This window comes from Tursiops truncatus, chromosome 20 (assembly GCF_011762595.2).
Source record: "Tursiops truncatus isolate mTurTru1 chromosome 20, mTurTru1.mat.Y, whole genome shotgun sequence".
NCBI classification, from domain to species: domain Eukaryota; kingdom Metazoa; phylum Chordata; class Mammalia; order Artiodactyla; family Delphinidae; genus Tursiops; species Tursiops truncatus.
The window spans coordinates 27,193,713-27,258,827 of record NC_047053.1 but is presented as its reverse complement, the minus strand read 5'-3'; the positions used below and the strand labels follow the sequence as shown (position 1 = coordinate 27,258,827).

Sequence of the window (65,115 nt, the reverse complement as noted above, 5' to 3'; positions counted from 1 at the left end):
GGGGGACACGGGTTCGTGTCCCGGTCCGGGAGGATCCCACATGCCGCGGAGCGGCTGGGCCCGTGAGCCATGGCCGCTGAGCCTGCGCGTCCGGAGCCTGTGCTCCGCAACGGGAGCGGCCACAACGGCGAGAGGCCCGCGTCCGGCAAAAAAAAAAAAAAAAACAGAAAGAAAGGACCTCTCTGGCCCTCTCTGAACCTCTGGGAGGCCCCGTCCTGAACGCAGCCACAGGACAGGTGAAGACGGGTGGGATCTGCGGGAGGTGGGAGATGGGACAGGGTCTGAGGACGTGCCCACACTGGGGGCCCTGACGGGGCAGGAGGGTGGCCTCGGGTGCCCAGTCCAGGCTCTAGTCCCAGCTAGGTCTCTTGCCGGCTGAGGCATCTCAGCCGAGCTATAAACCACTGTGTCTCAGCCCTTTGGCTGCAATGTGAGGGTAACAGCAAAACTCCTAGAGAAGGTGTCAGGAGAATTAAATCTGCCTCTGGCACCGGGCCTGGCACATTACAAGTGCTCAGTAAAGTTTCGTGATTAGTGTTAAGATGATCGAGGGAGGATTATTGCAGCTGTAGTCTTGCCTGGACCTGCCTCAGAAATGCCTTTTCTAAAGGCAGGAGCCAAAGAAAGAAGATTTAGGATTAACTCTTCCAAAATAGCAAATGTTTTCTCTTTGGCATTAGGTCTAACACCAGCTGCATTGTTACACCCCAGGAGAAATGTGTCCTCATCAAGACACAAAAGGCTGGTTTCAACCCACAGAGGGAACAACAACACAACAAAAATAGTCTGAAATCCTGAAAGAGCCAATAGCTTCAGGTACACATTATCCAGTCCATCTTTGATTTGGGGGTTCACTGAAGCATGGCTGACACGTGGTTATCGTGGGCCCTATGTGTCGCTTCTGTAAATAGACTTTTGTTTAAAAAAAAATTGACTGACTTGGAAAAACTGAAAGAAATACGAGGAGCAGGGAGAAACATTTTTCTCTCTATCCCTTCCCAGGAAATTGACAGGTCTGAGGAGCCTGGCTGTTCACACAGTAATTAACCTCTAGTAGCCTCTGTTTCTGCCCTTGTACATGGGATACACACAGTGGAGACTAGGAATTCTGGAGTCAGACTCCGGGGGGTATCTTCACACCATCACTTTCCAGTTGCTTGGCCTGGGACCAGTCATGGGGCTCCCTGTGCTTCTGCTTCTTCCTCTCTAAATGGAAGAAATAATGATACCTGCCTCCTGGGGTTCTTGTGAGGACGCTAACACGTGTATGGTATTCAGAACGGTGCCTGGCATAGTAAGTACTCAATAGATTCTAGCTGCCGGTCACAAGAATAGTGCACCCAGACACCGTCGTGCAGAATAATGAGGGAGTGGCAGTAGCAACCATCGTTATTGCTATTTAGACCGCCCTAGGACCTCTGGGCTTGTGGCTGCAGGTCCCTTTTGAGGAAGCCTTCAAGAAGGTCACACCAGCGATGGTTCAAGGCCTGGGAGACAACCTCCACCTACCTGAGATCTTCCCAACCTTCCGAGGGCAGAGACTCTGCAGCTCAAAGGCATTTTAATGTCAGAGTGAAAAAAGCTGGCCTTAGTGGGCAGCGAGTCCACATTCCTCATTTATAGGTGAGGAACCGAGGCTCAGAGAAGGCAAGCGACCCACCCAAGGTCACACAGCAGAATATGTGACCTGAGCTGGGAAGCCGGCGCAGGGCTCATGACTCAGCACAGCCCCGCCCTGCTCTTTCCCTCCCACAGCTTGTTCTGCCAGAGCTTCTGGCACCTCACACAATCCTCCCACCTCACCATCTCCCAGGTGGGCTCTCTATCAGGTTATGGGCTCATCTAATTCTTGGCCACATCCTGCTGAAGACCCATTTTTCTTGCTGAATCAAGCCGCCATTAGGTCCTGAAAGCCCCATAAGTCTTCTATGGACGAGCACATCCTTTAATCTATTATTCCACAGTCCTATTTATATATATTTATCCATATGGCTATATAAATAGGGCTTTGAGACATATAGTGGCAGGTTATTGCTGTAGCATAGCTGTTCTCCCCAAGTGGAAAACAGAAATGATGTATGGCTGAGCTCTTTTCCATGTAGAAAGCTCCCATCTGATTTATTAAGAGTTAGGTGGCAGCCACATGCCCTGGAGGAAGAGAATGTATTGCAAAGTTATCTAAGAACAGGACACTCTCGGCTCCAGACACCAAAAGGCAAGGCTGGGGCGTGGCAGGAGCTCAAGGAGCCTTAGAGCACCTGCTCACAGACACCTGCCATGTCCTGGTCTATTAACTAGGAGCCCTTTGGTTGCAAATTTAAGCAAAAAGGGGGAGTTTGGTATAAAGATACTGGGTGTCTCCAGGAGCCCAGAGAGGAATGTGGCTGGGTATCAGGAATGGCTGAGTTTGGAGAGATGAACACCCGTGTGTCTGTCTGTCTGTCTCTCCCTCTCTCCCGCTCACATCTCTGCTTCTCTCCATGCCTTGCTTCCAGTCTCCCTGCTCCCTGCAGAGTGACATTCTCCACATAGAAGAAAACACTCCCAAGTTCTCCTCTTACTGCTTCCACAGGCTGACTTTGCATTTTCTCTGACCCCGAGTACAAAAAACCCATGGACTTGAACTCCTGTCCCCTGCTTGGTCCAAGGGCCATAAGCAGGGTCATGAGAGACCAGAGCAGCTACTTCAGGCAACATATGGACAGACTGGGTGTAAGAAGAAGCAGTTCCCAGATGAAAGCGAAGGAATTTTGGTGAAGAACTGCCAGTAGACAAAGCCACCAGGTTGCTTGTCCTGTTCATTTGTTCCATTCGCTGCGTAAACTCAGAAAAGGCGCTTAACCTCTCTGTGCTCCAGCAACCTTAAGTGTAAAATCGGAATTGTGGTGTGCTCCATAAAGGCAGACATTTGCAACTGTTGCATCTCCAGTGCCTAATCAGAGCCTGGAACACGGTCATGTTCAATAAATCTCTAAATAAATAAATAATATCGAAACCTCCATTTAAATGAATGGATGGTAACTCCCTTGTAGGGTTGTTGGGAGGATTCATTGAGGTTAAAAATAACTAACATTTAGAGGGCACTGACTTGCCAGGAACTGTTCTAAGCATGTAATTTAGTATGTGAAGTGTGCTTAGAATAGAGCCTGGTGCACGCACCCACACATAAGAATAAACTAGGGTCCCAGGAAGTTAGGCAACGTGCTGAATGGCAAAAGCAGGATTCAGATCGAGGGCTTTCTGAAGCCACAATGCTACCTTCCCCATCACCGACATCTCTAGTCCAGTAGTTTCCAACCACGGATGGAGAGGTGGAGTGTGTATAAATCCAGGATGTGGAGCACATGTCCATATGTGTATAAAACACGGTGTTGAAGAAATACGTTGATCACAGATACATTTATGACCATTTCAAAATATATTACATGTCACAGTGTTTAATGAAGTACAAATTCATTGTAAATCATTCATGAACTCACAGTAGCCTAGGATGGTGTTGTATTTTCTCAATCACAGAATACTGTGAGTACATCTGTTTTTTATGGGGAAGGTGGTGGAATTTTAATTTTGAGTGAAAACACTCAGATTAGGAACCTCTGAGCTAGCGCTACCTCCTCGTGCCACAGATGAGAGTCAGGCTGGGGTGGGGGCCCAGGAAGTGACTCACCCAAGGCCACACGGTGAGTTAGGACAGGCTCAGGGCTAGAACCTAGTCCTGGGACAATCAAGGTTTCCGGAGGGCAAGGGTATCACACACTAGCAGGATGGTAGGGGGCACAGTCCCCTTCCTTTCTGACAATTCCAACACAGGTGATGGGGAGTTACAGGGGGTGTGCTCTGCTCTGGAAGGGAGTGCAACTCTTATAAGCACTTGGAGATGATTTGGCATTTTCCGGTGAAGTTGAGGGTATATACACCGTGTGGTTTAGGATTGTACCCTAGAGAAGCTCTAGACACGTGAATAAGGAAATATGCTCAAGACGGTTCACTGGAGCTTTAAAAAATGGAATAAAGTAAATGACCATCAAGAGGAAGACATAAGTTGAAGCATTCGAAGACTTTCTTTCCAGTGGTTAGAAAGAATAATCCAGTTACTTCCATTCACAGGAATAAACCTCATGGCTGGAAACAGGACAACCTAGGCTGACGCTGGACCTGTTGTGAGGCCTTAGTCCCTTCTCCGCTCCAGGCCTCAGTTTCTTCATCTGTAAAATGGGAACGTGTGATTAGACCAGTGGTTTTCAAACTGTGCTTGGCAAAGCCCTAAAGAGGCTTCACAGGTTCTGCAAATTTAGATGCAAATGTCAGCTTTCAAGGAGATTTTAAACTATTTTAAAACTGTAGGAAACAGTATGCACACTCCAACGTGCTTTGTACAAATGTTAACTCTTCGCAGACTGGTGGTGCCAGGGCAGCGGGAAGGCTGCTCCGCTCCCATTCTACAGAACCCAGAGTGAGCTCCCCGCCTTCCCCGTTTCATCGGAGCACATCCTGAGACCGCAAGGCAGCAGCTGTTAAAATCCGTTGCCATTTTCAACTGCTCAGCTGAGAAAGTTAAGGTTTTGTTTCAATGTTGTGTAACCAAAGCAAAACATAGCAATAACTTCTGTGTTTTAGAAGATGATAATGGTGACCCATAATTTCAAATTTGTACTTTTTGTTAAATTTTATTTACTAATGCAATAAAATTGTTAAAAATGTTAAAATGACCTTTTTCTTTCGCTAATTTTATAGTCACGTGTAGTCCCAAGAGTTCCTGAATACCCCCAGACAATTTCAGTTTCTCCTACTATTTGCTATCATACATTGCGGTGGTATATTTGCCAAAACTAAGAAACCAACCTGGGTATATTACTATTAAGTAAACTCTAGATTTTATTTGGATTTCACTGTGTTTTTCCCCCACTAATGTCCTTTTTCTGTTCTAAGATCCAATCAGTCCAGGATACCACATGACATTTAGTAAAATTTGTACTTTCCTCAATCTCAATGTCCTCATTTAACAAATAAATGTGCTAAATGTAAGCCCGTAGTTTTATACTAATAAAATTTTATCTGTTTTGTGTAATGAAATTCCAGGAAGACTCTCTGGGGGAAGAGAGCAGGGATATACTGTTTTTTTAAACGGTTTGCAAGCTCCTGGAGGAGCTGATCCTTGAGGTCGGTGTGATCCCAGCAGCCCGTGGGGCACAGTTCCAGCACGGTTGGGTCTACCAGGACTTGCTAAAGAGAGCTAAGTCCCCAGCTCTCAGTGCGGAAGTTTCATGCCCTCTTTAGGTTGAAATTGCCTCTGGCTGTTCATCCTGAAGGGACTGGGATGCTCTTCTCCAATAGAACGAACATGAGCCAGGCGTTCATTTATTCATTCGTTCTTTTGACAAATGTTTAAGCACCTGCCATGTGCCAGGCAGTCTAGGAGCTGGGGCTACCGATGGGTCAAGTAGATGAATTACTGCCCTCGCAGAGCTTATATTCTAGTGGAGGAGATAATGATAAATGAGAGAGAAGTAAACTATACGATGTGCTAAATGGTGATGCCTAGAGAAAAAAACATAGTGGGAAAGGGACATGAAAGGTTGGTGGGAGGTGAAATTTTAGATAAGGAAGGAGCACACATCCTGGGGAAGAGCATCCTAGCAGAGGGATTGGCAAGTGCAAAGGCCCTGAGGCAGGAACACACCTGTGTGCTTGAGGAACAGCAGGAGGGCCAGTGAGGCTGTGGGGGAGAGACCAGTTAGGAGGCTGGATGGAACCTGAGGGGCTGCCCAGAGCCTTCCAGAAACTATAGCTGGAGACTTTCAGGCAGCCCTGAGGCTCTAGGTCAGCAGCAGGGGCTGAGCACTCACAGGCTGAGCTTTCATACGAGTGTGACCATGTGTGCATCCCCGGGGCAGCAGGAACACACCCTGACGGACAGTGGGGCACCTCAGATGTGTCCCTACATGAAGCGAAGGGTAGAGTAGGGCTGGCCTGGGTACCGTGCCAGGGCGGCTGCTGGTACCTCTCCTGACCCAGCTCCCTGAGGAGCCACAGACACAAGGAATGGGTGTTAGCCAGCCTGCCCTCGGATGGGGCCCATGGGGCAGGAGTGAGGCAGGGCACTGCCCAGGCAGGTCTCCCTGTGCTGGCAGCAGGCCCTGAACTTAACAACCCACGGAGAAATGAACACTGCAGCTCTTGGGGCTCTTGAGAAATTAGGAGAAACTTGGGAAGAGGAACTTCCTGCAATTCGTGGCATGGGTTGTGGGGGGGCGTTAGAGATATTTTCATGTTAATATTAAACCGAAATGTCCTTCTACACATGGCTAAATCTACAAAGTGTGGTCCATCCATTCAATGGAACTCAGCAGTAAAAAGGAAAGCGCCATTGATATTGGCACCAACATGGATGTGTCTCCACAAAGGATGCTGAGTGAAAGAAGCCAGCCAGAGGGACTTCCCTGGTTAAGAATCTGCCTGCCAATGCAGGGGACACGGGTTCAAGCCCTGGTCCGGGAAGGTTCTCACATGACATGGAGCAACTAAGCCCGTGCGCCACAACTACTGAGCCTGAGCTCTAGAGCCCGCGAGCCACAACTACTGAGCCCACGTGCCACAACTACTGAAGCCTGTGCACCTAGAGCCCATGCTCTGCAACAAAGAGAAGGCACCGCGATGAGAAGCCCACGCACCGCAACGAAGAGTAGCCCCCGCTCACCGCAACTAGAGAATGCCCGCGTGCAGCAACGAAGACCCAACTCAGCCATTAAAAAAGGAAAAGAAAGAAGCCAGCCAGAAAAGAGCACATACTGTACGATTCCACGTATACAAATTTGCAGAAAACACAAACTAATCTACAGTGACATAAAGCAGATTGCTGATTGCCTGGGGATGTGAGGGCAGCAGGGAGGGACAGGAGGGATTTCAAAGGGACTGGAGTGAATTGGGGGGCCGATGAATACGTTCATGACCTTGACTGTGGAAATGGGTTCCCAGTTGTGTACATATGTCAGAATTTATCAAGCTGTATGCTTTAAATATGTGCAACGTATTGTATGCCAATTTATACATCAATAAATTTGAAAAATGTAAATGGAGTAAACACTCCAAGTAAAAGTTAGAGATAGAATGGGAAAAATAAAAGGTGTGACTTTATTTTCCAAGATTTTACATATACTTTATGTATATATGTACATTTATATGTTTAAAACATGATTAAATGTTCTATATTTCATGTATGTTAAAATTTTATACATGATTATATACTATAATGTACACTTCTATGTATTTTATTTGTATTATATAAATATTTGATTTTTATGTCTTATATGAGTTTAGACATTTATAAATATATTTAACATACTGTATATAATTTATACATATTGTGTGCTATATAAAATTTTGCATTTATTCATTTTATATATTATGAACGTATATATTTTTAAAATTTATTTAATTTATTTATTTTGGGCTGCGTTGGGTCTTCGTTGCTGTGAGTGGACTTTCTCTAGTCGTGGTGAGCGGGGGCTACTCTTCGCTGCGGTGCATGGGCTTCTCATTGTGGTGGCTTCTCTTGTTGTGGGCTCTAGGCACGCAGGCTTCAGTAGTTGTGGCACGCGGGCTCAGTAGTTGTGTCTCATGGGCTCTAGAGCACAGGCTCAGTAGTTGTGGTGCATGGGCTTAGCTGCTCCGCGGCATGTGGGATCTTACCGGACCAGGGCTCGAACCCGTGTCCCCCACATTGGCAGACGGATTCTTAACCACTGTGCCACCAGGGAAGCCCATGAACATATTCCTGTGTGTGTATGTGTGTTCATAAAGGAAAACCCAGGCTCCCTAAGGGGTGATTGATTCAATCGCCTCATTCCATCAGCCAAAGCTCTCTCCAAGATTTCTTCAAATTCCCAACTGTTCAAAGTTCTAGACTTCCAGCCTCTGTCTCCTGGATGTGGCTTTATCTGCACCCCGGTATTAGTTTATAAACGAGACACACATCTTCTCCCCACACCCCTGCTACTCCCCAAGTAACCTCGAATACAAAGCTGCTGCCTAAAAACTGAATTTTCCGTGAATGCTAGGGAATCACCGCAGCACCTCACAGCAAGCGACTTGAAAGGGCATCTTATTCCTCGGGCCACCCTGGCTGGGGTTTTCTCCTCCGCCCCACCGCCCAGCGCTCCTCCCTCCTGGCTCCCACTTTCCTCTATGCCCCGCCCTGCTGGGCCACCTCCGCTTCTTCTCTTCCGAGCAGGGCATTCTGCCTGCCCAGAACCTCCTCCCAGACTCTCAAAATGTTCCACAGAACAAAAGACCAACAGAGAGGTAGTTGACAGCTGTTGTTTTCCAGCCTCCTACATATATATATATATACAGGTTTGTAACTGCACATGCATATGTATTCATGTGTACACACACACAGGCTTACCCCCCAAACGCCTACCGAGATGCTAACCCAAAAAGCAGCTCCCGAGGACCGGCCGGCCACCCCACCCCCTGGGTTCCTTTCCCCTCCCCACGCCCACGTCCCAGGGGCCCTCAGAGCTGCTGCCTCACCCCCTCACTCTCTGAAGTGTCTTTCCTTCCTGTCCTAAAGTGCTACTCCGAGTCCCTGCTCTCTCCCTCCGGGGCTTCGTTTCCTGAGTTAAGTAGCAAGCCCGCCAGTACAAAGGCTGAATAAACAGTCGGTAGAAATTAACTTGAACGTTCAGGGAGAAGAACAAAGACTTTCGACATGAGCCGGGGAGGGAATCATAATTGCCAGAGAGAGAGTAGCCGCGGGCTCCGGGCTGCAGGAGACACAGAAGCAGGGGTGTTGACAGTGGTGGAGACAGGCAGGTGCGATGCTGATTTGATAAGTAGAAGGGCGAGAATTCTATTGTAATGGAGATGCTGATGGAAGGGGGAATTGGGACTGAGAAAGGAGAGGGCTTCTGCAGGCAGCCAGCTGAGGATGTGTGCCCGGATGGGGGGGCGGGGGGGGGGGTCCCAGCCTCACCACCCAGCCCAGCTGGGAAGGAAAGGGCATCTGGCAGCAGGGGTCTGGGCAGCAGGCGTTTTGGTGGTGTCATCCCCCTGGAGCCATAATTATGGCCAAGGAGGCAACCCACAGTGGTTCAAGGGGACAGAGGAGCGGGGACCAGCAGTTGGGTCCCCAATGTGGCGGAAAGGATCCAGGGAAAGGGGGTAGACCCCACCCTGGAAGAACCCACAGAAGCAGATAAAGATGGTCTGTTTGAGAGACTTCTTGAAAGAAGCATTCAGCCAATGTTGCCCTCACACCTACCCCATTCAGCAGCTGAAGGGCATAAATAATAAACAAAATATATAATAAGTGCATCCTAGATGTCAGAAACTTTAGGTTAGCGTTCCACAATTTGAGATGGCACTATTATTATTGACCCTAGTTCACAGATGAAAAAACTGAGGCCCAGAGAGGTTAAGTAACTTCCCTGAGATCACACAGCTCTTAGCCAGTCACAGCCAAAAAATAAGGAAATAGTCACGGAATTCCGTTTGCGGCATTTCATCCTCTTTTAACTGAGTTTCTGTAGTATCTGCTTGAAGGCAAATGCACTTAATCGTTTATTCTGTCAACAAAATATTTTTGCGGGCCTATGATGCTCTAGGTCCTGTTTCATACACTAGTTACAGAAAGAGAAGACATGTCCTGCTCTCAAGAGACTCACAAATGCTAGCAGGCGATGTCTCAGTAGAAGGGTGCTCCACGTGGTGACGGCCCGGGCGGCCGTGAGGGATGGGTTGGGGGGTACCGTTTCTCACCTGGTGGGGAGAATTCAGAAGTACTTCCTAGAAGAGAGACCTTCAACGTGTTAGAGGAAGAAGGGACAACCAGAAGCAGAGACAGCTTTAGCAGAGGCAAAGAGCAAGAGAACTCGACTTGCCAAAGTTTGGAATGACTGGAGTTGAAGGTTGAGGGGGATGGTGAGTCCGGAGGCTCTGAAGGCCCACAGCATTCTGGAAGCCTCTCTGGACACACCAGGGGTCTCCCCTGAGGGTGGTGAGAATGGCCGGAGCCCCCATCCAGCCTGGAAATGAGGATAAAGAAATCTTCTGGGAGTGTTTCCCTCCCTGAGAGAAATGGAGGCAGCTCCCTAGGACCTGTGGCTGGTCCACTCAGGTTAGTGGGCGAGGATCCGAACATCAAACCGTGACCTTTCAGAGGAACATCACGCCACGCCACCTCCCCGGACGCCCAGGAAGCTGCAGGAGGGACACACAGTGTCCCTGTTGCTAAGTTGCTTCATGTTCTATATGTTCTCAGGTCCGAGGACACACCATAAATATTCATAGCTGGAAATACAAGTGAGGCCCCTCCGAGCTCTGGAAGAAACCACCCAGGACACCTGGCTTTTGTCATCCTGCCTTTAATGCCAGGTGAGAGCGGAGGAAGAACTATACCCTCTAAAACCCGGCTTCATTTGTTTAACAAAAGACATCTCCACGCTCTGTGGCCTCTTAATTTCCGTAGATGTTAAAGTGCAGAGAATTAAAGAATCAATGGGCAATTAAGGAGGCACTGGCAGGTTCTGGCCAAGAGCGTTTTATTTATTTATTCAGCCAGCCACACTGATTTTTAAAGCGCTAACTTTCCATTTTGTTTCTGACATCAAAAATAAATCAAACTAAACTGTACATGTCATAGCTGAAAAAAATTATTTGCACTATGCATTGCCCCTTTGAAGGTGGGGCCACCTGCAAAAGGAATTTTTGTCTGTGTCAAAAAAAAAAAAAAGATATGAATTCATTCTGGCACTGGCCTCCCCTTAGGACACAGATAGGACTGAAAAGATAGAAATACGATTTTTTTTTTTTTTTTTTTTTTTTGCGGTACACGGGCCTCTCACTGTTGTGGCCTCTCCCGCTGCGGAGCACAGGCTCCAGACGCGCAGGCTCCACGGCCACGACTCACGGGCCCAGCCGCTCCGCGGCATGTGGGATCTTCCCAGACCAGGGCACGAACCCGTGTCCCCTGCATCGGCAGGCGGACTCTCAACCACTGCGCCACCAGGGAAGCCCTAGAAATACGATTTTAATACACTCGTGATTTTTCCACCTAGTCTCAAGGTTCTTTTTGCTTTCTGAGCATCCATCTTCCTGGATCATCTTGGGAGGGTTGCAAGATTTTAGTCCATTAACACAGTGGTTGCTTTGATGAAATTTCAGAACGGGTAGAAAAAATAGCCACAGTGGGGACACAGGCTGGCCAGCCTCTGTGTTTCTGCTCCTGCTCCAGGACCTTTCATCTAAAGTGCGGGTTCCCTAGTGACCCCCCTTTTCCCCTCCATCCAGCTGACACCATTTGACATGCCTAACCTAAAAAGAAAAAGAAAAAATCGCCAGCCAGTCTCTTGTTCCTTAACTGCTCCCCTATTTGGACAAGCCCTGTCCAAATATGGACAACGTGGATGTCCCTGCACCAGCGACCTTCACTGTCCCCCTCCCCAGCCTTCCCCCCTGCCCCTGCTCACCCCTCTCCAGCAAGACCTCTGTCCACTTCCACTCACATTTATCCAAGCTACCCCAAGGTAGATTCTAGGACAGTGATTCTCAAACTTAAGCGTGCAGAACCACCTAGATGGCACGTTAAAACAGTTTCTGATTCAGTAGATCTGGAGTAGAGCCTGAGAATCTGCATTTCTAATAAATTCTGAGATTGAGACCTTACTTGAAGAACCACTGTTCGAAGACAAATCGGTTGGTAGTCAATACTTCCAGAAACTTGTGCTATGGCGCCATCTAGTGATCTACGACCACAGTGGCAGCAATCTGTGCTGGGCGAATTGCAGACCCTGAATATTACCCAAGAAATTCTTGGCTTGCGGGGGAGTACTTAAACCTTTGTTATCTCTACTTTTTTTTTAGGTAAGCTTTTTTATCGAAGTTAAATGATTTCTCTTCATCCTCTGAGCAACCACAGGCAGAACTGAGACTGGAGGACAAGTCTTTTGAAGCCAGAAATTCAACTGTACAGACTTTGGTGTTTGTCCCCCAGATTCTTCTAACCTAAGGCATGACAACTCTGACACACTGGCAGACAGCAAAACAGCCACCCAGGTTACACGATATTTAGTTGCTAATTTAATTTAACCCAAAACAGTCCTCAACACTTCCTGGCATCCAGGTTAAAGAAGGAAATCAAATTGCCCCAAGTTCTAGAAGCAGTAGGTCTCAAACTTAAGAGGGCAGGAGTTTAGCTGGGGGTTTTATTGAAAATGCAAATTCCCAGTCCCATTCTTAAGAGTTTCTGGTAGGACCCAGCACTCTGCATTTTTAACAGTCACTCCAAGTAAACTCTGAAGCAGATGGCATGAGCCCCTGATTTGAGAAAGACTGTCTGAAAAAGTAACCTCCTGTTACTTTTGGAGGTTAGGTTACAAGATGTTACAAGATGCTCATGTGCTTACTCGATGATTCCATTCATATGAAGTTCCAGAACAGGTGAGACTAATCTTGAGGTGATAAAAGAATGATGATTACCTGGGGGAGGGAGTATTGACTAGAAAACTCCATGAGAGAAACTCCGGGAAATGTTCCTCTTTATCTTCACCAGAGCGTGGTTACCCAAGGTGTAACTATATGCAAAAATGTATACAATCTACACTCAAGATCTGCGCACTTTACACACAAATATAGAGTGTACATTGTACCTCAAGGGTAATAATATATATACACACATGTATATATATTTACCTCAGTGCCCAGGCTGCAGCCCAGCTCAGTTAAACCTGCATCTCTGAGAACAGGTCCCAGGCATTGGTAGTTTTAGAAGCAGTTCCAATACGCAGCCAGGGCTGGACACAACCCACCCGCCTGGACCCGTGCTTCTCAAACCCTGATGTGCACACGAATCCCCAGGAGTCTTATTAAGACGAAGATGTGGGTCAGTGGGGGGCCTGAGAGTCTCTCCAGGTGCTGCCAGCACACTGGGCTTGTGGACCACACTTTGCTGCCCCAGTGAGGGCCTTCCTGGTCCACCCAGGGCTCTGGCCTGGTCACCCAACCAGGAACAAGCCTTCAGCAGGGGGCAGTCTACAAGACACACAGCTGCCCCTACAGAGAATCCCAAGGAACCTCAAGGTTCTGTAATTCTCAACGTCTGAAGACTTCACGGTTGGAAGAGGCAGGACATACTGAGTTGGGTTTTTAAACTGGGGGGACAAGTGCACACGTGTCTACAGTGCGGGGTAGCTCAGCCAACTTTCTCCGTAAAGGACTAGGTATTTGGGGCTGTGCAAGGCAGCTTCTTCTGTCACAGGTTCTCAACTTCGTGGCTGCAGCACTAACGCAGCCCTAGACAACAGGTGAACAATGGCCGTCGCCGTGTGAGAGTAAAACTATTTACAAACACAGGCCTGGCTGTGACCGTGTTTACGTCACACTATCACGCATGCGGCTGAATAGGAACACGAGAACCTCATAACAGTCTCCCCAGAGAGGAAATGTGTGTCTGGGGGACAGGAAAGGAGGCAGCCTGGCATTGTTATCTTCACGTATCTTTGGAATTGTGTACTGTGTACATTCATTGCCTTTAAAAAAACCAAAAACAGAGACAGAACTCGCGCACAGGACGTATTTGCAGACAGCCTGCTGTGAAGCTGTGTCCGCTCTTCTACCAGCCCCTCGTCCAAGTGCCGCGAGCCAGACCCACGGGACAAGCCCCATCTCAGCAGGAGGAGGGCCTTGCTTCTCCTCCCCTCCCCCCACTTTCCCTGGCCTCCCCTTCCTTCAGCGGAGCCTGGTGGAGGCCACCTCCTGCCGGGAGCCCCCCCAGCAGCACAGGAAGGTTGGCCTCACTCGTCCTCGTCCACATGGCTCCTTTGGCTCCATAAAGTGAAGCAGAGGTACTGCATGCAGGGAAAAGCAGGCAGGTCTGGAAGGCTTGGGTTCAAGTCCAGCTCTGCTGATTCTGAGCCCCGGGTGCCCACCTCAACCAGTGGTTGCCAGGATCCCATAGGAAGTGAGGGAAGGCAGCTCCACAGCAAAGCACCATCTGTGCAGACCTCACGGAGCCCACCTCCCAAACAGAGATGCTTCTTAAAGGGCCAGAGTGCGCCCCATCCTTGCAGCCCTCTAAGCAGGATGCCTGGCATACGGCAGGCACTCAATGGAGAGGAAGAGACCAGTGGAAATAGGTAGAGCTCCTGCCCTTCACCAAGTCAGGGGGGCCGGGAGAGCTGAGAAACCCATCCCTGGTCGAGGTAGGAGGTGGTTGCCTTCCCCAGCTTCTCACACGCCGTCTGTCGCCACCAGATGTCAGGGGGGCCTATTGCTAGCAACGAAGAGCCAAGATCTCTCCTAGATCATCTGCTTTGTAAAAATACAAAATAAGTCGGCCTCATTAAGAGGAGTCTCCAGGAAGGCCCTTACACACCAGTCTAAAATCAAACCTGGCAAGTACCTCTGTGCTCGTCTAATTCGGTTAAGGAGACACAGAGGGCAAGGAACTTGCTCCAAGGCCACGGCCAGAGCTTGGAGTCCTCAGAGGAAAGTCTGGGACCCAGAATGGTTCTGTTGCTCAGGACAAGCTAGGATGGGCCACATGAGACGCCCAGACCTCGTGACTCACGCCAGACCTGCTTTGTACACCACACCCCGTCTTGGGCTGGCTGCAGCTCTGTCCTACACCATCTTCATGCCGGGACCCAGGCACATGGACTAGTCTCCATTTGGAACTCGGTGGACGCTGGGCCAGAGGGAGAGGCCCAGTGAGTCACACGCTGGCTCTTGAAGCATCTGCCCTGGGACAAAGGCCACCTCGACCCACCTTTTGCTGAGATGCCCAAGTGCCAATATGTGCAATCCTACTGTGCGCAGGGGGGAGAGCGGGTGGAGTTTTTGGCAATAAGGTGTCCACTCCAGCAGAAATGCTCAGCCTGACAAACACTGGTGTGTCAGGACAAAAAGACAGGATTCATACATGCAAGGATTCATACCTGTTCAGAAAACAAAAAAACTCAAAAGAAACACAACAGATAGAAGTGAATCAAAATAAAGAACTTGGGAAGAGGTATATAAGAAACAGGTGAGCAAACAGAGCTCCCAATAGGGAGTTGGACCAAAAACTTTCTTGATAACATGATTGAAGTTCAATATCACCATTGAAAGATTCCTGAGATAGAGGCATACGTGAGAAGTTTGTAATCCTGAACTGAATTCTAGATGATTTCAACAAAACCCAGGAGACAGTGTGTGTGTGTGTGTGTGTGTGTGTGTGTGTGCGCGCGCACACGCACGCATGCACTTGTAGAAAAGGCAAAAATCTGACATTCTGCTGAGTTTCTTCTTACTCAGGGAGAAAGTGGATAACTGAAATCCACTCATAACATAGAATCAAGATGCTGAATGCCAACTTACTACAGGGAAAACTTCTGACAAATAATGATGAAAGCAAAAAAAGAGCCAGTTAGAAAACATAATAGGACAAATAAATGACAAATAATATTGCAACAGTGATCACAATCAACAAGTTATATTGACTTTCCAGATTTCGCCAAAAAAAAAAAAAATTCTAGCAATGTCCTGTTTACAAACCACCTACCTCCTGTAAAGCGATAGAGAAAAGATGCTTTTGTTTTGAACATAAGTTCAAAACAAGAAGAACCAAACAGGAAGACATTTTATTTTTTGGCCGCACCACGTGGCTTGCAGGATCTCAGTTCCCTGACTGACTAGGGATTAAACCTGGTTACAGCAGTGAAAGCCCAGAATCCTAACCACTGGACCACCTGGGAATTCCCGCGAGCTTTTTAAAACTAAGCTTCAACCAACCTATAAAAAGAAGCTGTCGAGGAAAAACAGGAAAACATGATAATACCAATATACAATCCTTTAATGTACTTTTCTTAGAAATGGACAGATAGTATAGGCAAAAAAAAAGGGGTGGTGGTGGTGGAGGGAGACAGCAAAAAAGAAGAAGATTTAAATAATTTACAAGTTGAATTTGATAGAGTACATAACACTTTATACCAAACCAACAATATGCGTTATTTTCAAATGTGATAGAACGTTTTCCATGATCCCCTCCCCCCAAAAATCATTCTAAAGTTCATCTGGAGAAATAAATGCAAAAAAGAATCTAGAAGTTTTTTTTTTTTGCAGTACACGGGCCTCTCACTGCTGTGGCCTCTCCTGTTGCGGAGCACAGGCTCCGACGCACAGGCTCAGCGGCCATGGCTCACGGGCCCAGCTGCTCCGCGGCGAGCACAGGCTCCGGACGCGCAGGCTCAGCGGCCAGGGCTCACGGGCCCGGCCGCTCCGCGGCATGGGGGATCTTCCCGGACCGGGGCACGAACACGTGTCCCCTGCATCGGCAGGTGGCCTCTCAATCACTGCGCCACCAGGGAAGCCCTAGAACTTTTTGAGTAAAAACATATCCATGAGGCTGTTAGTACTGGTGTGATGGTGACCAATGGAAGAGTCCAGTCCTGAGCTGTACAGACTGGCAGCCTCCAGCCACCTGTAGCTGTGGAGCACCTGTGCTACTGTGAGTCTGAACCCACAGGCTGGAGTGTAAAATACACACGTGGGATTCCAAACTTAGTATAAAAACACTGTAAACTATCTCAGTATTTCTAAAGTCCATTACATGATGGAAAAACGGGTTAAACTATTATTAATTTCATCTGCTTTTTCCTTTTTACTGAGGCTCCTAAAAATTTAAACTATGTCTACTGGACGGCACTGGTCCTGAAACGGGCCTGGGTTTTCAATTTTCTGTCCACATCCTTTATGTGGACTTGTTCACGGACTCTTAGTCTTACTTTCTGATCATCATAGAGTTAAAAATGTTCACTCTCTGGCCTAGATGCTGCCAAGTTTCTCCTGGACTTGTTTACATAAAAATAGGCAAAATGATGGATCTCTCCTGCCAGCGCTTTTCCAATTCTCAGTTCCACAGCTTTCCTGTGGGCTGGTCCATCAGCCACTGCGGTGTGTGTTCGGGGAAACGGCACAAGGCATGATCCTCATGCTGTTGCAGAGCAGTCGTGGTTGAGAACCTGGCTTTGAGCCTCAGCTCCACTCCATCCGCAAACTGGTCTAGTCTCAATCTTCTACCTGTGGCATCAGGCCCTGCCTCGCTGGGTTGTCATGAGACTAATAAGTATTACCTGTAAAAAAGCACGGCGTCTGACAGGAAGTTCTCCAGCTAAACCTTGTTCGATCTTCAGCTTGCAGTGGTTAGGTGCCACCTCTAAGCTGTACAAGGTGCAGCAGTAACCCCAGAACCCAGCCTCCACGCTGACACCCCACGAGGTCTGGTCACTCCACCCGTACCCAACAGGGCTCCAATGCACACAAACACCTGCAACGAGAACAGGCTGGATGCTCTAGCTCCCGTGCTCAGCCACCCACCTCTCCCTTACACCCTTCTCCAGCCCCGGCTTCTCCCAAGAGGTCAAGTTCACACTTCAGCTGGCCCCTGGATGGCCCACAGGTAATTCAAAGAACATATCAAAAATGTACTCGCCCGGAGGGTCGTCGTCTGGCCGGGTGGAATAAGCACCTCTGTAAAACCGGAAACCCGCTCCTCTGTAAAAGCAACAAGATTACCGGCAAAATGGTCAAACTCAACGTTTTCAGAACTCTGGCAATTAATCAAAGGCCCACAGCAATCTAAGAAGTGTTCATCCGAAGAGTACATGCCTTTCAGCAACTTCCAACTCACCTTCCCTCCAATATTCCACCCCTGAAGGTTAAAACCCGAGACACCAAGCACAGCCCACCTCCGCATCCCCACGGCCTCCCCTACCCCGTCCTGGGGCCTTAGCCAAGGACCCTGACCCCGTCATTTGTCAGACCAAGAGCCACCCCAGAGGAAGCCTGTCTCGGCTGGACCACCCTGGCTTTGGTCTCTGCTCCTTCACCTCGCCCATCCTCCTTCCTGCACCAGAATCACGTGGTTCCCACCTTCAAAACCCCTCCATGGCTCGCAAAGATAGAGACCAAACCCACACACCCAGCTTTGTGAACCCTCCTCAAACTAGCTTGAAGGCTCCCATACACCCTTTCCTGTTCCAGTGATGCAAACTGTAGGGAACAAAGCCGAGACCTGAGTATAATCCGCCTTGGCCGAAGTCACACCCAACTGCTGCTGGGACTTAGGGCTGTTGGCAGGTAAGACCACATGAGAGCTGGCAGTGGGCCAAGCTCTGTGCAAGCAGAGATATCCGGTTGGCCAGAAAGTTCATTCGGGTCTTCCCGTAACACCCTACAGAAAAAGACCCAAACGAACTTTTTGGCCAACCCAACACTTCCATTTCATTTCATTGCCTTACGAGGTTGGTACCATTATCTGATCCCACAGATGAGGGAAATTGAGGCTTTTATTTTAACCACTTGGTCCCCACAGCTTGGGAGAGTGGCTGCAGCTCTGCAGAAGGATGCCTTCAGTGTGAAGGACCCCAGGGCTATCTCAGCTCCCCAGAGACCCCTGGAGGGGTGGGCAAGCCCAGAGGCACAGAGGCCTGGAGGCGGGGCCCCTGGATCAAGACTTAGCTCTGCTCTCACCATGTAAATGTATTTTTTTTATATCATTCTTAGCACTACAGTACCTTAAATAACTTCACAGATCTATCAGGAATGCACAAAGTATTGGGGAAACCAGTGCTTTAAACTCAAGCCTGGCTATTTGAGACCGTCACTGGGGGAAGCCAGAGGAAGCTTGGCTCCCACCGTGTGGGGCAAAGGCAGGGAAAATACCAGACGGAGATTTCTGGCTAAACTGTCTTCAAAGGAGCCATGGGTCTCCTAGTTTAGTTGGGACCCTACAGCCCATCACACTTACAACCATCCTTCACTCCCCTTTTTCACCATGGAAAAAAATGGACTCAAAGTTACAAGGTATACAATTTGAGATTTATATAAGCTTAAGTTATTTAAACTGCACAGTGCTGAATGCAGTCTAAAAAAGAATCAAACACACACCACTGCAAGGTAATTCAATGAGCTGCTTTTTTTTCTTTTCTTTTTTTTTAAACAAATTTGTACAGAAAATAAACAAAAACAAAAATCCCCGGATCACACCTATACCATACAGTCACCCTGTCAGGTATGCAGGATGCGATGGGAGCTGGGACGGGCAGCGGTAGCCGGCACAAGTAACTTCTGCTCACAGACAACATGGGATGTGGAAAAATCGTGGGTTCCCTTTGTTCTCCAGTGTATCTTGTACAAAATAATTACATTTTTTTAAACATATTTACAGAGTTTGCACAAATAGAAAATGGTTACAAATTACAACAGGATTGGCAAGACAACAGTTCCCCCCTCTCCCACTGACCGAGGCTGGAGGTATGATTGCTTTGTATTTACAGATGCATTAAAAAGTCTGCCTTCTTAGAGACCTAGACGGAATTTATAAAAAACGGTTAAATATCATAAATTCATTTGTAAGCTGTACAAGTGATCGATGCCCATCAGTCAGTTCGTGTCTTGCTCCCTGAAGATAGACTCTGAAGGTAAAAGAAACCCTTCCCCACAAGCAAGCGACACCTCCCCTGGCCCGTCTGCCACAGGGGCTTGGGTCTGGGTAGCGGAGGAAATAGGAATAATGGAGGGGGGGCAGGACAACCTGGTTGAGACCGTTTTCCTTCCGCTTTTGTTTTAAATAAACAGCTTGCAACCAGGTTTAGCCAACTGGCTTGTTACGCGCCATCCTATGGCTTTGAAAAGAACCCACAGTTCTTTCCTTGTCTCAGAGACGGAACATCTCAACATGACTACAGTACAGAAAGAAAGGACTTTCGGGGGAGGACAAATGTTTGTAATTCTGATGTAAAGTCTTTGCCTTGAGTACCAAGCCCAACTTCAACAGTGCAAAAAAGACTCCAGAAGCGGCGTGGGGAGGGGGTCAGAGGCTCGAGTAATAGCTGTCCACCCACTGAGCAAGTCCTCGCTCCACCAGCGACCGGTTTATCAACACCACCTAGGAGAGAAAGGTCTCTGGAGAGCATGGCCACGGCACCAGGGACCACTTCCCAAGCCAGCGTGGGTTCCCCCCTCACAGCAGGCGCCTGAGTCATGGGGTGGAAATTTGATTCATCTTCTGGGCCAACAGGGGATTCACTTACAGGTTCTGTCGGCATGCAAACAGCCTTTCCAATAGGCTGAGGAAATCTAGGCTTTAGTACCAGGAGATGAAGGAGAAAACCCAAACGGACAAGGTCCAGGAAGGCTCACGGACATTCCGCTGTGGGGACTGTCACGTGCACTGTAGGACGTTTAGCAGCACCTCTGGCCTCTACCCACTAAGATGACACTAGCATTACTCCCAACTGTGGCCACCAACAGCGTCTCTGGGCGTTAAAAGGGAAAGAAGGACAGAACTCACTTCATCTCCAATCACACTCCAGAGCTGAATCAGAGGAAGGCCGGTTGGACTATACCTCGTCACCTGAAAAAAAAAACAAAAACAAAACCCTCCACACCATGTTTAAAAGCTACCCCATGCACCTCTCCTTAGAGACTGCTGGCCAACCCGGGGTGTGAGGCACAGGAAAGCAGGCACCGAAAAGTCAGTTCCCAAGAAGCCCAGAGAGTTAGGCGAGGCTGGGAGGGACTGCAGATGCCAGGGAGGAGGCTCCTGAGACAGACCCTGTCCGGCCTGCCCCCCGCCCCCGCCCCCCCCCCACCAGCCACACACCTGAGCCAGCAGTGCTGCATTGCCTGTCATCTCACTCATAGCTGCATCCGCCTCAGGTGAGAAGTGGTCATCATCTTTAGAAGGAAAAGCAGCATTTAGACTCTCACTGAGGCGAGGCACTCGTCACTCACACAGCTTGCAGGTGTTTTCCAAGCAGAAGACTTCACACACTCCCGTGGACTTAAGAACTCCATGGGGCGTAGCCACACCTACGCCAGGTTCAGAGCCCCAGGCCTCCCCGGGGCTCCAAGTGGGTACACTCGGGGTGCCTGCTGCATGCCAACCGCTGGGGGACGGAGGGCCAAAGGGACAGAAACTCTGCCTTCAGCGGAAATACCACCGCCACCGCTTATTTGGGGGCCATGTGGACTGAGCACGTTGTATGTGTTCTCACACCAAATCAAGAACACGCTTTACAGGCGAGAGCACGGAGACACAGGCCAGTGGCCAAAGGTCAACCAGCTCCCAGAGTGATGCAGGTGGAATTCAGATCGAGGCAGCTGGCCACACAGCCCAATTCAGGCAGTGACTCTAAGTGGGCAGGGCACGCAGACCACATTCTTTGTCAGGTTATACAGGTCACGTCCTTGTACAAGGACATACCCAAGGCGAGAGGCAGTGAGGACGGGAGGGGCAGGATTAAGGTCTGGGAACGTCCACGTTCTGGTAGGTGCCTCTGTTGGAAGCCGGAAGCCTCTCAAAGCTGGAGGCCTGGGCAGAGTCTAGAACAGTGGACCTGAAAGGGTGGTCCACGGACCAGCAGTACTGGCATCGCTGCAGAACTCGTTAGAAATGCGAGTTCTCAGGCTTCCGCCCAGACCTATTCCATTGGAAGAGTGGCAGCAATCTGTTTGCGCTTAAGCCCTGTAGGTGAGAACAAGGGTCTCAAAGAGGAAGACCTACTTTCAACACCTGCCTGCACCCCCCCAAGCCAGAGGCCCCCCCCCGTTACCTGACAGGGGCATCACGCTGTCCAGAAGGACCTCTGCTCCCTGGAACGGCAGGGTCACAAAGTCAGACCTAGAAAGGCAAGAAAGGCACAAGCTGAACAGGGACTTCACGGCTGACTCACTCTGGGCTGACGTTCGCCTTCTGCTTAGCGCCGTGACCCCCACAACCCAGGGTGAAGCCACACAGAGGTACACACGACAGGCAGCAGGCCACAGCACCCAGCTCGCCCTGCCACAGGCCTGGCCTCAGAGGCGCTGCCTGCATCCCGCTCCCCAAGAGAAGCCGCCTCACTTTTGCCTACTGACACTTGGGGGAATTCTTCTACCAGACGGGCCTTTCTAGCTCCGTCTGGCTGAGGCGAGCATGGAGTTTGTTTATATCATACTCTGCTAAAACAGAGTAGGCAGCAGCAGGGAAGAGTCAACCCACATCCCAGGCTCCAGCTCTGCAGAAACCACTCCCGACTCACCGGATCTGCCGGAGCACGCCTACTTTCACTCTCTTGTATCCACCGTAGTCAACGTAGCGAATCTCGACTTCATTGGTCTCCTCGTAGGAGGCCACCACCTGGGCTCGCCACCAGGCACCGTCCACGCCAGGGGCAGCGCAGATGACCGTTACTGCAGGGCAGGACGAGAGCATGTGCAAAGGCCCGGCGCAGGGCAGGGCGACAGCAAGCATCCCCCAAGGGAAGGACTTGGCCCGCCTCACATCTGCGCCACCCAAAAAGCTACCCAGACCAGAAAGTGTTCATCCACATCTGTTTACTCTGAGACTCACTGAAGCCAGAGGTAGACACAGATTAACTGGAATAAACCAAGTAAATTCCACAATTCAGGGAATGGACCAGCAACTCTGCCTTCTACTCTTTAAGGGAATGTCCCAGAAAAACATCGAGAGCCTCCGAGTGCAGATCTCAATGGCTGGTTGCTAGCACCTGCTCTGGCCCACGACAACTCAGATGCAGGGCCCATCAGAAGGCTCCCAGGCCCAAACCCCAGTTCTTCTGGCCTTTGCTTCAGGAAGGCACTGAGAGCACTAATGCCCGGGACAGCCAACCAGGCCAGAGAGCAAGTGCCCCCCAGCGTCACCAACCACACCCTGGCGCAGCAGGGGGGGGGGGGGTCTGTGACACAGCTGGCCACGCCGTGTCCTAACCCTTAAAGGCAGCCCCTGACGTAGTCACCTCCTGGCCTCCAGTTTGCTCTTTACTTCTGGGCTGAAGCAACATCAGAGAATCTGACAAAAGTGAAATCCTTATTCCTCTAAAAGAAAACCCATAAAAAATGCTACCGAAATTTCAAAGGTTTTCCTCACGCCTTAAAGCCCTCTGGGGGCTCCAGGTTAGGAGTCCCTGATGGGGTGGGTTAGAGACACGTTTCAACGTTCGATTCCCTCCCGCTAACGAGGGCAACAAAGGTAACAGCTCCTGCGCAGGGACCACCTGGGCACGTCACTGACTCTCTCACCTGTCCACTAGAGATGACCCAAACCACCACAGGACTTGCTGCACTTGGGGATCTTCTATGGGACCTGCATCTGCATCAGGTACTGTGCATGTTTAACACACACAGTAGCCAACTGCAATTCCTAGATCAGCCCCACTCAACAGGTAAGTAGCAGAGCTGGTGCCAACACTCTGCTCTGACCCCTTTCCTCCGTCAGCCGATGGAAACGCCATATTGGGCTAGCCAGGAAACTCAGCCCAGCACACTCCATGCCAACAGCAAGAACCCAGGGATGCTGCTCCCATGAAGGGTCCAAAACAGCCTCCTCTCGGTCAAGACCAAGGGCAGAACAACAGGAGACCCCCAAAGCTTCTCCCCAAGCCTGGCCAGAGCCCAGGTTCCCCTCTGACCCCCAGGGCAGCACTTACTTTCCACTGGGGTGGGCAAGGTGGGGATTCCAGGCTGAGAGTAGCAGAGGTACATCTGCTGGTCCAGGCTGCGCAGCGCATGGAAGGTAGGGTGTGTGTGCTGCTGCACAAACAGGTGCCCGGCATTGACCTGGTTGACCACGATCACCTCCACAGTGATGCCATCCGGGAGCATGAGCTGCAGAGGAGAGGGGTGGTGAGCACGGCAGCAACTCTTCTCATGTCTGGGATGAGCACTGAGGCCCCAGGGGAAGTGTCTGAACTGGCACATCTTTGAAAAAGGCATGACTACCCAAAGCAACATGGCACCCAGAGGCTGACAGAGGTTCAAGGAGAACTATTTTAGCCGTGCAGTGTTTGGCTCCACTGTGGCCCTTACCCTGCAATACCACAAGTAACCACTAGAGGCAGCCTCAGCTCAGCTGGGCAGAGAGGCTCCCAGGAGCCAGCTGTGGATGCAACGTCCCGCCTCCCACTGGCCTGGGCACAACTTCCCTCCCTCGCCTCTTCAAGAGCCTGTAAGACCCAGGGAAGACAAACAGGAATGAGGTGGCCACTGAGAACAAGAATAAGAGGTAGACCAGCCCTCGGACCCCTCAGCCAGCTCACTGGGACCTGCAGCTGACCCCAGGAGCTCTGGTTTGACAGCATCTCTCTGCTCTGCCTTTCTACCAGCAAGCAGAGGCCTGAGGTCAGGTCCACTGTCAAGGTCTGCACAGTCCGAGTCATTTGTTCTTCTCGACTCTCCACAGACATCCTCCCAACTCATTCCCACTCTGGGATTTGGAATGTAGGTTTGCTCGGTGCGAGGTCCCATGCTAAAGACCCTAGAAGAGGCCAAGACTGGTCTCTCAAAAAAAAAAAAAAAAAAAAAAAAAAACTGTCCTTAAGGCACTAGTTTCCCTGATACTAAGGCAACATCCAGGTGCGCCGGATGGACACAGTAGGGCATCTACTCCACCTCCCAGCCAGGTGGCCACAAAAAGCCTCTGGCTGAGAATTCTGTGCCTCCCCCCGCTCCTGCCCCCGTCCTCTCAGCGCTGCTGGCTGAGAGGCACCTCTCCAGTCCCACCCAGCCACAGAGCACAAGGGCAGGAAGCCTCACCAACCACTCACTTACTTAAAAAAAGAGTGGGTCTGTGGTCGAACCTGGTGGGAAAAACCCTATGATTCAGAAGTGGAGCACGGAGTGGGGTTCAGCCCACTCCCAGATACCCATGGGAAAGGAAAGGGACATTCACCTCTCCCCGCAAAGCACAAGGGTCTTTGGAGGGAGGAAGATACCCTCCCCTAAACGAAATCCAGCTTGGAGCTGCACATTCACTCCGCCTGTGAAATGCAGTGTTCTCGGCCTTCAGAACCCTACAGCTCTACTCCCGGTGAGACGGGGCTCAACAGGGCTGGGGGCACACAGCAGGGAAGGATGACAGGCCCCAGAGAGCCTGCAGCCCCAGCACGCAGGCCCCCGACGCGCCCGCTACCCCTCCGCCAGGGCTTCCGGGGTGGGGGCGGAGGCAGGGGTTCTTCTCCTTTATGACCCAGGAACCTCCCGTGAGGCAGGAAGGCGAAGGGGAGCCTTCGCCAGGGCCACCGCTAGACCTGGCTCAACTAGGAGGAAGGAACAACGACACAGTAAGAGCCCGTTCGAGCCCAAAACGGTGGGTCCCAACCAGGTCTCAGAGGTGATCCAGGACACAGCACCAGCTTTAAGGAGTCCCGAGCCAGCCTGCACACACCCAGTCTGGACAGACTACAATCCTCTCTAGGCAAACGCCCTGAAAACACGAAGGGTGCCCAGGCGGCAGAGCCAGGGGAGAGTGGTCCTTCCGAGCAGCAGGGACCGAGAGGCCTGTGGCTTCCGACCAGCACTGCGGCCCCCAACCCGATCCAGAGCACAGGCTAGAAGCAGAACTGACCAGTGGAGGGCAGAGGTGAGAGGGCACCGGCATCAGGGTGCTCCCGGCCTTCCTGGCCCACGCTCTTGGGAGTCTCCTGTTTGGGGTAGGCTGGGGGAAAGGGGCAAGGCAGCCCCGGCCCCCAGAGGCATGCTCACCCAGGAAGTCATCGGGAGAGAAGGCAGGGCCAGCGAAGGCAGTGGGGGAGCGTAGATGTTGGTGAGGTTCAGTTCCTTGAACTTCTTCCCAATCAAGCTCAGGGCCTTGTCCACATGATGCTGAGAGCCTGAGTGGGGTGTGGGAAGCAGGACACAGCCACAGGGTAAGACAGACAGCAGAAGGGCACTCAGGCACACCCCCCACTGCACGGGACTTTTCCTAGAGTTCGGGTACATCTCTCATGTGCCAGAATGCCCGGCCTCGCCTCCGGATGAAAGGCATCTAAGAAGCTTGCCGCCTGCCGACCTTTCAAACGAGACCTCTACTGTTGTGACTACACTCACGGTAACAGGAGCCTAGCAGCCAGGGAGGCCCAGCCTTCGTCGACCATCAACCCAGGACCCCTGGCCTGCCCCTGAGTGCCCACACCTCTCCTGACCAGAAGACCAGACTCAGGGGGGACCCGAGTCTCTTTCAAGCACCAGAAGTGGAAAGGAGGGTAAAGGGAAGCCCCACTCCCTTCACCTAGGGTGAGGAGCAGGGCTTTCCACTCAGAGACTTAAATCCCAAAAGGGGAGCAACCGGGACTCAAACGCTTCAAGTTACTTACACTTCAGGTAAGAAAACTCAACACAGGGCAGCAGCTGCCACTGACCTTCTATGTGGCAGATCTGGACGTTCTGGGTGTACGGAAGGCTCGAGATGTAGATCTTGGCACCAGACGTCTGCTTCAGAAAACTCACATACCGTCCCTGCTTGCCAATCAGCCGCCCAACTAGGTGCTTCCAGAGAGACAGAAAGACGAGAACTCAGTGAGAAATCAACTCCCTGCATCCCCAAGACCTGCCTTTGTTTTATACCAGGTCAGGCTCGAACATAATATCTGTTAACACGTCAGCACTCACTTGCCAGGCACCGTTCTAAGCACTTACATTTACTCAGAGTAAACGTATGAAACAAACAGCATGTGTTTATCACCATTTTACAGTTGAGGGAACAAACCCAGAGGGGTTAAGTAACTCGCCCAAGCTCACACAGCGACTAAGCAGCTGGACTAGGCAGTATGGCTCCAGGCCTGGGCAGTTTCCATTTCATCCCCGACAGTGGGGCCCGTATTCAGAAGCTGCAGAGGCAGTATTTTCTCCTCCCAGATCCACACTATGAGATGTTTCACTAGCACAAAGTTTGATTTACAAGTCGTCCACTCCTCCAAGTCTGCTCAGGTCCGAAAAAGAGGCTCGATTTGAAAATAAAAGTCTATGAAAGAGCCCTTGGGCTCCAAACTTAGCCACAACATTAAGACGAGCCCTGAAACATTCCCCAACGACCCCACCCCGAGGAGCCGCTAGGGACATGGTCACTCCTCACCCAGAGCTGCCTGGGTGTGCCCTTTGCAACCACTGAAGGAGAAGAGGGCAGGACTGCCACCAGGGTGACCAGGGGAAGAAAGAACTCAGGGAGCCAGAACCGCAGGGCAGAGCAGCCCCCTAGACCCCGAGTTCAAACCAATCCAAGTCTCCACCTCGGTGGGAGGCTAAGAGCCTCAGGAGAATGCAGTCGGCCAATTATTTCTGAGCCCCAGAGACAGCCATCAAGATCAAGCTAGTAAGATATAAGTTAGAAAAGAAGCTAGAAACCACTTAAGCACGCTGGAACTGGGGGACTGGTGAAGTAAATTGACATTCACACAATGCATAATGCAGTTAAAATTACATTTTCAAAGAATAACTCAGAAAGCTAAATTGTTAAATATTTAAAAGCATTAATTAGAGCAACACAATCTTAGTTTTGTTTAAAAACCACAGGGTGCAAGATGAGAAGGAAATAGAAGTCTTCCCCGTCACTCTCGGGGGTGGAATTAGAGCCTGATTTTTATTTTCTTCCTACACGGCTATACTTCTCAAGCCCTCTAAGATACAAGTTTATGCTGTGCTCAATCATAAAACACACTTTGCGTCGGAGAGCACGAGAAGAGCAGCGAGGGGACTCCCGGCCGGCCCCTGCCCTCAGTCCGGTCTTGCTGCCATCTCCAAACAGATCTGAGTCCCAGGCCCACAAGAAAAGCCCCAGAGGAGGGGAGCAGGCCTGCGAGTGGGAAGAGGATGCTCCTGAAGGCAGCCGGAGGGATTCCACTCTGCAGGAAGCTCTCTGGATCCCGGCAAAGTGGAGCGCTCCCATCCCTTCCGCCTCTGGCTCCCTGGGGGCTTCTTCCGGTTTACGGCCCCTCCCTCAGACCCCTGACCCCAGCCTGGGGGCACCGAGAGCTCGCAGCCCTTACCTTAGGCACCTCGATCTCCCAGACGGTGAGGTCGACCTTCTTGGGATGGGAGCCTGCCTGGGCATTTTGGAAACCGTCAGGCTTCCTGAGGCCACAGCAGCTGTCCACCGAATCCATGCTGTTCCCGTCCGAACCTGCAGGGGAGGAAGCAACACGCACAGACACACAGACAGACACCAGCCGGAGCAGTTAATAACATCCAACTTCCAAACTCACATTCCCGGGAGGCCCCCGCCCCTTGCCCCCTCCCTCAAACTTGGCAGGTGACTGTCAACTCGCAGTCTAGAAGGCTCAGAACAGCCCCCAATGAAAGGAGGCCTGGGGGTGTAGAGACACCTAATTTTAGCCTGTCACTTACAGTCCCACTTGCTTAATTGGCAGCCGCGCCCAGCACAGCTGCTGGAGCAGAGACAAGTGGTGAACTACGAAGAGGGCGACGCTGGCCCAGGAAGGGGGGCCCACGGGGGGGAGGGGGGCCGGCAGGTCCCACGGTCTCAGCAGCTGGAAGTAGGTCCCCATGGAGACCAACCCGTCACAGCTGGTCCACACCCTTCCAACTAGGCAGCCCCTCAGACGAAGGGCCCCTGGTCCCCAAGGCCCCAGGCCTGGGCACACAGGCGGTGGCCTTCCGCCAAGCAGAGCTAGAGAGAGTCCTCCACGGCCCTTATCCCGGACAGGGCCCTGCTAGAGAAGGTGACGGAAGGAGGCCCCCCTCCCCTCCGCTTAGGCCTGACTCGTGCCGCCCCTCTGAGTGCTCTTCTGGGCCCAGGGGGTCTTCGACCCCCGCTCAAAACCGGAGCGAAAGTTCGGTCCCGGTCCCGAGAGGAGAGAGCGGGAAGCGGGACTGGCTCCGACAGGGGCTGCTCCACTCCCGCGCGGGGTGTGCCAAGGGGTCCATCTCAGAAAACGGGGGCCACACCAGCTTCAGAGAAGTGGCTCTGGCTTCAATATGGAAGGCTCAACTGCCAGGAGGTCGTTCCTCAGCGTCTACTAACTAGGTTATTTTCCACACCGTTTCTCCAAACCCTGGACGGACACAGGCCCCTGCCGAGCAATCCACCTGCTACCTGGATGCCGGGGAGGCAGGCGCTGCTGCCAGCTAAGGACGAGTCCCCGTGAAGCGACTCCTTCAGCCCCGGGGGCCCAGACGGGCTTGACGCAGGGAACGCCACCCCTTCGGAGAGAAGCCTGCTTAGCCGACCTGCTAGGACCAGAGGTGGCTGACGGGGGGCTCGGCTCATACACGGCCCCCAGCCGCTGCCCGACGGAACAGGACGCGCCTGTCACCCCAGTGACACCTAGAGGCAGCTCCAACCACACCAGGAACTCCGGCAAGGCCGGCTCCACTCAGCTGGGTGGTCCCTGGGCCACTCTAAGCTTCGACCTCCTCGCGCCCAAGGCAGGGCTACTGCGGGAGAATGCTGGAAGGCTCGAGCCTGGAGCCGGGCACAGCTAGTGCTCAGTGGGTGGCTCCACCACGCTCCCACCTGCCATGCCCACACCTCCCCGCTCACCACTCTCTCCCCTGCAGCCTGGACACATCTGAGTAGCTACTACAATCAAACTGGAGTCAGCATGGTGAGGCTGAGGGGCAAGAGGCAAAGGGAAACTCCTTTATTCCTAAAAGATTTTCACCCATTTTAAGATGCTTTAAAACAATTTTAAAGCATCTTAACATCCCTGAAGTTGGGTGCACCTTACGGTCTCTGGCTTCCTACACTCGTGAGCAGCAGCATTTCTTTTTTCTTTTGGAGGTACACACAAAACAGCAGCGCCTTAACAACAGCATCTTACAGGTGACGACTTGTAGCGTGTGGTACACACCAGATGCTGCCGAAAGCAGTGATATTCCCAAGAGTCCCGACCTTCCTGGAGCCGCAACGGTAGGGAGTGGCTCCAGGACAAGCAAGCTGGATACCCACAGAGGGAATCCATGGCCTCTTTCCGTGAGATCAATGAAAATACCCCAGGGAAGCTGCAAAACCGGGGACAGGAGCTGCTGACCTGTCTACGCTGGGGTCAGCACTCGAAAAACCCAGTGGACACTTCGTTACCAAAGTGCCCCTTTCCCGGGGGTGGAACTGCAGCTGCACAGAAAGGAAATGGCTGAGGTTCTCTGCGAAGGAATAGGTGACAGCAACACGCAGGGAGGCGTGAGCCTCCCGTGAGGATTCAAGGCTGTGGCCATTCTCTGGGCACTTACCCCGAAAGAGCTTCTGGAGAAGGAAAGCAGGCGGAGACATGGGAACAAGCACATGATTAAAAGGAAATAAACCATAAAAAAAAGCTTACCCATCCTTGGTACTCAAGGGAATTAAAGCTGAGGAGGCCTCTCCTTTTTAGAAAAAAAGCTATTACGAGGTTAGCGTTTAAGAGAGAGACACACTCAGGTTAATGGGTGAACCCAACTTTGAGCTGGTTCCTTCGGAAGGACTGGGAAGGGTCCCTGGCTGACGAACCAAGTTACAGTTCCCGTGGCTTTGGGGTTCAGGGCAGCTTAACTTCTCAGTTACCCACCAGCTCTATGCTGTACCCCGACTTTCTGCAGGCCGGCTGGGACACAGCACTGGAGAGCGTCATTACCTGCACAAGGAGCAGAGGCAGGCCGGCTGCCTTTCCCGACCAAATAAAGGGAGACCCCTGGTCCTCTGAGGGACACCCCAGGCCCTCCTACCTCCCGAATGATCTGCTTCCGCACCCACGGTCCATCCATCCTCAGCCCCCAGGTCCGACAGCTCCCCTTTCAGCACCCCGTTGCTGAAGGGCACAGTACTTTCTGGCAGCAGCGGGGTGGTAGCCTTGTCCCTGGGGCTGGAGGTGGTCTCTGTACAAGAGTCTTCGAGCCCCGAAGTGCTGACAGAATCTGAGCACTGCCCAGAAGAGGCCACGGAGGGGACACCCTGGCCGTTGCTGGACACGCAGGTGACACAAGCGGCATCTTCTGCCAGGATGCTTGCCTCGTCCAGTGACTCTCCAAGGGAGGCAGCCGGTGGAGGGCAGGGGGCCAGGGAGACGTGGTGCGCGGAGTTCTTTGGCTTCCTGTCCTTGGTGGGGCTGGACAGGGGGCTGGTCAGGCAGCTCACGTACGTCTTTGGTGGGGGCAGATCCTCTGCCGGCAGGTCTGCGGAGGGGAAGGCGGCGTCCACCGGGCCCGTGGCTGCCTCCGCTGTGGCCAGAGCAGGCTCCGCGGCATCCTGGCCCAGGGCAGCTCTCTGGTGGGCTCGGGCGCAGCTCTCCTCCTTCGGCCCTTGGAGCTGAGCGGCCGAGGCCGGATGCATCCGACCCGCGATCCTGCCCATCGTGGTGCTCAGCACCTCCTCGGTGGCCTCCAGGATCACTTTGGAGATGATCTGGAAGGCAGCCTGCTCGACCTTCTCGTTTCTGTCCAAGGTCTCTTCCTTGCCCAGCTCCCGGCTGAAGTCTCCGTCCCAGCCTCTGCTCCCCCTGACCCGGGGCGCTGGTGTCTCATCGGGCGTTGCCAGCTCCGAGTGGGCCGACTCCACGAAGCTACTCAGCAACTTCCCCACGGGGTCCTCGTCCACCGCCAGCAGGCTGCTCCCCTTCTCTCCCCCTCCTCCCAAGGGAGCCAGGCTGGGGGCTCTGCTGCTCGGCAACTCGGGGCCCTGCTCCCGGGACACGGGACCTTCTTCCGGCACGTTTTCTCCCGTCACCGCATCACCTGTGCTTTCGGCGCCACCCATCTCCCTGGTCTTCTCCCCAGGGTCCACCTTCTCTGCGGGCGCTGCAGACTGGCCCTGCTGGCACCGCCCTGCCGGCCTGCCCATCACGGTCTCTCGATTACACACCTCAGCTGCTTCGTGGGGGAACGGAACGCCTTTTGGGGACGGCAGGGGACACTCTAGAGGAGCACACTTGGCTTCGTCACCCGTCAGAGCGAGCTCCACCCTTGCACTGTCCTCTTTGCATGGTCCTGGTGGAAACCTCGTGTCCGCGGTGTTGGGAAGGCCGCCCGAGGACTCTGGTCGCCGGTAGGCCGGGTGTGCCCGCAGTAGGGCCGGCGGCTCCACAGGGGGCTTGCTGGCGGTGGGGAGCTCCCTCTCCGGCGGCTGGGCGGCACCGGGGGGCGGGGCCGCTGCTCCAGGGCAGGGGTCCTCCGCGGGAAGCGCGTCCTCCGTGGCAGGGCCAGCCCTCAGCTTCACAGCGCTGGCCCCCATCTGTTTGTTGTGGCTGCTGAAGTGCTCTTTTTTACGAGAGAAAAACCACCACCAGCCGAGGAGCGCCAGCACTCCAGGCAGTGCCAAGGGGAAAAGTGAGCGGAACTGGATCGCCATCCTGGAGGCCTGAAGTAACTATACCTGCGAGAACAGGAGAGAAAAGGGGATGCTGTGAGAGCCAGGTAAGAGGATCCCGATGTGACTGCACAGCAAAGACAAACAGGTTCTGGCAGAGCCCTCGCTCCCCCACTTTCCCTGACCCCGCAAGGAGCATCCCTCCCTCTCGGCACACCCAAGACTCTGGGTGATCCTTGGAGGTGGGTGGGCAGGAAGACACACCTCCCCCCGCTTCTGCTCCCTCATCCATGCACACTCCCTTGAAACAAGCTGAGCCTTCTCTTGAAACCAAATCCCTTCCTGCATCACTTCTTTTTTTTTTTTTGCGGTACGCGGGCCTCTCACAGTTGTGGCCTCTCCCGTTGCGGAGCACAGGCTCCAGATGCGCAGGCTCAGCGGCCACAGCTCACGGGCCCAGCCGCTCCGCGGCATGTGGGATCCTCCCGGACCGGGGCACGAACCCGCGTCCCCTGCATCGGCAGGCAGACCCTCAACCACTGCGCCACCAGGGAAGCCCTTGCATCACTTCTTGATGCCAAATTCTCCCTATGTTCCCCCAAGGGACTAGTTATGTTTAGTGCTTTAGTTCTCTAAACTCCCAGAGCACTTATCTATCCAGGTGGTGTTGGAGCATTTTTAAATACCAATGGAATCCACATGTACATGTCCCTCGCGTGCACCCCCAAAATCATGAGTCAGTGAAATAGTAGTTACGCAGCAGTAAAGTCAGAACAGAGGATGAGTAAGATTTTTAAAAGGATAGGGGAGGACTTCCCTGGTGGCACAGTGGTTAAGAATCTGCCTGCCAATGCAGGGGACAAAGGTTCGATCCCTGGTCCAGGAAGATCCCACATGCCGCGGAGCAACTAAGCCCGTGCGCCACAACTACTGAGCTCACGTGCTGCAACTACTGAAGCCGGCACACCTAGAGCCTGTGCTCCGCAACAAGGGAAGCCACTGCAATGAGAAGCCCGCGCACCACAACAGAGTAGCCCCCGCTCGCCGCAACTAGAGAAAGCCCACACGCAGCAACGAAGACACAACGCAGCCGCCCCAGAAAAAGGATAGGGGATACTCCAAGGTGAGGGACCAGTAAAACACACAGTGGCGTGGAGATACGGTCATGTTTGAGAGTCAAGTCGTTTACTGGGCTCGATGAGGGTCCTGCACCCGCTGCAGAGTCTGGACTTTTTCCTGTAGACAACAGAGAACCAGCTTTGGTCTGCAAGGCACACACACCAAACTGTGTCTCTAGCTTATTCTGGGAGCAGGACAAAGAGTATTAAGCGAAAGAAAGCTGAAGACCTAGAGTCCGTTAGATCCCGGTAAGTAGAAATAAGAGCCTAGAGGAAGGCGGGAGACACGTAAAGGAGACAGGGAACTGTTTTCTTCACCTGTAAGGTGGGGACACACCTTGTAAAGGATGGCTGGTGTAAGATCACTTGAGATACGTGTTAATCATTGTAAAGCAGGTTAGCTCTCATTAGAGGTATGCGACAAACTTATTCTAGAATACACACTTGTATCCTCTGCCTCCCATACAGCAAATTTTATTCTGTCTGCAAAAACTGTAAGTCTTCTTAAAACCAAAAATCCTCCACTGATATGGTGAATTACTCCTTAATTGGGTTTGTGCTTTGTTGCAGAGATGAATGTAAATGCTTTAACAACTCTTATTTACTTATATCAATGTTTAATTTTCTTATATCAATGTTCTCGGGAAAACCCAGAGCAGAGTTCCCCAGGTGGTTCTAATGTTCAACCGAGGCAAAAAAAGTTTAACCACTGCACAAAAAAAAAAAAAAAAGTCCTGGAGACTCTGCTTCTCAAAGTGCAGTTTATGGACCAGAAGCACTGAGCATCACCTGAGAAACTGCTCTAAATACAGTATCTCAGCTCTACCCCAGACCATTTAACAAGACCAGCAAAGGACTCACAAGCAACATGACAGCTTGTGAAGGACTAGGAAAAGTGTTCTGCTCCAAAGTGAGGGGGTCGGGGAGGGGTGGGAGGGGTCATCTCCAGAAACTCCTTCATCTGTAAAAATAAACCTTCTTGCTAATATCTGAAGATGAAGCAATGGAATTGGAAAATACAAAGCAGAGTTAAACAATGGCCAGGGCTCAGAAGACTATATTAATCCCTTCAGGCACAAAACTCCAATGATGCTACCTTAGAGCTTCAAATTCAAACACGGAACCTCACTAGATGCTTTCCCTTGCATTGCTTAATCCTCAACCACCGGGTTTGCAATATGCATTACCATCCTAAAGGTTAAAATAACTCCAGGTCACACAGCCAAGAGGTTGAACTCAGGTTCTACTCCACATTAAATCTAGAACCCACTTTAATGAGTCTGTGCAGACGAGGCATTGTACAGGCCAAGGAAAGGAGAAGTTTGCACCCCTCTTAAAACTTGATGGCCCTATTTTTTGACCCACCTCCTCGAGTAATGGAAATAAGAACAAAAATAAACAAATGGGACCTAATGAAACTTAGAAGTTTTTCACAGCAAAGGAAACCATAAACAAGACGAAAAGACAACCCTCAGAATGGGAGAAAATATTTGCAAATGAATCAATGGATAAAGGATTAATCTCCAAAATATACAAACAGCTCATGCAGCTCAATATCAAAACAACAAATAACTCAATCAAAAAATGGGCAGAAGACCTAAATAGACGTTTCTCCAAAGAAGACATACAGATGGCCAAGAGGCACATGAAAAGATGCTCAACATCACTAATTATTAGAGAATGCAAATCAAAACTACAATGAGGTATCACCTCACACCGGTCAAAATGGCCATCACCAAAAAATCTACAAACAATAAATGCTGGAGAGGGTGTGGAGAAAAGGGAACCCTCTTGCACTGTTGGTGGGAATGTAAATTGATACAGCCACTATGGAGAACAGTAGAATAGAAAAACAGAATTACCATATGACCCAGCAATCCCACAACTGGGCATATACCCTGAGAAAACCATAATTCAAAAAGACACATGCACCCCAATGTTCACTGCAGCACTAATTACAGGTCATGGAAGCAACCTAAATGCCCATCGACAGATGAATGGATAAAGAAGATGTGGTACATATACATACAATGGAATATTACTCAACCATAAAAAGGAATGAAATTGGGTCATTTGTAGAGACGTGGGTGGACCTAGAGACTGTCATACAGAGTGAAGTAAGTCAGAAAGAGAAAAACAAATATCGTATATTAATGCATATATGTGGAATCTAGAAAAATGGTACAGATGAACCTGTTTGCAAGGCAGAAATTGAGACACAGATGTAGGGAACCAATGTATGGACACCAAGGGGGGAAAGGAGCGGGGTGGCATGAATTGGGAGATTGGGACTGACATATATACATTATTATGTATAAAACAGATAACTAATGAGAACCTGCTATATATAGCACAGGGAACTTGACTCCTCTTTGCTGTACAGCAGAAACTAACACAACACTCTAAAACAACTATACCCCAACTAAAAAAACACAAAACACCTTGATGACCCTACCCTATGACCCCAAAATCCCACACCTGGAATCTTTCCTTAAAAAAAATACCACAGGCAGAGGTCTATATAAGAGTGCTCACTGGGGTACCATTTGAAACAAGACTCAAAGCAACGGCTGCTAAATCTATCGTAGACTCCATGGTCATACCAGTTTTGGAAAATGAGGCTGATTCTCCTGTACTGACATGGAAAACTTGCCATGATACAGAAAATAAAAGCGGTAGACCACTGTGGGTACGTGATGTCTATGTCCACATAATCCCATGGAAAAACTGGGAAGGATCCAGGCCAAACCTTTCAGCTGTGGAAGAGGGGAAGGTTTGTACATTGATCTTGTATCCTACAAACCCTCCCAAACTTGTTTTTTTCCTTATCTGCAAATAGGGATAGTCTTCCCTTTTTCCTTTTGGAAAGAGAGAGTTTTAAATTTCTTTAACAGAGATCCTCCAACTTGGCTGCCCACCAGCATCACTTGGGAGGCTTTTAAAATCTCACAGTGGTACCCAGAACAATTACATCAGAACCTGAGGGTGAAACCTGGGCATCGGGTTTGTTTTTTTTTTCCACTGTGCAGTCAAGTTGGGGAAGTCACTGTTCTGGAACAACCTGCACACGCCCGCAAAAAGGTGGTGGCAGATTTGGAGATTTGCTTTCTGTTCAACGTCCTTCACATAAAAATAAATAAATAAATAAAATGAAATGTGAGAAGGAAAAGAGGTTATGGGGGACGGGCACACTCAGGATAAGGCCCATTATCAGGAAATCAAGTCCCACCCAACAGATCACCTGCCACAGGAAGTGGGGCTGGGGTCTGAACACAGGTTTTCTCCTCGTCAGTAAAGTTATATTCTAATTCCTTATTATTCTAATCCCATTTCAGCAGGGCTTATAGCTGTGATTCCCATAGTATTCCAGCAATTCTCTGCTCTCAGGTAAAAGAGTAAATGGAATGGGATGGAGAGGAAGAAAAAGAATCCTATGTCTTAACTACCCATAGGGGGCAGTCTCCTCACTTTACACACCAAGGACCCAAGGCCACAGACTTACATTGGGGGGGGGGGGGGGGGGGGGGGGGGGTGTGTGTGTGTGTGTGTGTGTGTGTGTGTGTGTGTGTGTGTGTGTGTGTGTGTGTGTGTGTGTGTGTGTGTGTGTGTGTGTGTGTGTGTGTGTGTGTGTGTGTGTGTGTGTGTGTGTGTGTGTGTGTGTGTGTGTGTGTGTGTGTGTGTGTGTGTGTGTGTGTGTGTGTGTGTGTGTGTGTGTGTGTGTGTGTGTGTGTGTGTAAGGGGGGAGTTGCTACCAAGACATAAACTGCTTCTCAAAATAGCTGGAAGAAGCCCCCCCCCCCCTTTGGAAGTAAAAGCCAATCACAGGGGTCTGCTCTCCAGCAGGTGTCCCCATCCAACCCCCAGGATCTCAGAAGTTGGCTACACTACAATAGGGCAGAGGCCCAACACAAACCACCAGTCTAGCTCTGGTTCTGCACTCCACGAGGTCCACACCGCGACCCAGACCACAGCCCACCACGTCCCTGGCCTCCCCTGCCGCCTCATCTGTTCCGTTCCCAGCCCTAGTTCAGATTGAACGCACAGAACCAGCCGCCTGGGGCCATGACACGTGTTCCCTGCCTGCTGCTCTGTACCCAGGGACACCGCTGCCACCTGCCCACCTAACCCTGCCAGCCGAGCTCGGTCCCCAAGAGACTGAGGCACAAGCCCCCGGATCCACCATCTATAGCCCCCCCACCGCCCCCCAACAGGCTACTCAGCTAATGACAGCTCAGGAGACACGTTCTGCATTTCCAAGCCAGACAAATACCCCGTTGTTGTGCCAGAAGGGCCTCAGAGAAGGGGGGTGATGCTGCCACCGTGAAGCAGTGTCAGCCACCCCACAGGACCCTGAATGTCCCACCTGATCCCAGTGGCCACCACTCACCCCAGGGACTAGAGCTGGGGCGCCAGGAGCCGCTGCTTCTACGTGGGGAGCAGCAGTGGCCCCTCTTCTCCACGCCCACAGGGACAGGAACCGCCCGACAGGGAGAGCTCCAGGCGCTTGAGAAAAGAAGTATGAGATCCCCAGAAAGAAGGGGAACACAGGGCTCGTGTACTTCTTCCCAGCAACCAGGGGACCGTGAATAGCCTCAGGAGCCAGCTCCACCAAGAACAGAGCCAGGGGCCGCCGGGATCAGCAGACACCCCACCCAAAGGTGGCGGGTTCAGGAGGCTAGTGGGTTTCACCAAGGGCGCGGCGGCCTGGGGGCACCTCACGGGGAGCCCCACTTCTCACAAGTCAAGGAAAGTCCCTCACTTCCTCGGCCCTTCAACTTGGAAGGGCCCTACCTGAGGCAATTCACTCAGACAGACTTGTGCATCGGTAAGGCACCGTTTTCCCTGCTCCACCCGGTCTGATAGGCCTGGACAGGGGGTGCAGGATGTACCCACCTTCCCTGAATCCTGAAGGGGCTGCCTTCACGCACACACACAGCGGCAGCCCTCACGAGGCCCGCTGCTACCTTCCTTCTCTGGGCACAGACTCATGTATGAGCTGCTCTCTTTGCCCTGGTTTTGTGTGCATGTGGTTTTTTTTTTTCTTTTTTAAACCTGAACCTCTGAAGAGGTTTGTAGTGGCATTTAACACTGGAGGTCTAACGGCCTTCACACTCGCTCACTAGTGAAGATGGCCTCCTCCCCCAGGGCCTCCCACCCCAGGCCCAGGACACTCAGGCGCAGGAAAAACCTTGCAGAAGAATGCAGAGCCGGCCCTAGCACTGGTGGGGAGGAGACCTGGCTATTTTGAATCTGGCTGCCTGCTTATTTTTAGCAGGTCCATTTGCTGGGAAATAGATGCAGGCTGGCTGGCCGCCCAGTGGTCACACAGAGCTCAACGCAGGCACGTGCCACAGCCCCCCAAGGCTGCAGCATTCACCTGGGTCAGTCCAGGTCCTAAGAAGACGTCTTCCTTCACCCAGAGGAGCAGGCAGCTTCTCAGAACAGCTTACCTCCGGAGAAGTAATGGTCTCACTCCCAAGCGTGATGACCAGGGCAGTCACTGCAGTTTAGAGCCTTCTGCTAAATAAGAAGGCAGATCTTTGCGAGATTTACTAAACAAGAAAACAAAGAGTGTTGGTTCCATTAAATCAATTTGGCTGTGGTTATTGTGGGAAAAGAGCTGCGTGTGATTAATGATGGGGGGGGGGGAAATCGACCCTAAAACAAGAGCTTAGGGGGCCAAGAGCCTTACAAGTCCAGTGTGGGCTTGGGCCTGGCCAGTGAAGCCAGATCTACTCTATGATCCGGGTCTTAGTTGCGGCATGCATGCGGGATCCAGTTCCCCGACCAGGGATCGAACCCAGGCCCCCTACAATGGGAGCGCAGAGTCTTACCAGCGGGCCACCAGGGAAGTCCCTACTCTGTGTTCTGAGTGGGCTTTTAAACACTCTCCAAGAAATCTGAACATTTCTTCCATTATTCCAGCATTACATGTTCACTTTTGCTGAAGACGGTCCCTGGGTGTTCACCAACAGGGGGCGCAAGACAGCCCATCTCTGGAGTGTCCAGCACATCAAATTCTTGCTAAGGGGCTTCCCCTCTTGAAGGGGGCCTTCCAAGGACAGGGAACAGCTACATGACTCAGAACCTAAAGCCTAGCACTTGCTGCCGCTGCATTCAGAAAATAACGGCAGGCTGCTGGCTGGGCCCATGTCGTCCCCCACCTGCCCCCCACCCCAGAGGTCTTTACAAGACTACAAGGGTGTCTCTGGGTTTGTACAGGATGCATTTACCCAATTCCTCATCAGGTTGAGCTTCCGCACATACAAATACGTTTAAGTCGCTGCAAGAAAACGCTTCTGGCCACCAGAAGCTCACAGTCCGGATGGAGGAATCTCTCTCTCTCACACACAGATGCACCGAGCTGAGCCTGACTTCGGAAGTGGGCAAAGAGAACACAAGGAGGCTGTCTCAAGGAAGGCCATGACTTCCTTAGGCTGTAATGGTGGGCTAACAGCATAAATTAAGGTTCTAAACCCAAGATGCCTTGGGGGGTGGAGCGCGCAGCAGAGTAGAGCAGGATGAGTCCGGGAGCTGGAGCGGAATGGCTGGCAGGGCCGGACAAATGGTGTTTGACCTCTGCTGTCAGGACAACGGGAAGAAGCCGTGGCAGCTGTGGCACGGCCAAAGCAGCAGGTCGCAAGAGGCAAAGGCCTGAGCCGCCCCCGAGGGGGGACTGCAGTCCAGGACTGGTGGCCACTTAAGGCACAGGGGGCCCCTGAGCGCTGGAAACGTGACCAGTGTGACTGGGGGACTGAATCTTAAAGTTTATTTGATGTTAATGTACATCTTAAACAGCCGCATACAGCTGGTGGCTACCTAGTGGACAGCGCAGTGCTAGGTGGTGTCCCCGAAGACCTGAAGGAAACACAAGGGCTGGATAAACGCTGCAACGGCCAGCGCCTACCTTGCTGAGCAGAGCATGGTCCTGCCCCTGGGGGTGGGGGACGATGGTGAGCTGGGCCACTGACCCTCAGCAGCATGGCTGGGGCCCAGGAATCACAGCGCTGGGGCCATGCCTCAGGCGGCTGGTCTCGCCCAGCCGTGTTCACAGGGTTGTTACCTTCATCCTTAGGGGGCCTGGATGGGCTGTGACTCACGTTGGCACCCTAAAGACTCCAAATTAGCTCACAGTGAGGACTGTCCCCCACACCCTCCATTGTGATGGCCCAGCACAGCGGCCAGGGGAGCTAGACCAACCACACTGCCCGTTCTGGGTGGACCAGCTGTCCCACAAAAGTCACGGAACACTTCCAGTCTGCTTTCTGGGAGACCAGAGGCTTTGCCCAGTAACATCTGGGTGGGAGAACCTGCTCACTGAAGCCTCCTCCAACCAAAGCGGAAACTCGGGGTCCAGTACCTGAGCTCCAGGTAAGAAGAGTCAGAAACAAAAAAATCCCATCTGGACATGGTCTCAAATTAAGAGCTCTTCCTCCTCCAGCTCAATTGAAAATTAAACTTCCACTTAGGAAAACTCAAGAAATCAGGGACCCACGCAGGGTTAACTGCCCAACCTCTCTCCTCCTCCTCTGACCAAACCCACAGCCATCCAGTCTCACCAGGCTTCAGATGATATGGGAAAATCAGCATCTCCTACAAAGGACTTCCCATTGCTTCCCTTGGGGGTAGGGATGTGGTTCTTAAAAACGTGAAAGACTATGTCACATCTATCCTGCCCCTTATCCCTGGCTCCTGGCAACCTTCTTGCTTTACAAGTGAATTCTGACAGGTTTCTGAGGACAGTGATAGAGCAGGGGCCAGGAAACTGTTCCCAGGCACATGGAGTTCCCACCCATGACCACAGAACACAAGACTGCCCAAAAGGTATGCAGGTGTGCTCTGACAACACGCTCACCTGAAAGCTAATAAGGACGGCATGTGCCTTCAGAAGGAATCAGAAAAGATGCTGCTATGAGGCAAAAGACCCTTCCCACCACCATCTCGGGTGGGAAAAGCAAAGAGGTAAGACAATGGCTTTCCAAATGGCAGACAGTGCAATATGACCAATCCCATAAAGGCACATAACGTAATTTCTACTCAACAAACATTCATCGGTACCAACAGAGTACAAAGCTCGGTGCGACACAGACAGGAATCAACAAACGCACTGCCCTCTTTCAAGACTTTCAATTCCTTTGGGGGCAAAACCCCCAATGACCTCTGCTCCAGTGGGCCTGGTACTGCCACCCTCTGCCACAGCCCAAAAGTCAGGCAAACGTCCTGGCTGGGCCAGGAGGCGGGGGTAGGAATCAGGCCGCCAGACACCCCAAATTAGGATGTTCTAGTGTCCTGGGGTGAGAGATGAAAGGACGTTAGCCTTAATGGCAGTGCCATGGGAGCCAAGGGGGCTGGGGTGCCCCCTTCAGCATGCAGACTTTCATTCTCACCACGACTTGGTACCCAGGTCCAGATCCCCTCTCATTTCAACTACTCCTGAAGTAAAGGCCGGCCTTTTGCTGGTGTGGCAGAAGGGACCTGGGGGCCTGGTTGTCTCTGCCGTCTTTCCACCAACCCTCAGCCTTCAGCTGCACAGCTCCGACCCCTGCCTTCAAAGGGGCTTGTCCTTGGGCACAGATCAGCATGCTTCTGGTTGGCTGCCCACCCTCGCACACTTTCTCACCAAGACGAGGGAGTAAAACAAGAAAGGAGGGGGCACCAATCCAGGAAGCAACACAAGAGAAGGGGAGAAGGAAGTCCCAGGATGCAGGGGAAGCAGAGCCAGGGGACCGGGGATGCTTCCCAGGAGCGACTCGGAACTGCTGAGTTTGCAGTAAGTTTAAGCACGAGAGGAGCTTCCCGAGAGGAGCTTCCGGGCAATCGACCCGCAGTGGCCAAGGCCCAGGGGTGAGTCAGAGAACTGGTGAGACATACAAAGAAAACCAAGCTAAGGAAACAAAGGAAATTAACTAGGAGAAGAGAAGGGAGGGGGGAGACAAGAAAGGAAATAGGATTGCAGCCATAGCAATATTTAGATCACAACACTGTCATGTGACCAAATGTTGGGTTACCTCTATACTGAGAGGATGAGGGGGGAAAAAGTGTAGGAATGGGCCAAGTCCTTATCTTGCAGAGCAGAAAAACAAAACAGATAATATTTTTAAAAAGGAAGGAAGGAAAAAAAGGAGTAGTATACTATTTAGAAATACAGTCGGCCCTCCCTGTCTGTGGATGCAGAACCCGAGGACAGAGGCTGTAAGGGATTTGAGCATCCGCAGATTTAGGTTATCTGCGGGGGTCCTGGAACAAACGCCCCAGGAGACCAAGAGTCAACTGTGTAGAGGTAAGTGGCAGGGAGGCCGGCTGCCTCTAGAAGAGAACAGGACAGGGTGGGGAAGCACTCCAAGCAAAGGGCTGTTCTTTCAAAGCTTACCAGAGTCAAAAGTCAAATCTGTCTACAAGCAACGCTTTGACAGAAAATTAATACGTTCTTAAGTATTACCTACAATGGATGCTCTACTACCATACAACTTTATGTTTCTTGTTAACCATTGTAACAAATATGTATTAGTGCCAATTCATCTTTTTTTTTTTTTTTTTTTTTTTACGGTACGCGGGCCTCTCACTGCTCTGGCCTCTCCGTTGCGGAGCACAGGCTCCGGATGCGCAGGCTCAGCGGCCACGGCTCACGGGCCCAGCCGCTCTGCAGCATGTGGGATCTCCCCGGACCAGGGCACGAACCCATGTCCCCTGCATCAGCAGGCGGACTCTCAACCACTGAGCCACCAGGGAGGCCCCCAATTCATCTATGCACAAACTTATACTGCTTTATTTTCCCATAATAACTGATACCAACCTTCCTTCAGAAAACCCCCAACTGCCCCGCTGACATACAGTAACACTCAGAAAGAGAACATGCTTACTGACAGCTAGACCCTTTCAGAGACAAGGCATATGATCCCCCCACCCCGGTGAGGTCACACCAACCCCCCAGGGCTAGCCATTTAATAAAGATTTTAATACCCGCAGCGAGCCAGGTTCCACTGGGGTTGGGGGCAGGGAGGTGGGGGAGCCCTCCAGAAGCAAAGGTGGAAGGAGGGGTAGGGAGTCACATTTCAGATGAGATAATACCGCAAGGAAGCCGGAACCTGCAGCCTCTCTCAACAGATTCAGACAGCTGAGCCCTAGGCATCCCCTGCACGTAATGAATTAACCAGACTCCTGTGCATCCAGAATGGTACTAGTTGGGAGAGCTGAGAAAGCCAATCACTTTCTGTGTTGCGTAGATTAAACGAGGAACCCAGGCTGACGAAGGCTGGATCAAGTGTGCCTGGGAGAGGGGGAGCTTTAGACAGAATGGTCAAGGAAGGTCTCTCTGCAGAGGTGGCAGGAGAGTGAACAGCAAGGAGCGGCTCTGCCAAGATCCTGAGAGGACAGGGAAAGGAGAGGGGGAGAAGGTTCCAGCGGGGAGAAGACGTGCCAGCAACCTAAGGCAGGAACAAGCCTGGCTGACTCAAGAGACAGCAAGAAGGGGAGGCAAAGACGAGGCTGGAGGGCCGCTGCCAGAGAAACTGCTCCCCAGCATCGCTGCGCAGAAGCCATGCTGAAGGTTATGAACCTGGAAGACCAGGTTCACCCAACTCCCTCCAGAGAGGGGGACCGACTTGCCCGAAAAGCCAGGGGACTGTAGTTTCTGAATGAACAGAAGTCGACTGCAGCGTCCGCTCCAGGACAGAGTGCCTCTGTGGCTGGTAGCATGGCGGGCACGTACTGTGAGCCAACAGAGGTTGGCTCTGAGTTCTCAGCAAATGCATCTGCCAGGAAGCCCTGGGGTCGTTAGCCCTGGAGGACCGCAGCTAAGCCCTCACCCACAGTGCCTCCACACCCTCAAGTGCATCTGTCCCAATAAGGTGGCCCAGCCACCCTCCGGGGGTGGGGGTGGGGTTGCGGATGGAGGACAGAGACAGACAGACACACACACAGAAGTCCCTGCCACTTCTTTGAATCGGACTTTGCGAAAACAACCTTGTTCTCCAGCCAACGTAAACCATAGGCAACAGAGGACCTTATATGGCTCTAAGCTTTCTTAATCAGAAACAAGAGAGATGGGCTGGAGCTGGCAGCTCCAAGTTAGAGGAAAGAAGGGACAAGAAAGGGGGGAGAATGGAGGGCAGCGAGAAACAAAACTTGTTTGTCAAACCCCTTTTTCATATCTCTTCAGCCTCAGTGGCTTCCCAGTAAGAATTCCTGCTGAAGGGCATGGGTTTGCCTTCTCTCGTGGTTTTATTTTGGCTTAAGTCAGAGGATGCCAGTTATGAGGCTGCCGCGGATTCATAGTTTTACAGAGTTTTTAGTGGCCTGTCCTCAGGCTGGGTGACTTCCCACGAAGACAGAACTAATGTGATTTCCTGAGAAATCGGCTGCTGGGTCGTCCTTCCCTAGGACAGCAATCCTGACCTAGGAGTGCCGGCTCACTGGGCTGCCTCGGTCACATGCCTGCCTGGCCCGGGAGGCAGGGGTGGGTCCTTGCCACAGGTCCAGATAGAAAAAGCAGCCCAGGGACCTCTTAAGTGACCGCACACACATATACATCCCCCATGACAGTCTCTAGGGTGGCTTTATTCTCCTTCCTCCCCTGATTAGGAGAGGCAGCAGCTCTGGCACCAGGACCTGCCCCGTACACTGAAGCCACATGCACTTGGCCCTCCTAAAGGATACCACCTGCTAAAAATAGCATGATAGCACATGCTTGGCTGGGCGGGCCTCACCAAAGTCAAAGGACAAAGCAAGGAGGTTAGTCTCAGCATGGCCTCTCCTCACTAGAGACAGAGCTCAGGCCCATCCCAGTGCAGCTCAGGGCAAGCCACTCCTCTCTCTCAGGAGGGGCAGGAAGGGGGAGGGGCAGGAGATCTGTCTTCCCAGCCAAGGCTGGAGGGAAGGGGGGGGCAGGGCAGCGTGCTGAGAGCTGAGGGCTGGGCTTGAAGGGATCCTGCTGCCTGCTCCAACAGGGAGCAAGCCAAGCTACTCTCAGGCGATGGCCTGTTGAGGCCAGGGGATGGTCTCGAAACCCTGTGTGAGGTCTGACAGGCCACACTATTACTAGCCAGGGAATGAGTGACTTCAAGGCTGCCTTTTCAACCAGGTGATCAAACTAAGCCAGAGTCTCAAGAGCAGTTCTCCAGGCCCTAAGGCATGGTTATGCAGCTCCAAGGCACTGGACGGTTGCGTAATTCTGATAAAATACTTGCCTTAAAGATCCTTAACTTCTGTTTCCTGTAAAATGATAACATCCAAAGAAATGGGATACAAATACCTCCCTCCTAGGGCTGAATGAGGCTGTAATGACCTAACAGTCTGACTCAGTTTGTGGGATTTTATTCTTTTAAAAACCCAGTTTCACTTTCTGGATGAGGATGGAGGGGTAATGGGGCAGTTAACAAGAAACAGCCTCTAAGCAGGGAGCTAGAGATACTGAACCCTGATCTAAGCCCCAAGACAGCCCAGTCCTGTGCCCTGGGATCAGCTTACCTTCCTTAGGGCCTCTGTTTCCACATACACAAACTAGAAATTCTTTTTTTTTTTAATTAATTAATTTATCTTTGGCTGCATTGGGTCTTCATTGCGCACGGGCTTTCTCTAGTTGCTACTCTTCATTGTGGTGCGTGGGCTTCTCACTGCGGTGGCTTCTCTGGTTGCGGAGCACGGGCTCTAGGCGCGAGGGCTTTAGTAGTTGTGCCTCGTGGGGTCAGTAGTTGTGGCTCGTGGGCTCTAGAGTGCAGGCTCAGTAGTTGTGGCGCACGGGCTTAGCTGCTTCTCAGCATGTGGGATCTTCCCAGACCAGGGCTCGAACCCGGTCCCCTGCATTGACAGGCAGATTCGTAACCACTGTGCCATCAGGAAAGTCCACAAACTAGGAATTCTTAACCTCATAGGATTGAGAGAGAATAAAAAGGGAATAACGTGCAAAAACCCTGCCAAATTATCAGGTATACGGTAGGTACTCAGTAAGTGTCTGTTATGCATCTTCTGCTGTTGGGGTCCAAAGAAAGAGTTCACATTATATGCCAAAGGCCAGTCTAGTAGGGTTCAAACTAAGCACACCCAGGACTAGATGAGGGGCATCTGGAAATAGAGCGCACTCCCCAGAGCCGGCTCCACACCAACACTTCGGGATCCCCACTGGGGACCAACTCTCCCCGAGGCCTTCAGTAAAGCCAGGCCTCCTAACACTGAGATGGACCGGAGGAGCAGAATGAAAATGACGCTTGTCCGCAAGGTGTCTGCAACCTGGTTCAGCAGAGGGCCCACACTGAGACCTGCAGGAAGTCATCAGGTGAGTGAAGGACCAAATAGCAAGTCTCCTGACGTAACGACCAAGCCAGTGAGCACTGGCCTTGGAGAAGTAGCGAGGACCTTTACACTGATAAACAGGCTCTCAAGCGAAAACGGCTTTCCAAAGGCTTAGCGTCTGGCCCCTTCACTTCACACTCCCATCCCCAGAGCCCTCACTACACTCCTTTCTCAAACTGTTTCATAATTGATCACTGCCCTCCAAGCTGGCAGGCCGGAACTTGCTCTGAACATGCCATGGAGAGGACTGATAAATAACTTGTCACCAAAGCTGTTGGGTGTGTGGAATATGGAAGACTAAGCCCAAACACATGATGCTTTACAAGGCGAGACAATGAAGCTTTTAGAGTTGGGCAAAGAACTAAGTCCAGTGCTGTCCGACAGAGCTTTATGTGATGATGAAAATGTTCCAGAACCTGCACTGTCCAGTACTGCAGCCACTGGCCACATGAAGCTACTGAGCACTTGAAATGTGACTACTGTCACCAAGGAACTAATTTTTTAATTTTACTTAATGCTTTAAAAAAGTTATATTTAACTAGCTACACATAACTAGTAGCTACCCTATAGGACAAGGCAGCTCTAGACCCTCAACCCTAAAGACAGACTGAGGAGAATAAAGATATTGTAAAAAATAAAAATATTTAGTACAGTAGCACCTTAGAGTTAAATGAACTTCCAATGCACCTAAAACAGTGGGTTGTCATTTTTTTCTTAGACTTCGGCTTGTACTACCCAGGCACCCCCAGCCCAAACACACCCTGCCTCCCATACACAACCTGCGGCAACTCTACCTCCCAGCAGCCTAAGGGGCTGACTAACTCCAGGGGTTAAGATTGTGCTCTTAGGGGCACAGTCTGAATGCCTTTGGTGTTGACCAATCTTCTTTCACCAGCTAAAGAAACTAAGACCCTGAGGGCCAACAGACCTGCCTGGAACCCCAGCCAGGTTTCAACCCTGAAAGCGGCACCCAGATCTCAACCTCCACTCCACCCACAACCCCCAATCCAGGGCTCTTGCTAGCTAAGTCCAGGGTGAAACAAGCCTCATCAGCCCTCAGCACTGCATACCTTTACTTCCAGAACTCTTCTGAGGCCCTGCTTTGTTCCTAAGTACACGGGCCTCAGTGAGGACCGGCTAAGTGAAGGCAGCCAGGCTGTACGACCAGATGGGGACAGAATGTTTACTGTCAACTGTTGCAAACTTATCAAACCGAGCTGCAGAGACACTCAAGATGGCAAGAACTGGACAGAACAAAGACCACTTAGTAGAACCATTTAGGAAGAGGAAAAGGACACCTCGAAAGTTCCTTATAACTGAAAGCCAGTCCTCAGAATGCTGAATGATAACACACATTCCTTTACTGCAACAATCTGCTTAGAAAGCAACAGAAAGATTAGGTGAAAAGCCCATGGACTTGATGACTCCTTGTCCTTCTCACAAAAGCCCTCTAGTTCAAGTCCAAACCCACACTTGTCGGTTTCTCTATCCCTCTATTTGTATTTTTTATTTGCCACTGAAACAATCCCGAATGAACTCTAGCTTCACCCTCAACTGCACTCAGAGGTGTCAGGATTAAAGGATTAGGGAGGCGTTTGCTTGTAACTCACCTCCCAGAGTAACTATCAAGGAAGAGGTGTCCCCTAAATTTTAGTTTCCATGTCCCCACCAGCTATTTCTCCAGCTACTCTGTCCTACCCGAAACACTGTCACTGTTTTACACGGCCCAAGTTTAAAACTAGGTACGAGGGCCAGCAGGTTTGCTCGGTGGAAATGCCACACACAAAGGGTACTTGATGTCAAACGATCAAAGGTGAAACCTGTGTGAGACATTACACCAGAAAGGGATGTGGAAGAAACAACCTGCCCTAGAAATGAAGGTTTAGGATTAAAATACATCCCACAAAGATCAGCAACTCAAATAGCATGAAATGATTTCAGTGGGATAAGAGGCCCGTAAGGACCCACCACCACCTGCCCAGAGCAGAGGGAAACTCCCTAGCGGGGTAAGCTGAAGGTACTAAGTCACACCCAAAACTTCCCCACAAGAGCACAGCGGTCCAGACTGCAGAGAAGCCCATTCATTCTAGACTCACAGGGAAGATGAGGAAGGAGGAGCCTGGGGAGAATGGGCTGGAAGGCACCAGCTCACCAGGCACATGGGGTGCTGTAGGCTTGAGCCAGGAGGCTGGCTGGCAAAGTGTGGGGAAGCCAATTTGTTTTCCCCCTCCTTCCAACCAAGTTTCCAGGTCAGAGGTTGGGGAGTAGGGTACTTTTATTAGAATTCAAGTCACTTCACAGATTCAAGGGAAACTTAAAGTCAGTCTCAGAGACTCTTTAAGAAAGAGGGAAAAAAAGAAATCAATGCTTGAGCAGCCATCGTGTACCAGGCACAGTGCCATGCCCCACGAATATTATCGCAATTTGTCTTTAGGATGGGAGAACACCGAAAAGCCTAAAACTAGCCTTCACCCACAAACGATGGTTATGACCTGGCCTGGGTTCAAAGCCCAAGAATAACTGGGGTTACCAGGTAGAGCAAAACAAATGACTTTAAAATACTGATGCTGAGCAACCTTATACTGGAGACACATCCCCGTGGCACCTGAGCAGCCACTTCCAACAGACACCTTCACTGCCGCCCTGCAGTGGCCAAGTCTGAGTGTACTTCCTAGAAACAGCTGGGAGGAGGAAATGATAGTCACACAAAGGGCTCCAGCTAGACACTCACAGGCTGGGAGGGGATCAGTTACCTGCAACTTCTGGGCCATCACCTGACAAAACATATGACAATAGAGCCTATTTAATCCAGGTAGGCACAAAGGCTTCAAAGATTTGCATACTTGTAGGACGCAGAGAACCTACTCTAGCCTAGGGCCATTCTTCATCTGAGAATATACCCAGGAATTACTACCCAGAACCCACAAAACTAGTTTTGAGGTTCAAGAGGAAAGGTTCAACACAAGTCAGAAAAGCTCCCCCAAAATTACTTCACTTGCTTCCAGTGCTGAGAAAATCTTAAATAATCAGCAGGTGAACCACCTGAACTTCAAGAAAAGAGGAACTGATAAATGGTCAAATCATGCTGCCCTCTCTGCATTTCAAAGATGCTCTGTACCTTTAAGAGCAAAGAGGGTGGGTGGTGCTTACTAAGAGCCCAAACTTCTAAATAGAATTAAAAAAAAAAAAAAAAAACTAATCCGGGAAGGACTTAGTTACAATAACAGGGTAGCAAAGTAAGGTCACTAGCTGCCAGAATTAATAGCTTCTTGTGAATGGTGCTTCTTGATCAATAATTTCGACAAACGGGGTGGGGGGCTTGGATAGCAAACCAACAGATATGACTGTACCAAGTGTCCAGCAACCCAGATTTCCCTGCAGGAAATAAATTTAAACACCAAGCAGCCTGAACTTCATAGGGGAAAGATGGCTAGTTTAACCTAATTGTCCTGCCCACACACCCCACCCGACCTGAGAGGCCTCCTCTCACACCTGGAGTTAAGTGCACCGGGTTTGTGTTAGTAGAGGCCGGGGGGCAAGAAGGCGCCAGCCAACCTCTGCATCTCCGCGGAGAAGGGAGACCGCGAAACGCCCAGGGCTTCCAAGCAGTCCCAGGTCTATTCGGCACCACCCAACACACCAACAGCTCCTATCCGTCTCTTGTGCCTTCCTTGGAGGGGAAATGGGAGGAACCGCACCCAAGGGCACAAAATAGTAAAACTGGTGAAAGCCTGCCCAAATACACTTTGATCCAGAACCCCGAAACCAGCGTGGTCCCTCCGGCCCGAGGACCAGAGGTGGGTGCAGGCGGAGCCCGACACGTGACCCACAAACCCGCGGGCATTAAGTCAGCGGGCACACGGGACAGGACAGCCTCCGCCTCTCCGACACCCTTTAAGGGGCTGCAAAAGCTAATCCTCTTGAGAGACACCAAGCCTTTCACATCGGGAAACGGTTTCCCTCCGCCCGCAACAAGGTTCCAATCACGACCTATCTCCTAGCTCATCCTCCCGGCTCTGCAAACCGAGCCCCTTCCCCTGGTTCGCCGCACTGAACTCCCAGGGGCAGAGAGACCAGCTCTAGTCTGCCACCGCCGGCCTCGATGGGGAGCACCCCCGGGCGATATAAAGGGGCCCAGAAGTTGGGTGAGGTTCCTGAAGTGACCAATTCAACTCAGTGGGGAAGGAGTGCCCGCAGGCCTTGGGACACTTCCTCGCCCTTGTGAACACCTGGCCCTGCCCACAGCCCGCCCGCCGGCGCCTCTCCCGGCTCAGACTGGGTACACACGACCTTTGAAAAGTAAACGCGTGTGGGGTTGGGCGACCTTGGGTGGAACGCACTCAGGTCCGTCTCTCGGGAGAGTGTGTGCGCTCGGGGAAAGTTAAGCCGCAGAGGGGCATCCCGGGCGTCGCGCCCTCGCTTCCCGCCCCCGAGGATGGTGACGCGCGTAGGGGACACCGCGCGGCTGCGGAGCGCGGCCCCAGCCAAGCACAAGCGATTTGTCAGCAAGAACCCGGCGGCGAAGGACGAGGGGGCGCGCAGGCGACGAAAGAGAAAGGGCCTGCTTGACAGCAGGCGACGGGCCGGAACCCCTCTGCACGCCCTCAGCGTCGGGAGCCTCGCACCCCGTGAGTCCTGGAGCACGCGACGCACCCTGCACCTGCACCCTAGGATCACCATCACCCCAACGGCGCCGCCCTCGGGGCCCCGGCAGGTGGTCCCCAGTTCAGCCGCTCCCTGCGGCCCCAACTTACCAGCTCCTCGGCGACCGTCAGGATGCAGAGTCCTCGCGCCGCCGCCGCCCCCTGGCCCCTCGGCCCCCGCCTCTGCCCCGCCTCAGCCCCTCTGCCAGGCCGGTCCCGCAGCGTTGCACTCCGGCCGCTCCCCCACGTGCTCACCCAGACCCGTGGAACACAGAGACATTAAATACTGAGGACGCGCAGAGACGTGCCCGCGGCGCGACGCAAGGCCCCGCCCCCCGCCCTCGTGCCCCCGCGCCTTCCCGGCTCACCTGCGCGTGCGCGCCGCCGGCCGCTCCCGCCAGCGCCTCTGCCAGCTGCGCCAGAGGGGGCGCGGTCTAGAGTGTTCCGCCAACATCCCGCCCCCGCCGCCCGCAGCCGGGCCTTGCTCAGGCTCTCGCGAGATGAGCTGTAATCTCGGTTGGGCTCGGGAGAGAGGCCTGGCTGGAGTCTTCGGAACGCCCCTCGCTCCTCCCCCACCTACGAACCTCGAAGCTCTGGGCCCCTCAAGACCTGCGCGAATTCGCCCGCCTCGGGTGTGGGAGATTTCGAGGGGCCAGTTAGACCGTCTGCCTGCCTCTGTATAGAGAGGCCCCTGGAAAAGGCAAAGGGGCAAGTGATGCGCAGGGCTCCTCTTGCCTCCCTTGCCTATATATACTATATAGATAGAATATAGATCTATATTATATAGGTATATTCACTGTAATTCATCACATTGTACGCATGATTTAGTGATATTAATAACTGCACGATAATAACTGCGTGATGGGAGTACGTGGCACCACTCAGATGCGGCATTCTTGCGCATTTTCACAACTTGGTGATGTCAAAGTGAAACAAACTTTCCTCCAAAGGGGGTTGGGTTTTGGAATAATTCCTGCCAAGAGATAGTCATCATGATCTATCAGTGACTCCCTGAGGAAACTTGAGAAAATAAATTGCCCCCAAACAGGTGGACAGGGTGGGGGTTCCAGCTGGCCAGAGACATAGGGACTTTAAGTGAAAAGAGATCATGCTAAGAACTATTACTTGGGAACATGGTTAATCCTAACTAGTTATCAAATGCAAATTTAAATGATGATGAGATACCTATTAAGTTTAAGTTCATATATGTATATGAATCCCAATTGCATGGTGTGATTAGGGACATGAAGGAAACAATCAGGAAAGAAGTAACAAGAGACCTATTTTAGGTTCTGTGGTTCAAAAAGGCCTAAGGTGAGACTTCAACTGAAACCTGCTTGATGAGAAGGAGCTGGCCTTGCAAATTGTACTTGAGAATAAGGGTTGGGGAGTATTCCAGCAGAGGCAGCAACACTGCCTGTGTGGCAGGAAACAGCGTTTGGTGAACTAGATTGGTGTGGATGGACTACAGTGAGGTGGGGAGAGTGCTAGAAAAGAAGGTTGGAGACAATAAAGGGAGGAGGGGTTTTTTGGGGGGGCAGGGGGTGTGAGGGAACTGGACCACTTTATAAACCATAGTAAAGCTTAGATTTTCTTCTTCTCTGTTTAGCTCCCAGGCATACTTCTACCCCAGGGCCTTTGCACTTGCTATTCTCTCCAACTGGAATATTCTGCAGAGCTCAACTCCCTCATTTCTTTCAAGTCCTTTGCTCAAAGATCACCTACTCAGTCTCAGTGAAACCTTCCTTGGAGTCCCTGTTTAATAACTGTAAAGACACACACACACACACACACACACACACAAAATTCCCTGTCCTTCACGCCTTCTTTATTTGTCTTCACAGCATTTACCACTATCTACATACTACATATTTCTTTTATTTCGTGAGTGGAGGCGTTGTTGAGGGTATGGCACACCGAGGGCACTCAGTAAAAATATGTTTAGTGAATGAATGGGAAGCCATTAAAGAGGGTTAAGTAGAGAGTGACACAGTATAATTTCTGTTTGGAAATGGGAGCTGTAGCTGCTGTGGAAAGAATGGACTAGAGGAACACTAGCATAGAAGCAGTGAGACCAGTTGGGAGGCTGGTACAGTGGCCCCGGTGAGAAATCATGTTGGCTGAGCCGAGAGTCATGGCAGTGAACATGAAGAGACTGCTTTGGACTCAAGACAGATTTTAGAAGTAGTAGCAACAAGACTCACTCATGTTGTTGGGGGTAAAGAAGAAGGAGCAGTGCTTCCTCTGGCCTGAGTTACTGTGTGAAATGGGGTACAGTTTATTGAGATGGGGGAAGATGAGGGCAGAGAATCATTCGTTTCATTTTGGACCCATTAAGTTTGTAATGTTTTCGTAACATCCAAGTGCAAATAGTAATTAAGCTGGATATGCAAGCCTGCAGCTCAGAGGACTTGGGCTCAGAGGAGTGGATGGGAAATACAAGTATGTATTGAAAACCATGTAAAAAGTGGATATTTTAAAGACAGACAATGCCCTGGTGGTGGTGGAGGTAGGAAATATCCACAAGGAAGAAACTGAAAAATGATGCCGGGGGGTGAGACCTGGAAAGGTGGCAGGAAAAAATGGAGGGATGGAGGCAGAGGGGAGGAAGAGGAAGAAAGAGGGAGATGGAGCTATGAGTATGGTTATGAGAAGGAGGGACAGAAAGCAGGGGCAAAGAAGACGGAGATGTCAGTCATATCTATGCCTGGGGATGAGGGCAAAGCCTGCCAGGATAAAAGGAATGAGGGGAGAAAAGAGGAGAGGGAGAACGGGAACACTAGGGAAGATACAAGACTCAAGTCCAAGGGGGAAAGGTGAGAACACAGATTAACTGTAATCACAACTAGAAATCAGCCCAGCAGCTGTGGCTGAGGAGGTGACCACAAGGTCAGGGCAGTTCAGAGGTCAAAGAGTGATTCTAGTATGAGATTAGAGGATAGAGGAATGAGAAGGGAGGTGAGGATGGAATGTGAGTCTAAGAACGTGGCCATGAGGAAAATAGGATTCTATTATTAAACTCCAACATGAGCTCATAATGGGCAAAAGCCTGCTTAAGGCAGGGATTTTAAGCTAGGCTGCCCAAGCTTCTGGATGTCCATGAGCTCCCCAAAATTGCACACATAGTTTTATAAGTATGGTATTTTCTGTGGAAATAGGTTATTTTTAATATATTGCTTTTGTCTCATTAGATTAATATAACACCCCGAACAAAGTGAAACAAACCTCTCTAACTCTCCATCCCACTCCCTGTTCCCTTAAACTGCAGAAGCATTTGCTTCTGCCCCAGGACATGTGTGTCTGCAGGGAAGAATAAATGGTCTCCTTCTAGGGAAGTCAATGGACAGAGTTGGGAAGTAACAACACTAATGGCTAATGCTTAATGAGCACTTAACGCGCAGCACCGTTCACAGCACCTTATCCTAACCTCCACAAACCTCAGTCACACAGCAGCAGAGACAAAGTTTTTAACCCAAGAAATCTGGCTCGGAACCCATGGGTTAACCAGTTCACTATACTAGAGGCGGATCTAGGGATCCAGAGAGCGGTATTATACAGGAACGTGTCTGCTATAAGTTGAATTGTGCGCCCCCCCCCCCCCCGCAAAAAGATAATGATGAAGTCCTAACCCCCAGCACCTCTGAATGTGACTTTATTTGGAAATATGGCTGTTGCAAATGTAATTAGTTGAGCTGAGGTCATAACTGGAGTAGATTGGACCCCTGATGCAATATGACTGGTGTCCTTATAAGAAGATGGCCATGCGAAGACAGGGAAACAGAGAGAACATCATGTGATTACAGCAGATTGGATTTATGCATCTATAAGCCAAGGAATGCCAAAGATCACCCACAAACCACCAGAAGCAAGTAAGGGCCAAGGAAGGATTCCCCTGCAGGCTTCAGAGGGAACAGAGCCGGCTAACATCTTGATTTTGGACTTAATCCCTCCTATACTGTGAGACAATACATTTCTATTGTTTTAAGCCATCCAGTTGGTGGTACTTTGTCACAGCAGCCCTAAGAAACTGATACAGTGCCCTTCTTTCTTGAACCCATGGGTGCCAGGTGGTACAAGAGAATGTGAAGTCATTCAGCAGTTGATAAAAGGTGGCTGTCCCCTTCCTCCCATCTGGGCCCAAGGTGCCATGTCTTCACAAGGCAGAGGCCTCATCCAAGTGGCTATGATGAAAGGGCCTCAGATAGGCACTACCCAGGCTCTGACACCATCACCACTACATAGTTCTTGGGAATTTTCCAGCTACATAGTTAAGATCTTAATTCTGGTTCTGTTCAGTGGGCGTCTGGCAGGGGTATGGTTGGCCATTTCCCAGAGCCCCCTCCACTCTTCCCAGCTTCTTCCAGTTTTGAAGTGGAGCCTGAAAAACTCTGCAAGCTCCAGATAGGGTGAAATTCTACCCCAAACCAAGTTAGGTCCTTCAACTATAGCCAAGCTCGTGCATATAGAGAAGCAATTAAATCTTCTATAGATAGACTGTTACCTACCTCATTTTGTTCCACGAGAGGCATCTCTTTGGGGCCAACTGTTGGGATCTGTAAGGCCACACATGCTGGGTGCTGTATGAATGTTTGAATTGCTTGGACTCTATGAGAAAAATTGCAGTGAGCCCTCTTTGGTAAGGTTAATAATCTTTACGAAATACTTTTGTTTGCATACCTTGCTGTGCACCACTGCAGCTGGGAGGGTCTGAAACAGCAAGATCCGGAAGTCTCAAGTAACTGCAGACAGACCGGAACTTCCCTGGGGATGAGACATTTAGTCAAGGTGACCCACCTCTAGGAGGGATGGGGCAGAGCACATAGCACTATGGGGGCTCAGACCTCTCTCAAATTTTCCATTGCCCCCAGCCTCCGCATACCCTCTGCTATTTCTCTGGAACCATTTCCTTGCTCTATCCATTCTAAAACCTGGCAAGTTTCTTAGTCATCTCTGTCTTCTGTTTGATCAGGCATTCAGGTTTCCCATAGACTAGCACATTCTACCCAGGAGTATCACTAGTCCACCCAGTGGCATTGTGCAGATTAGGTAACAAGGGTCCCTTCCCCCAGACAGGCAGCTCTGTGCCAGGCACCATGGTGAGCACAGTGTGAAAGCATAGCCTGGATTTCAGTCCCTACTTGCCCTTGGGCCGGATGCCCTTGTGCAGAACCTGACCTGCACAACCCTCCTTGACGTTCCTGTAGTTGGGAGGCAGCCTTCACAGAGCGAGTGCTGTCTACCATGACACAGTCATCCAACCAGACGCCTGCGGGTTTTGGGCACCATACTGAAGTGGCTTCATTCATCTAATTGCTGCGAAAGCCTAAAGCATTGCCTTGCTCAGCACAGGTACACTTGTGACCTCAGGGAACTTTGCCTAGACTCTGTTTCGTCCTCTGTAAAATGAGGATAATAATAAGACCTACTTCATGGGATCGTTGTGACAATTAAATGAGATATTCAGCATAAAATACTTTGCACAGTGCTGAGCCCAAGAATAAAAGCAATGATTGCATTTCAAGTTCTTTCATCAATAAATCAAGAGCAAGTCGAGGTTCATTCAACAAGTATGTATTAACAGCTATTTTGTGCCAGGCATTGTGTAGGGTGTTGTGGTTACCAAGGTGAATACTCCCAATGTGGTAGGGAAGGCAGACGTGGATGTATACAAAGGCTGTGTACAGTGGGATCAGGGCTGTGACAGAGGTCAGTACAGAGGTGGGAGGAGAGGTGGTAAATGTCAACGAGTTTCATTCTGCTTGTGTTAGGGTTAAGGAAGCTTGACTATATCATTGGTACTCCTTCTGCATTTGACATTCACCAAAATAAAATGTATTGCTTTAGTTCTATTGTTACATATCAATTCACCCCCAAACTGAAATGGCTTAAAACAACCATTGAGGGCTTCCCTGGTGGCGCAGTGGTTGAGAATCCGCCTGCCAATACAGGGGACACAGGTTCGAGCCCTGGTCCGGGAAGATCACACATGCCGCGGAGCAACTAAGCCCGTGCGCCACAACTACTGAGCCTGTGCTCTAGAGCCCGTGAGCCACAACTACTGAAGCCCGCGTGCCTAGAGCCCGTGCTCCACAATGAAAAAAGCCACCACAATGAGAAGCCCGTGCACTGCAATAAAGAGTAGCCCCCACTCGCCACAACTAGAGAAAGCCCACGCGCAGCAACGAAGACCCAACACAACCAAAAATAAATAAATTAAAAAAAAAAACAACGATTGATTGTCAGCTCATCGGGAGGGTTTGTTTCTGCTCCAGATGTTGTTGGCATGGTGACTCAGCTGAGATTGGAGGATCCAAGATGGCGTCACTCATGTCTGGTGCCTGAGGTGAGATGGCTGGAACAGCTGGGCTGGCCAGGCATTTACCTCTCCCTCCTCGCGGTCTCTCCAGCAAGGAAGTGGAACACGTCTATATAGTGGCTTGAGGTCCCAAGAGGATGAAGGCTGAATCTGCCAGGTGTCTTAAGACCTAGGTCCAGACCTAGGCAGCATCACTTGTGCTGCATTCTATTGGTCAAAATAAGTCACCAAACCAGCCCAGGTTCAAGGGAAGCACCAATAGACTCCACCTCTGGGTGGGAGAAGAGGCAGAGAACTGGAGACATGTTTAACCCACCACATCTGTTATATCATATTCCATTTTACAGCCTATTTATTTATTTAATAAATTTATTTATTTTTGACTGCACTGGTCTTCGTTGCTGTGCACTGGCTTTCTCTGGTTGCGGTGAGCGGGGGCTACTCTTTGCGGTGCGCGGGCTTCTCATTGCAGTGGCTTCTCTTGTTGCGGAGCATGGGCTCTAGGTGTGTGGGCTTCAGTAGTTGTGGCACGCAGGCTCAGTAGTTGTGGCTCGCGGGCTCTAGAGCGCAGGCTCAGTAGTTTTGGCACACGGGCTTAGTTGGTCTGCGGCATGTGGGATCTTCCCGGACCAGGGCTTGAACCCACGTCCCCTGCATTGGCAGACGGATTCTTAACCACTGTGCCAGCAGGGAAGTCCCATTACAGCCGATTTATGACTTAGGAGGTATCTATCAATAATTGGTGAGATTCCGTGGCTGCTTCAGAAATCAGTGGCGTAAAATGCAGTGTGGTATAGCAGTGATAAAACACAGGGTTCAAACCCTCATTTCAGTACTAACTTGCTGTATGACCCTCGGGCAAGTTATCATACCTCTCTTCCCACCCTTTCCTAATCTGTAAAATGAGGGGCAGTAAGATCTAATTTGCCAGGGTTATTTTGAGTATTAGAGAGAATGCATGGAAAGTGCCGGCGCCTGGTAGATGAGATAGCTGAGCAGTTCTGTAATACTGTTGTTATTAGATTGCCTTTCTTCTTCTTTTTTTTTTTAATTTAATTTTTTGCAGTTATCTTCGGGTCTTTGACCATTTCCTGGGCAAAGAGAAACATTTTATTTTTAACATTTTTTATTTATTTATTTATTTTTGACTGTGTTGGGTCTGTTGCTGCATGTGGGCTTTCTCTAGTTGCGGCGATTGGGGGCTACTCTTAGTTGCGGTGCGCGGGCTTCTCATCGCGGTGGCTTCTCTTGTCGTGGAGCACAGGCTCTAGGTGCGTGGGCTTCAGTACTTGTGGCACTCGTGCTCAGTAATTGTGGCTCACAGGCTCTAGAGCGCAGGCTCAGTAGTTGTGGCGCACGGGCTTAGTTGCTCTGCGGCATGTGGGATCTTCCCGGACCAGGGCACGAACCCGTGTCCCCTGCATTGGCAGGCAGATTCTTAACCACTGTGCCACCAGGGAAGCCCTGTCTTTCTTCTTAAGTAAGGTAATAGGACTGGTAATAGAGTGATTTCTTCTACCTGTCAGGGGAACACCTAACAGACCTCTAGTATTGCTTGCCCCTCCCTGAAAACCTCGGCAATTATGCTGTGGAGTTGAGGCATGGCTTTGTCAATTTGTTCAACCTTTTGGAAAGCAATTTAGTAATCATTAACAAGAGTCGTAAAAAACGTTCATATCCTTTGACCCAATAACCAGATTTCAAAAAAATTATTCCAAGGGAACTGATTCAAAAGAAAAGCAAAATCCATATACATCAAGTTCTTCATTGCCATTTTCTGTAGAATGGCTAAAAATAGAGAAACAGCTTAAATGTCTAGTAATAAAGAAACGGTTAGTTAAATTATGATACAAATAAAAACTTGTTGGCATATTACATGATTCCTAAGGTGACAATTATTATCACTACATGAAAGCATGGAAACATTTTTTAACAAAATGCTAAGTGACAAATTCAGAATTAAAGAGACAAACAAGGAAAAAAAATTGTTAGTGTTTGGGAAGTGGTTTTGAAATTGATTTATTTTCTTTAAAAATATTCCTTATTTTTTAATATCAAAATCAGAAGAAAAATTTAGGCAGGGCCATGTGGGAAAGTGGTTTATTAAAAAAGAAATGCCACATCATAAAAGCCAGAGAATAAATTGCAGAGCTTTTAAAAATACAAATGCCCAAGCTCCTCCCTGGAGATTCTAATTCAGAAGGTCCCAGATAGGGCCCAGTTATTTGTATTTTTTCAGAGCTCCACAAATGATTTTGATGTACACGAGGGTGAAACCCATCATTATCCTTTCAAATGATCTAATAAACACTCTGTTTGATCAGAAATAGCAATACAAGGAAAACTTACATAACTAGAACTCTTTTTCCCTAATAAAATTGGTTTCTACTTGTGGGCCTTCTCCATTTCCAGTTATTTAGTTGTACTCTGATAAACTGTGGCCTTTGTACATAATCCAGAACACAGAAAGGACAGCTTTCGATAAACATGTGTGGTTCTGTACAATGTAAGGAAACAACATGACATAAGAGCTGATGACCTGGGGTTTAGCAGGAAGAGTAATAGCACCAGAAAAAATATCTCATCTCCGTATCAGTCAAAAGTTATTGACAGAATTTCAAGGATCATCTCCCACTGTGACCAGCTGTGGCCCTTTCTTGAGGAATAGAGGTAGTGGGTAGGCTCATGAAAATTAATATGCATATTTTTCTTTCTTTTTATATTGCTAACATTAACCCATAGACAGTTATTGTTAAAAACGGAAGAGTAGGAACAGATAAAGCCATATAGAGCCTTGTTCTACCCAACTTAGCTTCCACAGAATATAGTGAAAGAGACAGCACACTCTTTGAGAAAATCCTGGAGTTAACCAATTTTCACAATAACTGTTTCCTGAGACCATCATTTCCCAAAGTGAGCTCTTTGTAGAAAGCAGTTCCTCAGAAGGCTGAAAGGTATTGCCTGAAAAGGGGTTCCGTGATGAAATAAATTTGGAATGAAGGATTTAACTGAGGTAGAGAGGTTTCTTTGCAGGACTTGTCAGGGCCTTTGTGAATCTCTCAGAAAGAATTGTAGTATGGAATACAAAACCTCCTCTTGGTCGATGAGACATGCTTTGCAAAACACTTCCATAGACCACATGATTTCCAGTAAGAGCTAAATAAATGTTAGTTGTTAAGTCAAAGAAAATTAATACAGGGTATTATGATCCTAAGTTTACATTACTAAATTTGCATATTTCACCTAAGGAAAATTAACTTTTGTGTAAAAATTAGGAGATAAAATTTCTAGAAAATTCAAGAGCCTCTCCAGACAAATCCTCAGAACTGATGGATTTCCAGTAAAAAGAAAGTTGCAAAAAAAAAAAAAAAGCAAATAATTGGAAAATTTGATTTTAAAATACCATTCATAATAGGACAAAAATCTATAAGCTATAGAGGAATAAGTCTTATAAAATATGGTCAGACTTCTATGAAGAACGATTTAAAGCTTTTACTGAAAGACTTAAAAGTATTCCTAAACAAATGGAGAGATGATACCATGTCTGTGGCTGCGGAGACTCAATGTAGTAAAGATGTAATAGTCTCCATCTTTCACTTCCTTTGCTTCCTAATGAAGACCTTTACTTCTCATCCTTTCATTTTCTTGTTTTTTGTAATGTCCAAAAACAAAGAAGGTAGTAGCTCTTTCATTGCCAGAATGTCTTCTGCCTATCTTAACAAGCCTCTAGTGAGATGCATTTTAGAGCTCCATCTAAAGATGCCCAGTGTACCCTGGTAGTTGTTTTTAAGGTTTCCAGTGTAATATTCGTGTAATATCAGATCCTGTGAGGGGCCTAGGCAAGTTGTGTCTTCCAACCATTGGATATCTCTTTGCATGGCTTAGTTAGAAAGGGCTTTTCTTGTGTTCGAAATTGCCAATTTAATTTACTAAGCAGGGTGCGATAGAGATAAATGAAGGTAGCTTCCTGGCTCACAATAATACTCCTAGTGGCCACATTTGTGCTACAGTTCCCCTGATAATAAACTCAACCTCAAGTCACAGAGGTGGGCAAGCAATCCCACCTGGGTTAATTAAAATGCCTCATTTCTCAGGCCTGTAATTGGACCAGTGGTGGATACATGACCTGAGCTGGGCTGATCAGTCTTTCCTGATAGGCGGAAGGATAAAGCTAAGAGGAAAAGAGCAGAAGAGATAAGAGACTCATAGTTTTTGAAATCCTGGCTCCAGTCACTCCTCTTCTTTCATGGGTTGAGGATATAAGCCAAAAACGGTCCCTCTTTTGCTTAAATTAGTTCAGTATGGCTTTCCGTCTCTTGCAACAAAAGAATCTTCACGATAAGTAAGCAGGTGGAAGCTTCCGTGCATCGATTTCCCAGGAGTCTCCACAGGCTACTAGTAATGCAATCAGAGGTTATTCAGGGAAGCAGAAATGCTCCAAGTCATAGAGTAGGAATTTATTATAGGAAGGAGACTTACACAATGGTGGGAGAATCTGGTGAAGAGAAGGACCAGGAGGAAAGTTGGGGATCAGAGAAGAGATCACTGTTTGGTCAATCTGAGAAGCTAAGCACATCCAGCACCAAAATGAGCCAAGTCTCATGGGAGGTCAGTGGGAAGCTGTGCCTTTGGGGAGCGACTGCCTTTGCGGATCACTGTCAAGCATCTGGTGTCGGGGGCCACTCTTAGTCATCAGGGTTAGCAGTTGGTAAGAAGAGGGAGATCAGGGGCTTCCCTGGTGGCGCAGTGGTTGAGAGTCCGCCTGCCGAGGCAGGGGACGCGGGTTTGTGCCCCGGTCCGGGAAGATCCCACATGCCGCGAGGCGGCTGGGCCCGTGAGCCATGGCCGCTGCGCCTGCGCGTCCGGAGCCTGTGCTCCGCAACGGGAGAGATCACAACAGTGAGAGGCCCGCGTACCGAAAAAAAAAAAGAAGAGGCAGATCAGGAGCAGAGGAGAACAAGGACGAGCTGGAACCCACAGGCACCTCTGCATCTATCTGTAACCGCTTCTGACCACAACAACCTGCCGAGGGTGATGGCTACTGCTTCCCCTCCACCTTCCAAATCTCATACCAAACCCTACCTGGAACCATACAGAGAAGGGGATCCTGGGAAACGTACATCCCAACTTAGTCAAACAGACACAGTACAAATTATCCTAACTTTATCCAGGAGGCACACATTGAGAACGTCCTGTAAAGGTTCTCCGTTGAGAAGGACAACCAGACGCTACTGCACTTGACTTGACCGTGGGCTCTGCAATAGTCTGACCCTCCAGATACTTCTCATCGGGCAGTTTTTCTCACCCCCTTCCAGGTTCTCAGCTCTGCAGCTCTCTTCCCTTATACCCGAGAGCCCTTGATCCTCCTCCCAAACCTGTAGACTCAGCCTTGTCACAATTTCTAGGACCAATTCTAACTTTAGAAAAGGAAGATTAATGTTTAGTCTGATGATCAGGGACACGACATAAAGGTACGCTTGCTCTGAGATCATCTTTGACTTCTTGCTCTGTCCTAGGTTCCTTTGGCTGGGGCCAACAAGGCCCTTTTTTTTTTTTTTTAGCTTAAACAACAGAAATTTATTTTTTTCCCAGTTCTGGAGGCTGGAAGCCCCAGATCACGGTGCCAGCACGGTTGGGTTCTGGTGAGGACTCTCTTCCTAGCTTGCAAATAGCATGTGTCCTCACATGGCAGAAAGAGATAGTAGCATCAAGGCCCTTTTTCTTATCACCCTAGTCCTCCCAGGACTAAGTCCTTACCTTGCTTTGGCTCTGCCCAAGCCCCACCCAAGTCCTGCCTCTGAACTCCAGCTGGGAGAAATGGCTGCTACCTGCAAACATGCTTTCCCGAAACCGGCGCCTACAGGCTTGATTTCCAATTGCAGCAAACCCATGACATGCTTGAGCAATACTCTTCCAAGCCATTTCAAACCCCAACATTGTACAAGTGACTCCGTTGCAGAGCGCAGGCGCAGCGGCCATGGCTCACGGGCCCAGCCGCTCCGCGGCATGTGGGATCCTCCCGGACCAGGGCATGAACCCGTGTCCCCTGCATCGGCAGGCGGACTCTCAACCACTGTGCCACCAGGGAAGCCCTGTATAAGTGACTCTTGTTCTCCAGAATCAAAGGGTCACCTGCTTGTCGTGTCTCATCACCTACTCACCTCCCTTTCAACGTTCACTAAAATTTAACTCTCTTTTGATGACCAGTTTCTGTGCCATACTCAAACAGCTTCTTTAATTTCTTTTTTTTTGTATAGAACACAAGTGGACCTGTTCATCCCTTCCAGCCCAGCACAGCTGAGTTTGACATTCAGTTATATTTCATTTTTCTGACTAAATTTCTCTTCAGTTTAATACCAGCATCAACAGCTAACTTCTTCTTTCAAAGAAAAAAAAAACATTGTGGTTATTGTTATTTTTTAATTACCTAAGGAAAATTTCTGTATGCCCAACAATGAGCAAAGAACCACAGCGTCATGGTGAGATGGAAGACCAGTCATTCGCTCAGTTAGTTCACACATGCTCAGGTATTTAAGATGCTTGTCCTGGCAAAATGACAAATGGCTGCATGTCATGGATCTTCGGGGTCCCTCAAAAGTATTTTAAGTGGTGACTGTGACATCCAAGAATTCCAAGGGTGTTAATTTATTAGCTGCTCTGTTGTTACCCTGTATCCGCCTCTTGTCATATCAGATGACCCTGATGTCTCCTATTTTACAAAACAACTGCTTATCATTGATTGCCCTGTTCCCCAGATTCCACGCTCTGCCTGCAACACTGGAGAGCCTCCTAGCACCCCAACCTGTGGGCTGCATTCCCAGGGCATATCCTGGGTAGGTGTGTCAAGTGCCAGGTCCCCACCCCTTCCAGTGCACCTTGTTTCTTCAATGCTCTGGACCAGATTGGCTAGGATGGCTGCCATTACCAATAACACATTGAACACTGGATATACTGACTCATGGAAATAGTTTTAAATACCTCAGCTGGTTCCAGGGAAACATATCAAGAGAAAATACAGGAATCCGTAAGATACCTTAGATCATTAAATCACCTCTTATGAGCCATCTAAACTCTAGCAAGTTGAGCGAGATTATCATTTACCCTTTATAGCCATCAACTTAGGCTCTAGCTCAAGTGTATGATCCAACGGCACTTTTATGCACTTACAGCTCATTGGGCTCTTGTGTAATCATTGCAGCTATATTTAAGTCTGTTTTATAGAAGTTGAAGCAGCACACTTTTATTGTTCTAGGTGATAATAGATTTTATAATCTTTTCTCCTAGGATGTATTTTTGACCATGTCTCTGACTTATTTAATGCTGAGTCCTTGGTTAGGAGCCCACTGTCCCATTTTAATAGTATTCCTATGAAGAAATGAAATACATCTTCATTTTTTCATTCAATGAATATGTTAATGTTTAAATGACCCATTCTGCTACTGAGGACATCATGAGCAGTCTGCCTCTGATTTGTGCACTGAGTGTGTGTGTGTGTGTGTGTGTGTAGCCAATAGTGAGGGATGGGGTGGTGTGGAATGGATATGATCCTTGGAGAAGAAGCTCTATTCTAGGACTGATAAGTGTGACAAGTTTCCCAAATGGCAATAAAAGTAGAGAGCCTGCTGGTTGGGATGACCCTGAGCCAGGCTCCCCCAAAGATTCAACATCTTCAGCTTCCCCTAGGTTTCCTCCCTTAGAATT

The 65,115-nt window shown here is 50.3% G+C and overlaps 1 protein-coding gene across 2 annotated transcripts; it reads right to left on the bottom strand.

The window, feature by feature from the left end:
- Nucleotides 1-15,808: 15,808 nt before the first annotated feature.
- AKAP1 (A-kinase anchoring protein 1) lies at nt 15,809-51,375 on the bottom strand. 2 transcript variants are annotated; one of them, XM_073797866.1, is made up of 12 exons: nt 51,210-51,375; nt 30,475-32,116; nt 27,801-27,934; nt 26,178-26,304; nt 25,522-25,649; nt 23,469-23,646; nt 22,062-22,212; nt 21,594-21,661; nt 20,642-20,715; nt 20,330-20,392; nt 17,468-17,529; nt 15,809-17,302 (listed from the first exon to the last, which is right to left on the bottom strand). In XM_073797866.1, exons 2-12 carry the CDS (start codon nt 32,090-32,092, stop codon nt 17,260-17,262), a joined length of 2,646 nt encoding a protein of 881 aa, XP_073653967.1. In that variant the 5' UTR covers nt 32,093-32,116; nt 51,210-51,375; the 3' UTR covers nt 15,809-17,259. The 2 variants fall into 2 exon arrangements, with proteins under 2 accessions (XP_073653967.1, XP_033702692.1); XM_033846801.2 differs by lacking the exons at nt 15,809-17,302; nt 17,468-17,529 and adding an exon at nt 18,928-19,924 and having other exon boundaries at nt 51,210-51,369.
- Between the last annotated feature and the right edge of the window lie 13,740 nt (nt 51,376-65,115).

What these genes read in the sequence shown, in the direction of transcription:
- AKAP1 (XM_073797866.1), bottom strand. Translation starts at nt 32,092, where the DNA reads ATGGCGATCCAGTTCCGCTCACTTTTCCCCTTGGCACTGCCTGGAGTG. An exon ending in CAGCGTGATGCCCCTGTCAG is followed by an intron (nt 20,716 to 21,593) that starts GTAACGGGGGGG and finishes TTCCTTCTAAAG; the next exon opens with ATGATGACCACTTCTCACCT. An exon ending in ATGCAGCACTGCTGGCTCAG is followed by an intron (nt 20,393 to 20,641) that starts GTGTGTGGCTGG and finishes TTTTTTTTTCAG; the next exon opens with GTGACGAGGTATAGTCCAAC.